General features: G+C 39.5%; 6 protein-coding genes across 7 annotated transcripts; 1 reads left to right on the top strand and 5 right to left on the bottom strand.

Annotated features, from left to right (window-relative positions):
• Positions 1-23767: 23767 nt before the first annotated feature.
• LOC311271700 (delayed-rectifier potassium channel regulatory subunit KCNS3-like) lies at positions 23768-26547 on the bottom strand. Its single transcript, XM_084377494.1, has 2 exons — positions 26437-26547; positions 23768-25895 (listed from the first exon to the last, which is right to left on the bottom strand). Exon 2 carries the CDS (start codon positions 25889-25891, stop codon positions 24392-24394), a length of 1500 nt encoding a protein of 499 aa, XP_084233620.1. The 5' UTR covers positions 25892-25895; positions 26437-26547; the 3' UTR covers positions 23768-24391.
• A 316-nt stretch (positions 26548-26863) lies between these two features.
• On the top strand, positions 26864-35683 carry LOC311271464 (uncharacterized protein). Its single transcript, XM_084377158.1, has 23 exons — positions 26864-26944; positions 27145-27217; positions 28337-28445; positions 28527-28585; positions 28676-28762; positions 28840-28961; positions 29055-29198; positions 29348-29446; positions 31057-31227; positions 31578-31680; positions 31989-32209; positions 32656-32812; positions 32894-33105; positions 33188-33302; positions 33409-33602; positions 33683-33797; positions 33901-34070; positions 34144-34238; positions 34477-34607; positions 34840-35029; positions 35140-35281; positions 35382-35484; positions 35580-35683. The coding sequence occupies exons 1-23, from the start codon at positions 26879-26881 to the stop codon at positions 35648-35650; spliced, it is 2949 nt and encodes a 982-aa protein (XP_084233284.1). The 5' UTR covers positions 26864-26878; the 3' UTR covers positions 35651-35683.
• A 2734-nt stretch (positions 35684-38417) lies between these two features.
• zpax1 (zona pellucida protein AX 1) lies at positions 38418-44513 on the bottom strand. Its single transcript, XM_084378163.1, has 21 exons — positions 44358-44513; positions 44207-44283; positions 44029-44124; positions 43803-43927; positions 43302-43445; positions 43120-43209; positions 42859-43023; positions 42680-42776; positions 42212-42429; positions 41970-42126; positions 41680-41888; positions 41479-41596; positions 41169-41368; positions 40824-40938; positions 40574-40743; positions 40397-40494; positions 40188-40318; positions 39168-39357; positions 38848-38989; positions 38614-38743; positions 38418-38515 (listed from the first exon to the last, which is right to left on the bottom strand). The coding sequence occupies exons 1-21, from the start codon at positions 44375-44377 to the stop codon at positions 38436-38438; spliced, it is 2772 nt and encodes a 923-aa protein (XP_084234289.1). The 5' UTR covers positions 44378-44513; the 3' UTR covers positions 38418-38435.
• A 1877-nt stretch (positions 44514-46390) lies between these two features.
• On the bottom strand, positions 46391-48250 carry ttc32 (tetratricopeptide repeat domain 32). The gene is made up of 3 exons (XM_084377481.1): positions 48105-48250; positions 47737-47903; positions 46391-46643 (listed from the first exon to the last, which is right to left on the bottom strand). The coding sequence occupies exons 1-3, from the start codon at positions 48218-48220 to the stop codon at positions 46516-46518; spliced, it is 411 nt and encodes a 136-aa protein (XP_084233607.1). The 5' UTR covers positions 48221-48250; the 3' UTR covers positions 46391-46515.
• Positions 48251-52568: 4318 nt separating this feature from the next.
• matn3a (matrilin 3a) lies at positions 52569-58997 on the bottom strand. 2 transcript variants are annotated; one of them, XM_084377341.1, is made up of 6 exons: positions 58420-58997; positions 56615-57136; positions 53735-53860; positions 53317-53421; positions 53079-53148; positions 52569-52983 (listed from the first exon to the last, which is right to left on the bottom strand). In XM_084377341.1, exons 1-5 carry the CDS (start codon positions 58583-58585, stop codon positions 53093-53095), a joined length of 975 nt encoding a protein of 324 aa, XP_084233467.1. In that variant the 5' UTR covers positions 58586-58997; the 3' UTR covers positions 52569-52983; positions 53079-53092. The 2 variants fall into 2 exon arrangements, with proteins under 2 accessions (XP_084233467.1, XP_084233466.1); XM_084377340.1 differs by lacking the exon at positions 56615-57136 and adding an exon at positions 54909-55484.
• Positions 58998-60062: 1065 nt separating this feature from the next.
• laptm4a (lysosomal protein transmembrane 4 alpha) lies at positions 60063-68801 on the bottom strand. Its single transcript, XM_084378299.1, has 7 exons — positions 68560-68801; positions 65827-65947; positions 64059-64135; positions 62562-62684; positions 62142-62237; positions 61878-61976; positions 60063-60971 (listed from the first exon to the last, which is right to left on the bottom strand). The coding sequence occupies exons 1-7, from the start codon at positions 68686-68688 to the stop codon at positions 60897-60899; spliced, it is 720 nt and encodes a 239-aa protein (XP_084234425.1). The 5' UTR covers positions 68689-68801; the 3' UTR covers positions 60063-60896.
• Positions 68802-69391: the final 590 nt, after the last annotated feature.

The raw sequence follows: 69391 nt of genomic DNA, 5'->3' as shown, positions 1-69391 counted from the left end.
ATGCCAAGAAGTTGAGTTAAGACTCAGGATTTGATATTAAAATATACGTGTTTCAGTCTTAATGTCTGTCAGCTTGTTATTGACATGTTGTCCATATTGCAGATCAAGTGTTGGAGCAGATGTATCCGTGTGACCGTGCGGTGTATTCAGTGTCATCCGAGGGTAATTTTTGTGTCGAAGCATCGGAGGTTTGCACCGAGGATCGGATGTCTTCCCCTGAGCAGCGGGCCTGCTACTAAGGCCCCATTAGAAACCCAGCTACATGGACACAGCAAAATAGGGTTAGGGATAGAGGAGATGATGAAGACATTACAGGGCTGACTGGTGTGTGTAGCGATGGAGACAAGGGCAAAAAAAAAAAAAAAACACTGGATCAATGTCATTAAATGTCTGGAAGACAAATGTGAAGATCGATGGGTTTTATCCAGCAGGGCCGAGGTTAAATCTGATGCAGAGCAGAAATGTACTTCAACATTATTTATGTTCAGCCACTCAGTAATAAACATTGATAATTTTCTGGGCCTGACCTGTGAGGCTGCAGGTCAAGGTCATTCTTCCAGTAAGTATACAGTATATATGCTCATAAAGTAGCTGCGTGTCAACCGGCTCGTCTTTCTTCTTGTTTTGGGATAAAATAAGTGAGTCCATCATCGTTAAATTAAGGATTTTTGGTCACAAAAAGACTGTGAATACAACCCTAAATGTTTATCTAAATGTTTTTTTCAAACATTTATCATTAATTTCTCAGGGAATGATGCATGGATGAGAAAAATGAGGCATATCTAGGTGGCTGGTATCTCTGAGTGAGTACAATTAGATGCGGATCTAGTGGATTTATGTTTGATTGGATAATGGGTTAGGCTTGATTAAATTAAACAGTATGGTAGAGCTACGCGGTCCACCGAGTACCATTCTAGTTTTTATATTAGATTGTCAATTTTATAATTAAATTGATTGCTTTTTGTCTTGCAGTTTTTCTTATTTCCTATATCTCTTATTTAAATCTTCGACTTACTACGTTTATTGTTATTCACCAAAGTACCATGTCAGTTTCTTGTACGTGAAAACCTGCTTGACATTTACAGCTCATCCACCACATCCGCTGCATGTTGTATGTAATAATCCCCCCAGCATTGCTTACATCCAGCTGTCCTTGATGCAGAGCCAAAATTGCTTCATGTAACGACTATAGCCGTCATATAACTGACAAACCTCTCGGCTCAATTTCAATGTGCGGTCAGTGGCCTTGAGGGATGTAATCTGCCAGGTTGACCTCTTGGCCTGTGACACCTCTGGCTTCGATTTGTTATCCACCTGTCATCCTTATCCACAGCTCTCCAGCATTTCACAGTCAGGTCTGGTGCAGTGAACATAAAGGAGCCCCTCGCTCTGCTGCAGGTCAGCTGCTACTCCATCCTTACACAGTAGCTCACGTAATGGAATTAAACCCATCCGTCAGTATTTTAGCTGGAGTCAGCAGCTTTTCTCTCTCCTGGTTATGCAAATGGCTCTTGGCTAAAGTCCATTTGTCTCCCGTGCATGCAGCGAGGATGGGACGCCTCAGAAACACGAGGTGCTGGTGACTGACACTGGCATGTTTTGTGAGACCTGTATCACTCCTCATTTTAATGGAACACATAGATCTCACCACTCTCTGCACTCTGACGTGTCGCCTCTGCCTTTGAATGAAGAGGCTCTTAACCTTGCCACAGCACCAGGAAATTATTGCCTTGTCAAGGTGCCTAAGTTGGGACAATATTGAGTTCCAGCATGTTAAAGAAATAGGTACATATTGTACTGTAGGAATTACATAGTCACCTTTTTGCCAAGAGTTAGATGAAAAGATCGATACCAATCTCACGTCTGTACAGTTAATAATAAGAAACACCGGTAGCCAGTTAGCCTTGATTAGCATCAGGACAGGAAATGGCAGGACATTCATTACACACACATTTCATTATACAGTTAATGTAACAATTAATTGTGGTGGGGTATGCTCCCCTAGTACAGAGCAAGGTGTAGTGCTGGTGAATGCAGCCTTGACTAAACTCCTCCCCCAACAAATTCCCTAATCGGGGCCAAGCTGTAAGGCAGTGTTTTCTGTGCTTACGTCTGGTGCATGTGAGGTGAGTAGGCTTAGTTTTAAAAATGTATTTTAAGATGCAGTGAGCCTAGCTAATTTTAGTTTCCCCTTTTTCAGGTTCACCTGCATAATAACACTGCTGTTTTGCCCACAGTTTTGCCTTTAGTTTTGTGTTTTGCCCACATTTTTACATTTAGTTTGCCTTAGCCATTTAGTTTGCATTGTCTTGCCCTTTTGCCTTTAGTTGAGTTTTGTGTTTTAAACCAGCTGGGTTACCTTTCTTTACTTTGTTTTGCTACCTTGTTTATTTGATAACTGACAACTAACTGATAACTAACTGACCATTTGTTTAGTTATTTTCCTAAGCAGAGTGCCAAATTGTTGGTGGTGAGGTCCCTTCACTTTTTGTATGAGTAAACACAGGTATACACTATTGACTGCACCATTTTGCTGCGCTGCACTGAAGGTGAGTAGTGGTAGCACCCCTGGACACTTCTGTGTAGTCTGCCGCTCCACATATGGCCTCAGCTTAGTTTTCCTTTTTTTTTTTATAGTTGTGGTTGGACTGAATGAAGTACACTGATTCTTTTTAATATTTCATATTGAGGCCTTTTTAAAAAGATCATTGTAATAAAGTAATTCACCTTACTGATTTTAAAGAGTTTTTCATTTGCTCCTTAACCCTGTCTTTTCCCCCTCAGCAGTTCCAACCCATCTGTTTTACATTGATTATTTTGGTTATTGTTTAAAATAAAACCTTTAATTTACTTTATAACTCGCGTCTCTGCCTATTCAGTAACGAGCCTGTGTGTCCTTTTCTATTTCCCAACCATTCTCAGAGGTTTAAATATTTCTTGGAAGTCCCCAGGTGGCGTTGTTCGGCCTCCCCCCTGAATTTTACCCACGTAGGGCCCCTCGCCACATAATGTAAACTGAATTTGATGAAAACATCAGCACCACTCATGTCTGTATGGTAAATACAAAATAATCACAGTAGCCCATTAGCTTAAATTAGCATTAAGACTGGAAACGGGGGTAAACAGTTAGCCAGACGCTGTCCAAAGGTAACACAACAGGTCTGCCAGTTCCTCTAAAGCTCACAAACGAGCAGGATGTGTAATTAATTTAGGATGTACAAAAAGTAAAGTGTAAAAACAACATTTGGTGATTTTTACAGGGGTTTTACCATGTTGATAAGCAAGCTTTAGAAGTGCTTGTTTTGGGATTCTCTTACCTTCAGAAAGAGCCAGTCTGGCTTTTCTCCCTGTTTTCAGTCTTTATGCTAAGCTAAGCTCACCATCTGCTAACTAGCTTAATGCTTAATGCATCAATGTGAGAGTGATATCATGTAACGCTTGGCAAGAAGGAGTATAAGAGTATTGCTGTGATGTGAAGAGACGGATACTTGACATTTAAATCATATAATGCAACGACCAGGTGTGGAGGACGATGGAATGAGAACTTAATGTAGCCTGAACAGTGAGACATTTAAATGGGGATATACAGTAAATCACTGCAGCAGGTGAAGCTGTGCCGTCCTCCTTCCAAATAAAGTCACATTACGTTTATTACATGGAGTCTTCCTTTGTTATGACTCTGCAAAATAAGCAGCTTTGGGAGACCACCTTGCAGGAATCTGAAATGATCTGGGGTGTTAGAGATGGTGGCTGTAGCCCTGCCAAATGCACTCACTCGCTGTAAGTGCTCTCAATTCAGTCCTCATTTCCTGACTCCTGCCAATCTTCCCATGAGAGAACAAGAGCCTTTGGCCCATCCTCACTGCTCACTGAGCCATTGCTTTAACAAAGACTGTGCACAGTGACATTATTGATTGCTTATGCTGCAATAAAACACATGTGATTTTTTTTTTCTCATGACATCTTTGCACACTGGGTCTGGTGCCAATTATATCTATTTTTGTCCCCCACTCATTTGTGGAAACATTAATAGATACACTTCGCAATCAGATTTGGTGATTTTCATGTGTGAGGCCCAATAACTTCACCTTGCTTGCCAAAAGCCCCTTTCTGTGACCGACATAATGTACGTAAGTGAAAATCAGCTACATTACCATCGTCATTGTATCCCAGCTGCTGGGCAAGCTCAAGCCATAAATTGCTGACTTGGTTGTTGAGGTAGTTGTTGTGGTGTTTGTCATACAGTATGTTGTAAGACCCAAGGATGTTATATTAAACATGGACACAGTGTTGCAGGTGGAGCCCCTTTCATTCCTACAAGTTATGACAGAGAAACGAGTCATGTCATGGTGATTGTGATGCTACAAAAAAAGATGTATCCACCATTTTACAGCCACGTCGTTCAATGAAAGCTTATGGCAAAAAGTATTTTTGGTGCGGAGTGTATCACGTAACAATTAATTAAATGTTATTGCTTAACTTTCATGCCAACGTGACGGACACATGGAAGTATGTGGGCAGTGATGGTTGTATAATTTGAAACCTACATATCTTTTTAAATGAGCCTTCGGTGGGAGGGGCAATGGTGCATACCTAGACACTCTTGTCGATTCTAACAGCATCATCGAGCAATCAACGGCAGAAAAGCATCAATTTATCTTGTTTAAGCTTGATAGACCTTGTCTTATAACAAGCATCTGTTTGATATAAATTAATTTCATATTGCCAAGATTTCGTTCAAGCTCGACAGGTAGTTAATCTTTAATCAGTGAAAGTGTTGGTTTAGCAGATTTTTTTCTCTGAGTGTTCAGTTACATCCATCTCTTTAAAGATATTTGGGGAGCAGAAATGTGGTAAATCACCCAAAGCAAACAAACACTCCACTGAACTCACAGTCGATATACAAAACCCACATCAGCATTTTTCCCTTCTGCATGAGGATGTTTCCTTCAAACCCCTGAGGTGACAGTTTCTAGCTTGGTCAATGTCCTGTTCCATCTTGCTGCGATGCATCTCTTCGATCTGATGGATCCTGACTCTGTCATCATCCATCATAAAGTCATCAACATGCAGCCTTCTCCTCTCAGAGGGGAGGTGATGCAGTGGCCGAGTAGCTCTGATTTATCTGTGATTCACTGTTTTATCTGTTCGCCTTGCGTTTGCCTGCTCGATCCGTCTCACCTGCACCTGTCCTCCATCAGCAGCACCACCAGCATGATTAAGCAGCCCTCGTGCATCCAGACGTGATGGAGTGTGAGCCTATGTCAGCGAGGGAGTAAACTGGACGACGGGTCCTGATTTGTTGAAATCAGGAATTCTTCAGAATTATGGTCTGCTGATCGATCCAGGCACGCAGCCAGAGCTCCATTAGTGAACAAGCTGTTCTGAGAGCTGCATGATGAGGAACCGGTGCGGTTTCTCGGAGGGGCTTTCCCCAGATTGACGTCTTTAACATTATTCATGAAAGTATGTGCAGGGTTTCAACATTAAATCATACATTAATGTAATTACACATTTATATATATAAGGGCCTCTTACTCGGGACATTAGGGACACTACTCGTTTAGGAGCATGTACCCTATTTTATCTCTGTCATATAGGGTACACTGTACAACTTTATAACTATGGGATGTTTTATCATAATATTATGATAAGGTTTCCAAAAATAAAACCACAACAAATTAACAGCTTAAAAAGTGCCATATATTTGCCCAAAATAACAGTTAACAGTCAAATTAAAGCACAAATTATCAGTTTACACATCCACTTATCATATTGTTATATTAATATATACACATTTCTGTAGACAAATCTTTTTAAAAAAAAAAAATACACCTACAGAGCTTGTAGAAAGGTGCAGAATAAATGCATCTTTTTTCCTTCATCATCATTTTGCACCATTACGATTGTAAATTAATAATTTGAAGAACAAATCAAAGATTTGTTGACGCTGCTATGTGTGTTTCATTAGCGTCAACAGTAGATCTTGGTTAGTTCTAGTGTGCTAGCTAGTTAGCTGCCAGGCCCATTTGCATTTGACTTCTTGACAGGTGAGCAGATGCTGACCTGACGTCTTTTGAAAATAACAACCTTTTGGCAGATTTTAATCAATGATTACAGTTTCTGGGCAGTAGGAGGACGCAATAACATGGTTATGGTGGTGGGTTTGGATGGCAATTCAAACACAAAAGCACAAATTTCGGTTATTTCTGATGTCAATTTCGGTTTTATGTTTTTTTTTATCTTCCATGTCTTGAATGTCTTGAATTGTTTTAAAGGATTACCTTTTTTTCATGCATGTATAAGGACGTTGTTTTACTGGCCTGAATCATGACAGCAAAGTGTATGTTTGCAATATTTGGCATATCAATTTAGAATTAATGGCCTAAACATTCATTAATGTAGTCCTTTAAAATAAGGGTTAATTTTTCCTCCAGAGTCAATCTGCATATTGACCGGTTGCTCTTATCTGAATCTCTACAGCTTAAAGTCTCTCTGAGTCAGGCCTCCCTCGCCTGTTTCTCTGAAGGTTTCACATTTCACGACTACATCATTGTTGTGACTAGAGATGCTTTAATACATAAAACATGAAACGCTTCTTTCACAGAACAGAACAACACAGTCGCGGCTCAGACCTGCAAACTGAGCTGTTTTCTCATCTTACTTTGGGAACATAAACGTCAGTATTTCAAGGACAACAACAACTTGTTTAGAATTTACAATATTACAGCACTTCTGGCTAAAATCAATTAAAAAAAAACCTTGAAAATCTGATAATCTGATTTACTGATAAACCGATTTTCTCTACAAAGCTTTGGTTCATTTCTTTGTTTTGACACATTTGTATGCAGAGGTGAAGAATACACAACATAAATCTTCTTTAAGTTACACATTATTATACACTCGATCAATAGGACCATTTTCACTGGTGCCTGGGAACGATCTACATCAGACTTATTGTCTCCTAATGACCGCACAGAAAGCTGTTTCTCAGTCTCTGCTCGGCAGCTACATTTTGCACCCCGTGTGTTATTGGACAAGACGATCGCTCTGTCCAAGAGTGCTTTCTCTGTTTACATACTCAGGTAAACACACTGTCGCTGTTCATTACAGGGAGACTCTTGCTCAGCTCTTATTTAAATTGAACTGACAACTCCAATATCGTCCACATCTGGGCTCCAGCATAAACAATTGTGCTCATTCTCTGCAGCCATTCTCTGGATATTGGAAACATGTTATGTAATACAATATTAATGTAATGAGGAAGTGTAGACTGTTCTGCACAACACCATCATCAACTGAGCTACCATGCTGATTAAATGCAAAGCAAAGTTTACTGAATAACAATAAGTAGCAGTAGGTTGGTTGATTCAAGAATAAAACACAAAAATACCTCCACGTGATAAATCTATGAGGTTATTTTTCCTTCAGAAAATATTCAGTGAGATTATGGGGGAAGCACAGGCCAGTCACTAGAAGAACATTTTGGCATTGTATGGCATAGTTCTGCAAACCACAGATACATTAAATGTGTCCATTTCATCTATCACATCAACATTTCTACAGTATGTTTCAGCTGCAAAGCGAGAGACCACCGTTAAACCACGAAAGCGACCAGTAATTTTTGGACATTTTAGGACATTTTGCCATGTTGGGTTCAACAAAATTTTATATTTTATCGAGACATAATGACTTTTTGCAGCTGTCTTGGGGGCAGCAAAACCAGATAAAAACAAAGTTTCAATAAATCTGTGTGATAGGAAACTTAAAAATGTAACACAGTGGTTTGTGGTTTGCAGAATCGCACAATGCCAAAACATTTTTTAGCCATTGGGATGGGGACACAGGGTCACCTCTGTTTGTGCTTGTGGTTTCATAATCTTTTTCGTTTGAATAAAGCATGGCATGAGAAACTAAGATAAATTGATCAAATTAATCAAGAAAAAGTAAATCAATAATCTGCTGACAACACTGAAGAAGTAAGTTGCTTTCAGATTCAGGCTGCTGTATATCTTAGGAAAATGCAGGATCTCCCAAATTAACTGATTAATCACGTTGGCAAGATCCTCCAGAAATAATTTTATGGATCATCAGACCAGAACAGCAGTCCGGGGAGGTTGTGCTTATTTTAAATGACATTGCTGTTTTCAGTTTTCTTATATTTAAAGATAAAATCGAATCAAGTGAGAGCGGGAGCAAGCACTTTTTGGAAGTGCACAGACATTTTTACAGGATTACAGGAAGAAAGAACAAAATGCACACAGTGACTAGATGTACTTTCACCTTTTGCAAATCAGCTTTGTAGTGGCATTAATCATACAGGAAGAAATTCACAAATCAATCTTATACAAGGTCATCTCAGGCTAATCAAAGCAATCACTAGGGCACAATAAGACTCAGCAATTACTCAGTGAATAATGCCCACAGAGCTTTGTTAATTGCTTCTGATCTTACAGTGCGGGGAAGTCTTTTTCCATTTTAATGTTAAATTGACGATGCAAATCAATTCCGCTTGAAACTGATACTGACACAGTGAAATCTGATACGGGCAAATCCACCTTGAGAGCTTGCTGTGTCACAAGAAGAAGATGAAGAAGAAGAAGAAGAAGAGGAAGAAGAAGACAGCAAATTAGTCAGACTGAGACAGAGATATGACCCTGTGGCCAACTTGCGACCAAACTTTAACATTAAAGAAACTTTTTTGGAGGTGTTTGAGGTAATGGAGACCACATTTCTCCACCCACTATCATTACTGTGGTTATTTGAGAGGTGCAACAGATAGTTTGTCACCATTAAATTTGTCAAGCTCATCACTTTCTCATTGTTACTGTGTGATTTGTAGATTCTCTTTATTTTATAGTGCCACATTTATCACTCAATGACAGAAGCACTGGCTTCATCTCAAGATTTCACACATTTTCTTAATGTCAGAGAGAGAGAGAGAGAGAGAGACAGACAGACAGACAGATAGACAGACAGACAGACTGACCTCATTCATAAATTGCCTTTAATGGGTCTCTCTTATTCTAGTTTTAAAGCACCTCTGCTAAAATTGCAGGCATTGGTCATAATAATAACATCATTCAAAATTAGTTTATGAGATGGATGTTCCCATCAAGCTGTTTAATCACAAGCATCTCCTTGTTACAGCTGCCAAAAACTTTCCACAGTCATTCACCAGAGGTGCTGCAGTAAAGACAATTAGCAATTAAAGCATGATGCATAAAACTAACCTAAACTACAGCCAAAATAGAAGTCAATAAAGCTGCTGATTCTCATTGATTTTTAATTACCGACATTATTTGATGCTCTGAAAGGCTGACTGGACACAATTACGTAGCACGTGCATTACACAGCACAGGCAGTTAACGTCAGACGACTGTAAAATCTGCAGTCGAGGTTAAAAAAAGATATACTGCAGTAACTTTCAGGCTCAGCCCTGATGGGTTTTATGGATGCATGGATGCATTTTATCATTATAGGTTAAAGGTAATAAAACCATACATCCATGTACTTACCGCATTTAGGCAGAATCCAGAGCACTGCAGTGCCTTTCCAGGTTTTGACTGTAAGAGTTTGGTTTATACAAAACTAACTTTAGCTATATCATCTCTGAAATATATATATATATATTTAAAAAAGTCATAAGGTAGGCGAACTATGTGCTCATAGTTGGGGCAATTTAACAAACTGTATAAACATGGAGAGGACACATTATAAGGTTTTTAAGGCAAACATGTCATACATGAATGTACAGCCTTGATTCCAAAAAAACACTGTGCAAAACATAAATAATAACAGAACACAATAATTTGCAAATCCTTTTCAACCTAAGTTCAGCTGAACACCGTACAAAGACTAAATCTAATTTTCAAACTGATCAGCTTTACAGTTAAAACATAAATTCAATATTTACTTTCCTTTATGCTCTCCATCACCTCCTGAGGGACACGTCAGGCTCTTTTAACCACTGTGCTCAGCTCGTTGCTAACTTTACCATGTATGGAAACAACACAGTAAGAAAGAACCAAAACAGTGCTGTGAGCTATAAACCCGAAACAACAAGCTGAAAGATGCTAAAATGCTCCATAAAGCTGAGCCAGAAGTGATCATATTTGGACTAGAGGGTGGAGCTGTGGTAACGCCAGCCGTGGTAGCAACTCAATCACAAGCCCTAAAGCATATCCTGCTTTATCGTCTTTTTTACTCTAAATGTGACCATAATTTACTAAGTTGACTTCATGCCGTATTGAAGAAGACTTGAAACTACTGATTGAGACCATAAACTCATTAAGAAACTGATCACTAAGGTAATAAATCCAGTGAAAAGTAGGGTCATTTTCTCATAAGCTTACATACAATCAGACCTGTTTTTTGAAACCAGTGGAGTCGCCTTCTACAGGCTGTTAGAAAGAATGCAGGTTTAGGGTACTTCTGCATTAGCTTTACTTTTCACTCCACCTTTCATATTGTCTATGGTTTGTCACTATGAATTTACTGCTTTTTGTGAGGAGACATTTGAATAAATTTAATATCTTTGGGATTTGGAGTGTTGTTTGGACAAGACATGACATTTGAAGAGTCGCCTCAGAAGAAAATTGAATTATTCAAGAAAATAAACAACAGATTAATTGATAACAGAAGTATGGTTAACTGCAGTGTTTGCATTTATTGGAAGTGTGTTTAGCACATGCAGCTATATGAGGTCCGCGTCAGAGTGGTGCTTTGCAGAACATGCTGTGTTTTCGTCCTTGCGTCTTTCACTGGCCCAACCCTCCTCTGTTCAATCCTCTCTCTCCTCTCCTCCCTTCTTCTGATTCATTAGCAGGACTCGGAGCCCTCCTGCCCTCTTTTACTGCCTCCATTAAATCCTTGCTCTCTCCATTGCAGCTCTCCATGGATAGCGAGTGCGTCAGTTCATCATCCAAGCTAAGAGCCGTAGCAGTGTACTCTACATTTTTCATCCTATCCACTTTGTCTTTACTCAGGCCCGGCCCAGCCCAGCTTAGCTCGGCTTTTTGTCACTTTGAAACACATTAATGAAATGTAAATTTAATTCATATAATGCTTGTGAACCTGTGATTAACAGTTGCAGAGCTATGGTACGTCTCTTTTAACAAGTGTATCTTTCCTTGTACTTACCACAGAGAAAAACAGGAAAAAATTATTTAACTGTTTAACTACAGCTAATATAACACACCATAAACATCAGTTGAGAAGGAGTAAATTTGCATTATTACCCAATTCATTTCAACCGTTGGGAGTGACTAATGGTGGGAAATCCTTGTGCCCAGACACGAATCCAAGCTTGCAAGTAGATATCCAAAATGATGCACAACACATATAAAACATTACGCATCACATGTTTATGATATGATTTTAATACCAGGAAGTGGAGGGGACGGTGAAGTAGTTACAGGCGAGAAGGCTGTCAGTCAGTGACCACAGTTCAGGTCTGCATTTCAACATTTATCAGTGAAACCACTGACAATTTCCAGCTGCATTTGTTGCAACAAAAAACGAATATTTCTAACGGGAAGTTGGGACATCTCTAGCTTTGTTTGTGGCCACAAAACAGTGTGTATATAACGAGCCCACAAGGCCTCCTCAGCCATGTTTGTGGCCACAAAAGTGGGTGTTTTTAACAAGACTGTGGGATATCTCCAGCCATATCTGTGGTGACAAAAGAGGTATTCAAGCATATAAATATAATTGAAAATTTAACCTAAGAAACTTAAGGTTGCAACGTAAATAAATATAAAATATCTGTGGTTTACAGTAATGTACATTACAAACATTTATTCTGGCAATTGGGTTGAAGAAAAACAAAAGGGGAAACTGTTTTATAAAATATCACTTATAACTACTACCCACAGTTTTAAATGACAAGTGCTTTTGTAAATGTGAGAACTATAGTTTCCCCTTACTGCTTATATACAGGGATGCTTTAAGCTCTGCAGCAACCTTGCAGTGTTTAAGCAATAACCTCACGTAACCTGTCAAAACAAACAGGAACTGAATCCTTCTCCAAAAACAAATACCCAGAGGAGATGATGCTGCTGTGAGTGCTGAACTGGAGTTGTGTTGAGAGCAGAGGACTGAGGTCAGGTTATGTAGGGCCCTGAAACCCCCTCTGAGATGGATACCAGGCTACACATGGGACACTGGATTATCTGCTTATCTCTGCCCTCATAATTGCTGAGGATTGACTGTAACGGTGGACAACAGACATGGCCACAGAGGGTAATTGAAATGCTTCAGTCTTCTCTTGTTCTTAATTGGATGAGTCACACTGCGGTGTCCAAGGTGAGGTGAAGGTGAGTTAGGCCCTAGATGATCTTTTTTTTTTTTAGTTTTTATTGTCAGGGAGGGACAATCATGATATTTTTCACTACTAAATATAGTTTGGTTTTAGTTTTTTTTAGTGGTTTATGCAAAGTAAATCCACAAAAAAAAAATTCTAAATTCTGTTTATTCATTTTCAATATTAACAAAACATAACCCACATGATGTACCATAACATAACATGATGTACAATAACATAACATAACCCAACATAACATAACATAACATAACATAACATAACATAAAATAACATAAAATAAAATAACATCATAATAATTAACATAAAATAACATGATAAAACATAACTACGGAAGCCCTAAAGGGCCATGCATTCATACATTTTATTTCCCCCGTTTTCCCATGATAGTGAGTTAATTTATTTGTTTTGTCAAGAAGTTATTATCTCGAAATAACAACTGCCGTTTTCCCGAGATAACAGGATAATTTTCTCAAGATCTTGAGATAACGAAACTTTGTTTTCCAGAGATAACGATATGATTAATTTGAGATCTTGAGAAAACAAAGCGATAGTGTAGTATATCAAATCATTGCAGGAAACATCAGCATCAGCATGGCCCTTTAGGGCTTTCGTACATAACATAACATGGTGTGACATAATATAATATAATATAACATGATATGACATAATATAACATAACATAACATAACATAACAAGATGAAACATAACATAACATAATATGATGAAACATAACATAACATGGTGTGACATGATATACCATAACATGACATGACACAACATAATATAACATAACATAATATGTAAATCAGCAAATCATGTTATGTTAATAATATGATGAAACATAACATAAGATGGTGTGAAATAATATAACATAAGCTGGTGTGACATTATGTAACAACATAACATAACATGTACATTAACATAATCATGTTATGTTAATAATATGATGAAACAACATAAGATGGTGTAACATACTGTAACAACATAGCATGTAAATTAACATAACATGGTGTGACATAATGTAGCATGTTAATTAACATAATCATGTTATGTTAACAATATGATGAAACATAACATAACACGATGACATAACATAACATGATGAAACATAGCATAACATGGTGTGACATAATATAACAACAGAATACGACATAACATAACATGTTAATTAACATAATCATGTTATGTTAATAATATGATGAAACAACATAAAACGGTGTGACATAACATAACATAACATGATGAAACATAACATAACATGGTGTGACATAATGTAACAACATAACAACGTTAAATTAACATAATCATGTTTATTATGTTAATAATATGATGAAACCTAACATGACATGTTGTGACATAACATAACATAACATGGTGTGACATTATAACATAACACAACATGACATGTAAATTAACATAACATGATGAAACATAACATAACATGGTGTGACACAACATAACAAAACGTGTAAATTAACATAATCATGCTATGTTAATATTATGATGAAACGTAACATAACATGGTGTGCATAGTGTAACAACATAACATTACATGTAAATTAACATCATCATGTTATGTTAATATCATGATTAAACATAACATAACATGGTGTGACATAATGTAACAACATTACACAACATGTAAATTAACACAATCATGTTATGTTAATAATATGATGAAACATAACATAACATGGTGTGACATAACATAACATAACATGGTGTGACATAATATAACACAACACAACATAACATAACAGGTAAATTAACATAATCATGTTATGTTAATATTATGATGAAACATAACATAACATGGTGTGACATAGTGTAACAACGTTACATTACATGTAAATTAACATCATCATGTTATGTTAATAATATGATGAAACATAACATAACATGGTGAGACATAACATAACATGGTGTGACATAATATAACAACAGAATACGACATAACATAACATGTTAATTAACATAATCATGTTATGTTAATAATATGATGAAACAACATAAAACGGTGTGACATAGCATAACATAACATGATGAAACATAACATAACATGGTGTGACATAATGTAACAACATAACAACGTTAAATTAACATAATCATGTTTATTATGTTAATAATATGATGAAACCTAACATAACATGTTGTGACATAACATAAAATAACGTGACATTATAACATAACACAACATGACATGTAAATTAACATAACATGATGAAACATAACATAACATGGTGTGACACAACATAACAAAACGTGTAAATTAACATAATCATGCTATGTTAATATTATGATGAAACGTAACATAACATGGTGTGCATAGTGTAACAACATAACATTACATGTAAATTAACATCATCATGTTATGTTAATATCATGATTAAACATAACATAACATGGTGTGACATAATGTAACAACATTACACAACATGTAAATTAACACAATCATGTTATGTTAATAATATGATGAAACATAACATAACATGGTGTGACATAACATAACATAACATGGTGTGATATAATATAACACAACACAACATAACATAACAGGTAAATTAACATAATCATGTTATGTTAATATTATGATGAAACATAACATAACATGGTGTGACATAGTGTAACAACGTTACATTACATGTAAATTAACATCATCATGTTATGTTAATAATATGATGAAACATAACATAACATGGTGAGACATAACATAACATGGTGTGACATAACATAACATAACACAACATTACATAACATAATATAACATAACATAACATGGTGTGACATAACATAACATAACATAACATGGTGTAACCATAATGTAACATAACATGTTGTGTAAATTAACATAATCATGTTATGTTAATAACATGATGAAACATAACATAGCATGGTGTGACATAATATAACAACAGAATGCGACAAAGCATAACATGTTAATTAACATAATCATGTTATGTTAATAATATGATGAAACAACATAAAACGGTGTGACATAACATAACATAACATGATGAAACATAACATAACATGGTGTGACATAATGTAACAACATAACAACGTTAAATTAACATAATCATGTTTATTATGTTAATAATATGATGAAACCTAACATAACATGTTGTGACATAACATAACATAACATGGTGTGACATTATAACATAACACAACATGACATGTAAATTAACACAACATGATGAAACATAACATAACATGGTGTGACACAACATAACAAAACGTGTAAATTAACATAATCATGCTATGTTAATATTATGATGAAACGTAGCATAACATGGTGTGCATAGTGTAACAACATAACATTACATGTAAATTAACATCATCATGTTATGTTAATATCATGATTAAACATAACATAACATGGTGTGACATAATGTAACAACATTACACAACATGTAAATTAACACAATCATGTTATGTTAATAATATGATGAAACATAACATAACATGGTGTGACATAATATAACACAACACAACATAACATAACAGGTAAATTAACATAATCATGTTATGTTAATATTATGATGAAACATAACATAACATGGTGTGACATAGTGTAACAACGTTACATTACATGTAAATTAACATCATCATGTTATGTTAATAATATGATGAAACATAACATAACATGGTGAGACATAACATAACATGGTGTGACATAACATAACATAACACAACATTACATAACATAATATAACATAACATAACATAACATGGTGTGACATAACATAACATAACATAACATAACATGGTGCAACCATAATGTAACATAACATGTTGTGTAAATTAACATAATCATGTTATGTTAATAACATGATGAAACATAACATAACATGGTGTGACATAATATAACAACAGAATACGACATAACATAACATGTTAATTAACATAATCATGTTATGTTAATAATATGATGAAACAACATAAAACGGTGTGACATAACATAACATAACATGATGAAACATAACATAACATGGTGTGACATAATGTAACAACATAACAACGTTAAATTAACATAATCATGTTTGTTATGTTAATAATATGATGAAACCTAACATAACATGTTGTGACATAACATAACATAACGTGACATTATAACATAACACAACATGACATGTAAATTAACATAACATGATGAAACGTAACATAACATGGTGTGCATAGTGTAACAACATAACATTACATGTAAATTAACATCATCATGTTATGTTAATATCATGATTAAACATAACATAACATGGTGTGACATAATGTAACAACATTACACAACATGTAAATTAACACAATCATGTTATGTTAATAATATGATGAAACATAACATAACATGGTGTGACATAACATAACATAACATGGTGTGACATAATATAACAACAACACAACATAACATAACAGGTAAATTAATAAGTACATAAGTATGTTATGTTAATATTATGATGAAACATAACATAACATGGTGTGACATAGTGTAACGTTACATTACATGTAAATTAACATCATCATGTTATGTTAATAATATGATGAAACATAACATAACATGGTGAGACATAACATAACATGGTGTGACATAACATAACATAACACAACATTACATAACATGGTGTGACATAACATAACATAACATGGTGTGACATAACATAACATAACATAACATAACATGGTGTAACCATAATGTAACATAACATGTTGTGTAAATTAACACAATCATGTTATGTTAATAATATGATGAAATATAACATAACATGGTGAGACATAATATAACATAACACAATACGACATAACATAACATGTTAATTAACATAATCATGTTATGTTAATAATATGATGAAACAACATAAAACGGTGTGACATAACATAACATAACATGATGAAACATAACATAACATGGTGTGACATAATGTAGCAACATAACAAAGTTAAATTAACATAATCATGTTTATTATGTTAATAATATGATGAAACCTAACATAACATGTTGTGACATAACATAACATAACATGGTGTGACATTATAACATAACACAACATGACATGTAAATTAACATAACATGATGAAACATAACATAACATGGTGTGACATAACATAACAAAACGTGTAAATTAACATAATCATGTTATGTTAATATTATGATGAAACGTAACATAACATGGTGTGCATAGTGTAACAACATAACATTACATGTAAATTAACATCATCATGTTATTTTAATATCATGATTAAACATAACATATTATGACATAGTGGAACAATAAATAAATAAATAAATACTGTGGTGTTGTATCAAAGACAAATGTTTATTGGTTTGTAATAAAAAATAACATTTTTCTGAATCTGAGATGAAGATTAGTAGGCAGGTTAAAGGACTACTACCTTAATACATGGCTTGTGCACTGTGTATAAATATGAAAAGGCTCATATTTCCAACTGAATTACAGTAGATTTATGTGGTGCCCAGCCAAAAACTCAACCTGCGTCAAAGTGATAAATAATGATGGACATGCACAATAACAATGTCCATCTAGCCTCACTGTGATGAACCTGCATGAGGGGAAAAACAGGATCCATATATAAACAAAGTGGTTTCTTTGTTATATCTGAAACCACCAAGCTCCTGGTAAAGGCTGACCGAAAGTGGTCTGACTGTACTCTGTGGGTAACAGTACCATGTAATGACTCTGATTAAAAACATTAAAATACGGAAGCTAATGGAAATATTAAAACCCTCAGCTCGGGTCTCGAAATTCTTATTTAGGAAAACAAAAACATCGCCCCTTGTCCAGCTAATTAACTTTTTACAAATGCAGAGACATTATTGTGTTTTCTTTTGAGAGTTGGGTCATTATCTTGCCAAATGCTAAATCATGAGCAGCTATACCACCACCACTTTCCCCTCAGGTAACAATACATTTTGATAATTGGTCATTCACTTGCTAATGAAGCTAGAGTCAGTGAAAGCTACTTTCAATACAGCAATTTACTAAATTGGGTTCAACATAAGATGTATTTACATACTGAAGAAATGTTGCTTAAAAGCAGTTTTGAGAAATGGCCAGTTTGACATGTTCAAAAAATGTACTAAAATGATAAACAGATATACATAATCAGTTTGTTTGCTGTTATTTATATTATACTACTTAATTAACTTCTGTGTTTTTATTTCCTGAATCTCCATTACGTTAATGAAGGGTTGAAGTTTAAATTGGTGGGTGGTGAACTGGCTCCAGCAGAATTGCACACAAAATGAAACTCCCCTTTTGCCTTTTGCACATTCATCACTGCAGTGACCTTTTCCTTTTGTGTGAGGTGGAGGGATAAATGCCTCCATGGACCCTGAGGCTTTATGTAATAGGCTATGCAAGTTCATTCTCTTACCTGAAAACAAATGTCAGATTTTCAAGGTAAGATTTATGCTTTTTCTTCAAAAACTTGCACACATGGATTAGTGTGAGAGCCTGCCATGTTTCAGCTCTCTCCATCCATCCCTCTGCGGTGACTTTTGTTTAACGTCCACCAGACTCTGCCGAAGTATCCCCTTCTGTCAACACTGCAAGCTGAGAAACATCAGTGTCTCAATTCTGCACACAAACAGCTCACTTCGAATCAACATCAAAGTTCTGACCAGTGATCGTGAATATAAATCTCAAAGAGAAAAGAAGGAAGCTTAAAAAAATGTATTGATTTGTTTTTACTTCCCACACATGAAACTGACCACAGTGTTTCTGACAGGAATTCGATTATTCAGTGACACCTTTTATCCTGGTGGTTTAATGCTCCACTGCATCCAATCAGCTTGGATTAAGACTTTATCTGTACCAGCAGATGTATCTTGGTATGCAACTGCACACCAGCCTTCATGTTATATAGGTTGTTTTTTCATTTAAAGGGAAAAAAAGCCTAAAGCAGAAGTTTGAATCACTGACATTTGTGCTGACACACTCACCGTGACCTTTACAGGTAATTGGCTTTTTGTCCCCTTTACATCAACAACACGCTAACCAATGTCATTCATGTCCTGTATAACAGACACTGCGTGATTCAGTATAACAATGTATATCTTGTCGAAGAGACACATAAACCTAAACCCACTTTTTAAGTCATTAGCTTTATCACACTTTCTATTGATCCTGGTCCCATTTTGTAGTGTTTATTACATAACAACAACATAGACTTTTTCCTCTCTCCAGGGAAAATCTAGTAATTCTGTCCACTTGTTTGGAACATACTTTTATACCGTTCACTTATTATGTTTACACTAAGTTAACTTATTATTGCCTTTTTCTGACACAGTTTGGTTAGGTTGAGGCAACAATAATACTTAGGCATAGAAAAATATTTGGCAACATTGTTGTTAAACTTTCATGTCAATAAAGCCCCTTTGAATTTGAATTTGAAAAATATTTGGTCAGGTTTAGGCATCAAAAATATTTGGCTAGGTAAAGGCATCAGAAATATTTGGTTAGGTTTAGGTAACAAAAGTACCTGGGGTCCGTTTCACAAAGCAGGTTCAACAAACTCTGAGTCTAACCTTGAACTCTGAGTTGATCTACTCTGAGATAGGAAACTCTGAGTTTTCGGTTCCAGAACAGCTGATTTGAGTTAGTTTGATCAACTCGGAGTAGTTTCACCTGGAGTTAAGCGCGTGCGCCACAAGTCTAAAAAGACAGCGTCAATGGAGCCCCGATTCGACGAGTCACCATGGCAACGGAGAAGAGGAGGGCTACGTTTTTTTTTTATTAATGCGCTCATACGGTGAGTTTGAGCACGTTTTTAGAAGGAAGTTTAAGCAGCTTAAGATGAAACATAAAAACATTGTTCAAACAGGTAAGACCTCAGCATAATCTCACGGGGGTACCTCATTTTGATCATGTTTTACATTGTAAAGTAAATATTAAGTGGTTGTTTGACTGTACAGTTGTTTTATCCCCAACATAATGCTGTTTTCACACACATAATTGTCTTCTCATCTATATCATGTTCTGTTAAAGAATTAAGCCTATTTAAACTAACACAGACTTCTACTCAGCCAACAGAAAGAAAGCAGATGCCCGTAAAACGGGTGGTGGCCCAGCACCGCCACCTCTAACAGAGGCAGAGGAGCTGGCCCTAAGCCAGAATTTAGGAAGGCCAGTGGCTGAGGGAATCCCTGGAGGGAGCTCATCCTCTGAGCTCACCCCCCAAGACACAAGTGCTTTAATAAAATGTAATATGCCTAGAACTATCTAGGCTATATATTTTAAGCCTATTCATAAAAATATTTATTTCCCTTTCATGACTTTTTTTTACTTTTGTAAAGTGCTCTGCATCTCCGACGTTGTATAAAAAACTCCCATTTGCAAAAAAGCGCAGCGCAACACACAATATCTGCTGGGATGTGAGAGCATGACTCCGGTTGGTAATGTTGGAAATGTAAGGACGGATTAGGTTGTGTATGTAAATGATGGACTGTGACGTGAAACGGACCGCTCAAAAAGATAATTGTCTGGAAATGCAAGAACATCTATGCGCGGTCTGATAATCATCTCCCGATGAATATTTAATTCTCTGCTCAGTAATGCTGCCTTCATCCACGGGATCATTATCAAAAGGACACGCCATGGTAGTGAAAATAGTCGCCACCTAATAGGCCTATAACTTCTAATGTAGGCCTACTGACTGATTTTTGCAATGATTTTCTCAAAAAACAGACGGCAGAACTATATTACGCCAAAACTCGCCTGCTGACTGAATGAATGAGGAAATCAAATACCGTGTGTGGCTGAAAGAGGGCGGAGACAGAGAGAAACTCGAGGTTTGTGAGAAAAACCTGGTCCCGACCAGGTTAGGTTCATAGAGTATGTTACCACGGTACCTGACCGAGAGCTTAAGTTACCTCTCTCTGTGAAACAGGCTAGAGTTACCCCTCTTTCTCTGGTTTGAGTTACCTCCCTTTGTGAAACGGAAAACTCAGAGTTTCCCTCATTTCAGGGTTAACAGACTCAGAGTTTTCACTAAACCTGCTTTGTGAAACGGACCCCTGGTTAGGTTTAGGAAAACTTTGGGTTAAAATACATCCTTTCACAACGTTAACCACGTGTTAGAAAGGATAACTTCTCCCATGTGCATATTTTTCTGTTTTTCGCAAAGATATGACACACATGATCGGTCAGTAGCAACGATGGTCCTGGGGCAACATAAATTGCGATGTTCAGGGAACAAGAAGAACTGGGCGACATTGGATCCTGTACCAATTTGCACCCTTGATCCAACAGCAATGGAGGAAACGTATGTAGCTTATATGCTGCGTGTCCACATCCACATTAACATACCCAGCTATGTCACATAAGTGTATAAACTTCTCCACAAAACTTCTGACAGTAAAGCCAGCAGTGAAATAAGTAGCACTTGTTTTTAGACAATTCTCACTTGTTCCACTGGCAGATTTTCTTACTTTTTACAAACATAATTGTTGATTGTGATAAATGATTTTTCTTTTACAGTGCCCATACAAGACACTAAAAATAAGAAAGAGGAAGCCTTTATAGGTCTTCAATAGATCAGCCGTGATCTAGTCAAGTTGTTTCTATCAGGAAGACTCTAACAACTTTAATTCAATTCATTTGTAAAAATACCAAACTTTTTGGAAGTCAAATGAGAGACACCCGCTGCTGTCGGATATTATGGTATAAAGATACACATCCTGTCATAAGTTCAATAAGTGAATGTATTTTTGCTGACAAAGCATTGACATCCACTTCCCTCAGTAGAAACCATGCCCAAAGCCATGCAGCTAAGAGTAATGGTGAGGAACAGGAAACTATCATTATCTGTTGCCAACTGTGCTGGAACGTCATCTGCGACTCCTGCAATGGATTCCTCAAAGAAAGACTGAAATCACCGTTCACACACACACACACACATTGAATACAGATTTGCCCCAAGAGTGATTGAACTCTGGTGATTAGATATCAATACTTGAAAACGTTCTTCTTTGTTTTTACCTCACATACTGTAACAGCATCAGTCAAAGTGTCAGTATAGCAGCGGTAATGCTCATTATATGCATCGATTATAATTTCATAGCATCCATAGTTCATTTTTACACTTTTGTTTACACGTTATTGCCAATAATCCAGCCATGCCAGTATTCCCTCATTACCTCCCCTTATTTTGTTGTTGCTGTGGTTCACAACATTTCTGACTGGTGAGCCCTTAAAATAAAGCAAACACTCCGACCCCTCATTAAAGGGTATATTCTTAGTTTCGGCGTGGGTTATGATCAGTTCAACTAAAGAGTCATTTTTCTACAGTTCTTTAATGTTGTGTTTTCTAAAACGTCATTGCATTTTCCAAAATGTTGTTTTCTAAAATGTTTTTGTGTTTTCTAAAATGTTGTGTTTTCTGAAATGTTGTGTTTCGACCTTCTGGACCACGGTAATTTTCTATTCCAGATGACAGCATTTGAAGTTCCAGAAGAGTTGAAGTTAGCAATATTTTCAACAACAAAAAAAGAAAGATTACAGAAAAGCCGCACAAATAAACATAATTTTGAGTCATAGAAGACAATTTCCTATCCCTGTTTTCATACAGTAACCCCTCAAGTTTTTTCTTTTTGACAAATACGGCCAGTTTCATCCACGTAAAGATGCATACTTTCAGGTACTGTATAGTATCACCTGTGCTGTACATCTGCGTGCTCTAAAATCAATGCTTGTCTGTTCCAATACTCTGTTTGTCTTTACAATAAATGGCAGCTGACAAAGGCAAAAATACAAAGTGTGGATTAAGCATTATGCTAATATACTTCACCTGATACAGGAAGCCAAGTAATCGAAACTCATCTACTGGGTACAGTAATGGGCTAATGTGTTTACGTTAGACTGCAGTTAGTCTTCAAACAACCTCCTTAACTCCAAACTGACACCCATTTATTTTAAACTAAAGATTAAAGGTTTTAAGTAACTGAAGATTAAAAACCCTCTGCACTTTAGTTCCAATGTAAAAATAAATGCTTCAAGTGACATTTTGGAGTGTTTAGCTCTGAGAGCCGATGCTTCTGGTCAACACCTTCGAGACCCCTGGAGCGGGAAGATCTTTTACATCGCTCGCTAAAGTAGGACAGCAGCTCATCCAAGTGGCGATGATAGGAGGGGACAGCAAATCAATACTTCCAGGAACAGAAAAGAAATGGAGAAAGTTTCCTCGACAGTTTAAGTGCATTTCACCACTGAAGAAACCACATTGTTGATGATTTTCATTTAGATTCTTAGACTCCAGGAGGTGTTGCACTGCAGTCTTTCGGACATATGGCCATAAATAAATGAACCTGAGCTGAAAACCCTTATGTGAATGAGTGAGTAGTACACTTTCCTGTATGCCATGTCACAAATGAGAGGCATATTTCTTCTGATTCACTGAGTTTTATTTCATGTCAACATGAGTTACCCAGCAGGAGTCACCAAGCATGCCAAAACAAAAAAGTAATCACAGTAATCTGGCATATCAGTGCTTTTCCACAGTGTTCTGAGAGAGTTGTGCAGCCTCTCTTTATCAGCATCGATAATATTGCATAATTCTACACAACTATTTACATTACTCTCTCAAAATGCATCCATTGTTGTTCATGCAGACTGTGTAACATCAGTCAATTAATAGATCTATAATACCATTTCTAAACATCAAACATTGTTGTTGACATCCTAGACTTTTGCCTCCACCTGAACTTTCAGCAAGCAGACGAATCAATACAGGGCATTACTTTGAAAAACATTAACATTATGGCCTCCTACATGCATCATTGCAGTTTTCTCGAGCAGAAAATGGGCTTTCAAACCTCTGAGCAAGGTTCAGATAATTCCCTTTAGATTTCCTGGTTTTTAGCAACGCTGTATATTTAACAGGCTGTTCCCTTGTAGGTAAAAAAAGAAGTTCATGGCCACGATATTTCTCTGTCAAATTGCAGGAGGAAGACAGTGCAGGGAGGCAGGGTCAGTGGTGGAGCGCTCTGCCCTGAGAGGCACGGAGTAAATTTCAGTCGCAAAGGGGAGCGACGCTCAGTGAAATGGCAGGAAATCTCATTTTGCTGCCCTATTTTCACAAGTGTCATTATCATACACCTCTATGTCCTGGAGACTGGAGGCATCTGTGTCGTCCCCTGCGCTGCTCTCACTGTTCCTGAAGGCGAAAGCTCCTATAAAGGGGTAAACACTCTCTGTGAACAGGTCTCTGATGTTATAATAAGGGAGTTCGGGGTCTTGTCTCTCAGGTTTTGTGATAGCCTGTCCCTCCATGGCTTTGTTTCTTTGATAATACTTACTGAACTTATTGAAGATGATGGTGATGGGCAGAGCCACCACTAACAGCCCACAGATGATACACAAGGTGGCCACTATCTTCCCCGCCAACGTCACAGGATAAGTGTCGCCGTAACCGACGGTGGTCATGGTGATTGTTGCCCACCACCACCCCCAAGGGATGGTCCCCAAAACTGTGTCATCCTCCTCCTTCTCTGCAAAGTAGATGAGGGCGGAAAAGATGGATATCCCCACGGAGAGGAAAAGAAGCAGCAGGCCCACCTCATGGTAGCTGTGGCGGACGGTGGCACCCAGCGCTCGCAGCCCGATGGAGTGACGCGCAAGTTTGAGGATTCGGAGAACCCTCATGAGGCGCAGAACCTGCACCACCTTCCCTACATTTTCTAAGTCCTCGCTCTCCTCTGCGCTCACCTCGTCGGCTGTTTCCAGAGCTAGAGTGGCGTAGTATGGCAAAATTGAGGCAACATCGATGATGTTCAAGGGGTTTCCGAGGAACTTCCTGCGAGAGGGCGCAACAATCAGCCTGATGATGAACTCGGCGGAGAAGCAAGCGATGCAGATCTCCTCCAGGATGGCGAGGACAGGGTCCTCGATGGGTCTGTCATTGTCGTCCACCTGCTGAAATTCAGGCATGCTGTGGACGCACATGGCAACGATAGAGGTCAACACCAGGCTGAGGGAGGCCACGGCAATGATCTTTGAGCCTCTGGAGTGACCAGGATCCTCCAGTCGGAGCCAAACATAGCTCCTCACCTCTGCACACCAGGCACCTTTAAACTTGGCGAGGTCCTTATCGAGAGCAGAGAGCTCCTCGAAGGAAGAGTCGAAGCTCGGCTGCTGCTGGTCGTCGCTCCTGACGTCCCAGTCTCTGTCCTCGATGTAGTCCTTCCTCTCGTGGTACCAGTTGTTACAGCAGGAACTCAGGTGGAGCTCCTGGATGCCCCAGTACTCGATCTCCTGGCTGAAGGAGAAGACGCACAGCTCCTCCATCATGTGGATACGCCCCGTGCGGTAGAAGTTGAGCACGCAGAGGAAAACCCGGGGATTCCTGTCGAAGTAGTACTCCTTCTCGGCCGGGCTGTAGTCGTCGCACAGCTCCAGGATTGCCGCCTCACTTCGGCAGTGCAGCAGACGAGCCAGGCGTGTGTGAGGGAAGCGGAGCAGCGTGTCCGGATCCACTTCATGTCGCACACCTCCCACGTTGAGGTGGACCTGGTCCTCCTCATTCCCCCGCTGGTGGAGGATTTGCCCATACCCCATGGTCCTGATGACACATGAAACATTACGATAAAGAATGAAGTCATTCACTTTTATAGATTTTTTTTTTATGACAAGAAAAGGCACCATACGCATATATAGTCAGGACTGTAAGTGGTACATTTATGTGGAGAGATGTCCACTATTTGTAGAGCACATTAGTCCTCTGAAGGAAAAAAAAAATCAATACAGCACACAGGAAATGGCTTGAGCTGGAGTGAGTGGAGAGGCGTGAGGTACTGTCACTTCTTGGAGGGCTCAAGTAGAGGATTATCAGCAGGAGAATCAAATTACAGAGCGGACTAGACTAACTCAGAGGAAATGAGAGGCAACAAGTTGAAACTGAGCCCGCACATCATTTCAAGCAATCATTAAAGCCTGCGAAAGACTGTTTCCTGCATGAACTGTATGTCCTAATATTTACTCTCTCTAGAACATCAGAGGAAAATCAACATCTAAGATTCCCCCGCACCAAACCTCATTTGCAATTAAGTAAATTATTTTTAATTGGACTCAAACTGAATAGAAAACGCAAGACTTTCACGTACCTGTACTTGGAACCTTTCTTTCCATGAAAATAACTTTTATCCGGCTGGTTTAGTTTTCACATTGTGCTGTAAAGGCGCTCACAGCGGGTCGGAGGAGGGAGAAGTGCGCTGCTGCAGCTTCACGGACGGGACAAGAGGAGCTGGAGGCGGGACAGCGGCACGGCGGCAGTTTATTCCCTTATACAGGGAGCAGGGAGGGGCGAGAGAGGAGGAGAGGAGAGGGGAGGGAGAGTCGGAGACGGCATAGATGTAGGAAGAAATAACTGTGATATATGACATGGTCGTTTTGTAGCGCATTTTATTAATTATGTCACGTTTCGCGTAAAAGGAAGCTGTAGTTCTGTTTTGATATTTAATCCAATCTTCAGTTTATTTTAGTAAGAAGTGCACCTGCAGTAATTTAACAGATTTATTACTTTGTTTACATTGGCACTTGGTTTGTATGTTTGTGAACCTGCTGCAGCCAAATCCAGCCGACCTCAGCCTGCCTGCACCTGGAGGGAGTAAAGTAAGTAAAATCACACTGACATTTCAGTCCGCTGTGGCGAGCTGCCAAACCAGGCAGTAACACTGTATTTGGCAGCGAAGGGGAAATGCAACATACCTTTATAGTGGGAACAGATTAGGAGGAAAAACACTCGTGAGTGAAAACATCATCAGTATCTCCAAGATGTGCCGCTTGTAACATAAAACAACACCTCCTTGCAGGGTGTTGTTGGACTTTCTCTGTCCTGCTCCCTGGAAATGAATGTGCCATTTAACATCTCACTGTCTCCTGAGGGTAAGCACGTGTTTGCGGACCTTTTCAGCACATGGTTTGTGAATAAAAGTTGAATCCAGACTCACAAGATTCACTGCTTGTCAACTGGTGTATTTTTGGTAATGTGGTGACTTGCACATTTGTTAAAAATGCTTTAAATTTGCACCATTTAAAGGGGCACTATGCAGAAATTCAAAGTCAGAATTTCAATATTTACACTATTAATGAGGGAATGATACAAACTCAGAAATATTATTTTTTTCCATAACTGAATAAACAAGCTGTTCTCAGAGGAAAATAAGGTCCCCAGAGCACTGTTTGAAGCTAGAAAGATGGCAGGGTCCGCCACATATAAACACAGTATAGTTTGTTTATTTAGTTTTTTAACATAACGTAAAAAATCAGTCAGTGAATTTATTTCTCCTCTGATTAAACTTTCCCCCAAGAAACAACATATCGCACCTTTAAGTACAATGTCAACTGAAGCAGGTCCAGATCTTGTGGCCCTGAATTATTTAAGTCATTTGTCAAGAAAAAATACCAAACATGACCTCCCTCCAGCTGTTCAGTTGTGAGGATATGCTGATTTTATAGTAGCTCATATAAACATCAAGTTTTGAGGCAGAACAGGTTAATTCAGCTTGTTTATCCAGTTACAGAAAAATATTATTATTATCTCATTAATATTGTAAATATTAAATTTCTGAGTTAACATCGTGCCCCTTTAAACCTAACCAGAGCATAAGCACAGGGTTGTCATGACATGAAATTATAAAAATGAAACGTACATTTTCAACACACATCTCTGGTTTGCACAACCTTTTTTACTTAATTTAAAACGTAAGGATACGTACTTAAAACATCCTTTATTCCACAGGTCATTTTCATTCTACACACCAATAGTTTATAATTGCTAAAAACATTTTCTAATTAACTATTTTGAAGAAAGCTGATTTATTTCTTGCATATAGATGAGCTGTGGCTGATCATGATAAAATCAATTTCTTTAAATTTAAGTCAACAAGGCCAATCCACTTCTTTGCATGTGTGTGTTGAGTCTCCGTTCAGGCCAGGTTACAAGACACTGGTTCACACTAATGATCCCCATCAGGCTGTAATAGGATCCACCTGTGTGAGCAGGAACCTCTCCTCAACCTGCTGCGTTAACTCCCACCACACTCTTCATTAAAACCTGCGAAAAACAAGGACTGGCCACCTTTCGTGCCATGGGTCATTTAATTGGATTGGGGTTTGTACTTTTGTTTTTGATCCATCGTTTTCAATCAAAATGTTTTTCTTGCTACTTTGAAAATGATTGAATCTCTTGCAGGTGGTTTGTTCTCCTGATAGCAGTTTTAAACATAGAGGCTCAAAAGAAGCCCTCAATAAGTACGTTTCAGGGGGGTTTGGTCACTTTTGGATGTTATTTTCCCTAAATGTCATCACTTCAACTGTATCATTTTAAATGTTTGATCCCAGACATCCGCTCAAAATGCCTGGGGAACGTCATGCGTGTGGATGTCGGTCCACTTGGAGGAAACCTTCTCGAAGTTGCTGTTGTCGCCAGTAAGTTGACATTTTGAAAATGTTCTGCCCCTCTCTCATTTTTCCTCTCTTAACTGTGCTCTTTCGTCTCTCCTTAGACAACTCTGCCATCCCTCTCACACCGAGTTTAGCCTCTCAGTGTGGTTTCAGTATGAAGACAGACCAGCTGGGGAACACCATGATTTATGCCTCCCTTCAAAACTGCTTTGCTCAAAATGTGGTAACGACACTGGAGATATCATTTGGTAGTGCAGCACCAAATGTGTTTTTAAATGTGGTCATCATTTTGAGTCTTATTTCTGTGTGTTTGCAGGACGATAAGGCCTTCACAACAACATTAAATCTCCGCCTGCACGGGAACCGGATGGTTGAAGACGAGCTGTACCAGGTGGCTGAAACCTGCCACTATGCTTCCTGGGCTTCCAGGGAAATTGTCTGTGGCCGCAGCTACATGGAGGCAAGTGAATCGAACAGGACTCTCAGGGGTCATGATGCAGTCTATATGATAAGTGGCTTTATTTCCCCTATGAGCATCAGGGCTGCCTCATTTGATGTCAGTGGGAAGAGGAGAGATTGATTATCACTTATGAGTGGCCTCATTTCTAGGTGTCCGTGAAAAGGGCAGCTCCAGATGATTATGCCTTTCCTGAACATCCCATCCCAGGGGCTAATCCAAAGTTTGGTGATCCTCGACGAGCTGCTGAGGTTTGATGAGACCATTTGCTCTTTTTTTTTTTTTTTTTTTATATTCTTACATCTTTTTCTGTCTATTTGGGTGTCTGCTAGAACATGTCATGCTTTAATGTTTTAAAAAACACATTTCTAGTGTTGTCCATCTCTACAGGCCATCTGCTCACAATCTGTTTTAGTGCCTGTCTCTTTAAGGCCCAGGCCTACTCTGATTGGTCAGCAGTCACAGGTCTGAACAGGCATTCCTCACCATAATTCCGCCTCAATTCTGCCGATGTTTTTGCAAGCACGGCTGTGCTAAAGACATGTATAGTTGGGCCATCACAACAACCGCTGCTAATTTCCCAATTTTGTGCCTCCTGACTCCTTCCACATGTAACTCAGAAATTAGTCTCTGCATGCCGTATTGAAGGATGTCTCAATTCTTAAAATGCACTAAGAGGACAGAAGAGCGAGGAGAGGGAGGCTTGCTAAAGGAGCAATGATCCATGACGGAGAGTTGTCTCCTTGAAGAAATTGTTTGGCACCCATCGCAAAAATCAGACGGGAGCACGCATTGACAAATGTTCCTTTTCATAAGTTGTATTAGTAATTTAAGATGATCAAACTTTGTCCTTCACTGTTCATCTGTTCAAACCACATTTCTTAAATTTCATCTGTATTACTCAGTTGTCACATTATGCTACCATACGAATTGAATTCAAGTCAATTTTATTTATAAAGCCCACAATCACATTGCCTCAATGGGCTTTACAATCTGTACAGTGAAGGATATCCCCTGTGCTTAGACAATCAAGTTGTCATGAGATGATTAAAATACTGCTGTAACAAATCAATGGACAGCTGAGGCTACTGCTAAACTTAATATTTTTCATTGCTTTAAAATAAAGCTCCGACGCACAGACGTCTCATTTTGTTAAATGCCTGTTAATATATAAAATTAACTATTTTTAAATGACACATTTTTTAATAACGGTCTAGCAAAAGCAAGACAGTATTCCAGAGTAAACACTCGACAGTCAAGCCAAACGCAAAGAAGCCCAGTGTCAGGTGAGTTAAAACAAAAAGAGTCATTACAAGTAAGCGGAATAAAAGCCATAAAATGGGCAAAATCCCAGAAAGGGGAAAAAGTGATGCAAAAACAGATGATAAAATCAATAATGGACAATAAAGACGGCACCACATCAGAGGAATTGAGAACAGATAAATGGAGGAAACGCAGTAAAACAAAGGATAATAAATTAACAATAAACAAAAGGGAACTGCAAAGGACAGTGAGAGACATCACATGAGAGCAATTAAAAACAGAAATGGAATAAGAGCAGTAAAAAAGGATGAAAAGTCAGTTTTAAAGGGTGACAAGTTACTGTTGCCGCGACGTCTCTCCGTCTCTTCCTTGCCTCCTGCTTGAATCTCTTATGAGCGACTAAAACGTGAGAGAAAAGTGTTGATGTACAAACTGAGAAGAGGGAATAGTCTCTGAACACAGGCTGTGTGCATTTCGCTGTGGCTTGAGAGTTCTTCTACTTTAGCAATATTTATGGACATATCATCCAAAAGACCCTGAAATGTCACTTTCTATAACTCGAAATCTTTAATGACTTCACTTTGCAATCGTTTTCCAGAAACCGCCCGTAGACGCAGGATTCAGAATCACAACACTGGTGTTCTTCACTCCTGTGGAGAAGGTGATGAAGGTGGCTGAGGCCCAGAGAAGTGGTTATGGGATTGCAAACACCGCTACAAGGCTCCTTCTGAGAAGTCCACATGCTTCACCTGAGATGTACACCCAGAATGTGAGTGTGCTGCTGTTCTCTACATTTCAAACAAGCCTGATGTGATATCTCGCCCCTCCAGGCAGCCGCTGGTTAAATTACTCGCAGCCCATTAGATAACTCCCTTCTTGCTTACACTTGCAGCCAGTAAACTATTGAATTTGGATCAAATAATGTAATCAAAGTGCCTCTAAATTGATTATTTTGTCTGAAATCCAGTTGGCACAATTAAATCCATTGGTAAGCTACTTTTATTTTATTTACTTCCCCCATTACGTTGAATTACCCACATCCCGAGGAACTGAACTATCTTTGCTTCCAGCTGTATGCATCAATACGTTTATACACAATGTTGTATCTCCGCTCCACAGGTAGCAGGGGTGCCCATGACAGTGCTTAAAACCTCAATAATATTTGAGAAGAAGTGGCTGGCGACTCAAATCGATGCAGCAGCTGCTTGTCCGTCACTGGAGGGTAAGGAGCATGTTTGGAGGCAGGGTTGTAGCCACGACTGAGGTCATGTCTCGAGTATTTACCCTGGGAATTTGTGGTTTTGGCAACTGGGAAGGAGTTCAGTCAACAGTTAATCTATACATAGCTGGTGTTTTTTATATTCCAGTATGTTTAGACTTAATATATTCAGATTTGACCATGAGGTTGATCCTGGCAGTGTGGACTTGTGACTTCAGTATCTAAAATTTTGGCTATGGCCCTTTTTTTTTACTATAGATAAATGTTTCCATGTTTTCTTTCCCTTTCTACCTGCTGTCATTTGTGTACAGGTAGCGTTTCCTTCACCCCAGACACAATCAGCTGGTTCCTGCCGAGGCACATCGACCCTCTGATTTCCTCCGGCCAGTTCAGGCTGTTGGAGGTGCACATGGGCGTCGACGGTCAGCGGCTCGACCCTGCTGAGATGGCTGCCAGGGGATACACGTTGTCTGTCAATGACATGCACATCGTGGTTAAAATTCCTGTCGGGGCTGTCGGTGGCTACTTTTTGGTCAGTGGCACTGAGATTAGAAGGATTTCGCCTCCTGATTTCTAGCCTCCATTATACCTTGCGTGAATTATGGTGTGTCTTGTCACTTAACCAGAACCAGGACGCTAATATAAGCCAGACATGGATCTGTGCATACATTTTGAAAAAATGCAACAAAGTCGAAAAACAAGATTTTCTACAAGTCGCTGATTGTAAAGCACTTTGTTTTTGAAAAAAAGGTGCTATATAATAAGTGTAAAATGGCACCTTTTTTTAAAAACAAAGTTGTTAGATAATTATAGGAAGTTCAGTTCAAAAGTTTGAATATTCTTGAATTCGACTTTAGTATCAAGAATAACAGGTCAGTAATGACTCTCTTTGGCTTCAGATAGGCATACAGTTTTTAAAATGTGGGTTTGATGATGCCATTAAAGGAAGGCCTTACTGAGGATATTTTAATTTTGCAGAGTCATGTTCAGGATGATCATTACTACACTTATTATGCCATTGAGCCGATGCTTGAGGTTCTATGGACTGAAGAAACGACTCATGAGGACACAAGATACAAAGTCCTCCTCCCCATCACGACGCCTTTACTGTCTCGACCTCCGCAAGTCATCGACAGTGAGTCTTATTTTTACACTCTGTGCTTTTTTTAAATGAATATTACAAGCTGCCTTCATTCCTCTTTATTTCGCCCCACAGACACGGTTCCAGAGGAGCGGATATTTAAAGTGCTGCTTGGGCCTTTCGGCTCCGATGTGGCACTGATGAACATTACCTTCCCCTCTGAGGTTTTGTCCGTGGCGGACTGCAATGTCAGAGGCTTTAACGTGCTGGAGCACATGTCCCCGAACAGCAGCACCAAGGTCTTTACACTTGACGTGCCTTTCACGGACCGTGTTGTACTACAAATGGTGAGCTTCACTCTCAACTGGGGAAATTGAATGTTATGTTTTTAGATGTTTGCTTCTAATCTCTGTCTATATTTCCCAACAGAGAGAAATGGGGGTAACGGTCTACTCTCTTCACCTGACTGTTGGCTTGCTGGTCCTGCCACAGTTTGCTCCATTTTCTCACACTGCGTATCTGGAAACTAAATTAATGGACGTTGGTATGTAAACATGGAAATGGGCAATCATCCATATTAATCTTCATGTAACTGACACACAAAAGGGCAAAATGAAATTCTTTCAAATCTGTTTTCTTCCTCTTTGCAGTTCCTCCCTCCATCTCTGGTGGCTGCGACTATCAGGCCTTTCATGTCCTTGTGAAATACGGGACCTTTAACTTTCAGACCGTAGTGGGAAAACAGATGTTGACCCCAGTGCTGGCTCAGCAGTACGGCTTCGTGGAGAACGGAACACACTCAAGTTTTGCGGTGCCGTTTACAGCCCCAGATGTTGTGTTTGAGGTACGATCGGGATCAATTTTTCTTCACCCAAGTGATAAATGTTCAAGAACATTGCTGTAAGAGTTTGTCCTCCTCCGCAGGCTGTTCAGGGGTCATCCATCAGAAGCAGACTTGACGTGGTTCTGAGGAATCCAGAAACCAATAAAAATATCAAAGAGTTCTCTGTGGCTTGCAATTTCTACTCAACACTGACTGGTTTGTTTTGAGAAAATGAATGTTTTCTTTTTTTTATTTTATTTTTTATATCTGACGATACATCAAATGCATGCTAATGTCTGATCCTCATCTTTGATTTCAGAGTGTTTTTCAAATGGCACAATGACGGCTCTGGCTGTAAAACTAGAGTCTGTTCCCAGTTTGAACCCCAGTCAGCTCACCCTCAGAGATCCCACCTGCGGTCCCTCCTACAGCGATGACCGCTACGCCTATTTCGTCTTCACTGGGAGCTCCTGCGGGACGACCAGAAAGGTGTAAAGTATTTTCCTGACACAGACATTGAAGTTTGACCTGTAAAATAAGCTTTCCTCTTTTATTCCCTCAGTTTTTGCAAAATATGATGCTGTACGAAAATGAAATCTCTCTGCCGGACGAACTTGAGATGAGAAGGGAATCGAAGACAGACGAGCCGGAGTACGAGTGAGTGACTTCAACACGTAGAACCGAAATGATATGTCGATCATCAGAAGACGAAATAATCATCAAAACAGTTGCAGATTAAAGGGTTACCCCACCAATTTTACACATCAGTGTGTTTACAGGTCTTGGGGAGAACTACAGCTATATGCAGACTAATTTATAATAAAAATAATTATTTGCAGCCCTTAAAGCACATTTTGTTTCCTAAGTCTTCTCATGGGTTGTTCCTTTTCTTCAGGTTAAAGATTTCTTGTTATTACGACGTCAACAAAACCCACGCTGTGGCCTTCCACCCCAGACCTCGCAGGAGTGAACCATACGCTGAAAATGCAAGAGGCGAGCTGCAAGTCACGATGAGACTTGCTTTGGGTAAGAAGTTCTGAACGCATTGTAGTCTTTCATTATTTCAACATTTATTTGTTGGGAATAATTTTTATCTCCCATATTTTACAATGCTTTTTGCTGCATTCACAAGAATGACAAGTGGGACAATCATGGCAATGTACTTTCAAGTTAAATTCGGTCGCTTTGTAGTTTACACCTGGAAAGTTGTGTTCCATGCATCAATTCAGCTCAACCTGCCCCGTCTCTCTTCACTTAGACTCCTCCTACAGTGCGTTTCACAGCATCGACGATAATCCCATCGCAAAGTACCTACAACAGCCGCTGTATTTCGAGGTGGAACTGATGAGGTCTACAAACCCCCAAGTGTCCCTGGAGCTGGAGAACTGCTGGGCGACGCTCGATGACGACAGGACAACCCAACCCAGATGGAACCTCCTCATTAATGGGTAACTTCTTGATCTTGGAGGCATGAGCAGGATATTATTTAGTGAAAATGTCCAACCAGGTGGATAAGATGAGAATTTGGCCAACCTTTTTCTTTTTTTTTTCTTTTCAGCTGTGTGAACCCAGTGGACCCGGACCAGGTGATCTTCCATCCTGTTTGGGCTGATGACAGAGTTCGGTATCCTTCTCACTTCAAGAGATTCGAGGTCCGCATGTTTGCTTTCGCTGAAGACCAAGATAACTTGAGTCGACAGGTAATTTCAGCTATAAGAATAGATACTCTTCTCGCGTCAGATTTGAAAACTAATGTACAAAGCTGTAAATGTCAGTAATACTCAAATGTATTTCCTGTAGCTGTTTGTCCACTGTGACGTGGTGATCTGCGATGCCAGGAATCCACTGGGTGGAGTTTGTAATAACAATGGGCAATGTTCAAACCAGGAAAACAGGATAAAAGGTATGACATGTCATTCTGACTGGAGAAACAAATGTTTTTTTTTTGGTTTTTTTTTTAAATGGCTAGGCTAAGATTTTTGTCTGTTCTCCCCACAGGTCAAAGACGAGCGGTTTCAGACGGCCAGAGCTTCAAACATGTATCATCAGGACCCATATTAGTAAATTGACCACAAAATAAAAAAGGAATAAATGTGATTTTTTTAACAATTCAGTTGCATTATTTTCTTGATGGATCTAAATTGTGCTTGTTTCTCCAACTGTTTTTCTATTGGTAAGCATTTTAGTTGAGAGCTCATCTTATTTTAAAAAAGCACTAGTTGGAGAAGGGCATGTCTGACTGAGCATTATTAACTAGGGCTGTCACATCTGATTTTCACTACATAATATATTTTTCTGCCAAATAAATTACCCTCAATAGTATAGGGAGGTGGAGAGTATTTTTCACAAGGTTGAACAATTTCACTGGATTATTCGGCCAATGTTAGTTTATGTATCCATCTATCATGGTTCTTTTGACTCACATTATTGCGACCCCTATTCTGAACTAATTTAATTCAGTGCTGACATTTACAAGAGATGGCAGATTACTTGTCAAACTGTTAAGTTTAGCTCAAGTTTAAAGTTAAACGTTTGACGATGCAGTTGAAATCATTCTTAATGATGTAATTAAATTCCTTTTGATACACAAGTTAGCTAATTAAACATTGATTGAAGCAAGTTTTGTTTGGGAACAAAGTTTACATTTTAATGTGCTCAAACCTCAGGCTGATTAACATTAGGCAGCAAATAAGTATTTTTATGAATTGTTTCATGGAATAAGGTCTGGACCAGACTGCATATGTTATTCTAAAGAGCTGCTGCTCCCCTTTTCAGTTAATATAGTTGACTGCGTCCTATAACTGTGGCACAAAATGAAATTGCTTATTATACAGGCCACTAAATGAAAATGTATAGTGTGAAATGTGTACAGCAGTGGTTTCATTTTAAAATAGTTTTTCATAGATCATGACCACTTTCAGTCTTACACACACGTGTTCTATGGAGTTTCATTGTTTCTGATAATGTAAACATAGCACAAAAAGTAAGGAAATTTGTGTTTGGTAGATGATTTCTTTGTTGTAACGATGCTTCTTGGCAATACATTTTATACCGTTGGAAAGCCTATTTATTTCTCTTTTTAAATGGTGCCACATTTGTAAGGAACATGCATTTGTTGGATGAGCAGCAGAGCTGAGTATCTGGGTTGCGCCCATGAAAAATTGGCCAAATCTTCTCTGCCAAGCAGCTTATTCTGCTGTTGACTCTTGTTTGGTGGATTGGATGATTGAAGTCTGAGCCTCAGTAGCGTGTGGAAGAACCACACACAGCCAGGCACCTCCTCCTCATGCTGGTCACCAGGCTGGTCACACACTGCTGTGGTATGGCATCCCATTCTTCAACCAGCATTTGTCGCAAGTCAGCCAATGTGGTTGTGTTGGTCAGTCTGGCACGAACAGCACGCCCAAGCTGATCCCAAGTGTTCAATGGGGTTGAGGTCAGGACTGCTGGCAGGCCATCCCATCCTCTCCACTCCCAAAGTCTGTGTGTGACAGGTGCCAGGCTGTTGTGGCTGTGTATGGTTCTTCCACACGCTACTAAGGCTCCAGTTTGTTAAATTAATTAATTGTTAAATTGCCAATATGTCTTGTTTCTTGGCAGAGAAGATTTGGCAAATTTTTCATGGGCGCAACCCAGATACTCAGCTCTGCTGCTCATCCCACAAATGCATGTTCCTTACAAATGTGGCTCCATTTAAAAGGGAAATAAACAGGCTTTCCGACGGTATAAGATTTATTGGCAAGAAGCTTTAAAACAAAGAAATCTACCAAACACAAATCTCCTTTTTCTGCTATGTTTACATTTATTTCTAACAATTAAAATGACACATTATGCATCCAAATTCAATAAGGTTTAAACTATTTGCCACAATTTTTACATTTTGAGAGTGAGGACAAAGAAATGATGGATCTGTTCCAAGTATATGAACCACTGATAAAGAGCCTTAGAAACTAATGACAAGGTGTACATTGAGGTAAAATTATACAACTTAAACTAAAATGTTGGTGTAATCATAGGTCCATTTTGTGACCTCAATACCCCTGCAAGAAGAACCACGGGCAAAAACCTACATCTTTTTCCTTATTTACACCAACTTTATGCATATAAAAGTCAGCTTAGGTGGACAAATGGCCTATTGAAAGAGCAAAATGCATAAAACTACATTAAACTTTTATGGCCAAGTTTATGGCTTTAAAAAACAAACTATATTGCTGATTTTAAATCTGCTACATGATGCACCAATCATCTGGAGGCTTCAGTGCAAGTGACTCAGGAGAATAAAAGGAGCCACCTGTCTACATGATCACTCATTGGCAGTTGTAGGCTCCAGGGCGGGCATAGAAGCTCCCATCTGCTCAATTGAGCTATCAAGTGTCAACATAACCCTGTGCACAGCTGGATAAGTGAGAGTGTTTCTCTTTTGAAGGTCCATAAACAAGTTTCTGCAATGTAGTCCATCTCACATCAATGAGATTTTATGAGGCCATATTTCAGATTAAAATGTCAAAGTGGTGATGTACTTTAGGGCTCCTTTAAAGAGGAGACATTAAATTAAAGGCAGGGTTTACAAGTGTGCATGGGCTCTGCTCTCGCTACTGAAGAGACACCATATGATGGCAACATTAGTCCTCTGAACAATTTATCAAATTGCTTCTTGTAGTTGAGAGTGTGTTGTCTGTATACAACAGTCACCTATTGTTGATGCAGCCAATCTGCAACAGGAACACTAGTTACAAGAGGTCATGCAGGCCCCGAGTATGCCAGGATTCACTGCAGTAACTACAGTACAGCTTCTCAGGTTGGAAAGCAAAGAACTAAAAACACAGAGCGACAAAATGTTTTAAGAAACTTAGTTTATTCAGAGGTTTGAGGGTTTAGAAGAATCGGCCCAGAGGAGATCTGCCTTTGATGGGTGGAGTCTGTACTTCTTCGCTCTGGAAACAAAGTATAGATCACAAACTGAATATGAAGTAGAAGCCGCTTAATTTTGAATATAAACTGTATGGACTCAAACATGTAATCAGTCACTTACCCATTTTTATTTCTTTTATCCCATGATGTCTCAAGTTACTCATGCCTGTAGGATCCACACACTGGCCTCTGCAGGCTCTGTCTGCCTGGTTGTTTGTGTCACAAATCACTGCGTCACAGTGGACATAAATCTGTGGACAGAAGGATTTGTTATGCAGGGCTACACACATACACACACACACTCCCATGAGCATAAAGCCAATAGATGCCTCATTTGGATGCGCAAGCCTTTTACCTCATCTTTCAAAACCTCTTCATCTCTGGTGAAGGTGAACATCTTTATAGAGAAGCGCTTGATGTGTGATGGGACTGCAACCCTGGTGTCGCTCATAACAGAATGAAAGATTGTAGCGTAGCTGTCGTCACTGTTCTGGCAACTAGTGAGGGAATAAAAACATGCATTGTAGCATCCTTTAAACTTTAAAGAAACCTCGTCTTGTAACTGATGTGGCACAAATACACACCAATGTCAAGAGACAAATAAGCTGTTAAAACAATTTGAAGTTAGCCTGAATTTTGCTTTCAAAATTGGAGGTTGATCACGCTGTGCACTACCTGTCCACAATGATGTCCCAGCTGGGCAAAGATGCCCTGTCCTCTTGAAGGGTGGCCCAGCAGTTCTCCAAGATGAGCTCCAACTGTGGGTCAGTTGACTGCATCAGCTCCACCTCAAAGTACAGAGGCTGCCGCAAGTATTTCATGACTGGGTAATCTTCTGCTTGGTAGAAGAGGTCGTAGGATGCATCTGAAGAAATCAGGTAAAGGGGCGGTATGAAAAAAAAAAAAAAAAAATTAAGGTGAATTCCAGTATTTTATAACCTAGGCCCTGTATTCCCATGTTGTGTGTAAATGACTTGCAGTAAACAAGTTCTGTTCATGAATAATTGAACCATCAGCATTTAGAGGGCTCCTTTAAAGGGGGAGTAGTCTGTCACTTCAAGTTGGAAAATGCTCCAGTAAACTGCCATGTAATCCTTTGGAGCAACTACAACTGTTGAAGTTACGTTCACCAAAAGTGCTCAGTTTGGCCACTCACAGGCTGAGGGTATTCTGCAAAGTGTCTAACAAGTGGGTTATTATTGAGTTGCAATATGCAAGTTTGTTATAGTCCATTTCCAAACTTAATTTCTTAAGGTTTTCAAAAACCTAGAACAACCTCCTCAGCTTGTTTTTAGTGGCTGCATTTTCAGTCAGAGTTGCCAAAAAGCAATTACATTGCAGTCATGTTGCAGCTGTGGTGATCTATTGGACTGGATCCAAAACTTTTGGTAAGAATATAGTATGAATCACTTGCAGACCAAAACATGTAAATGTACTGCTGCCAAATTAACCCTGTATGGGAGTTGAGGGCACTGGGGAAATGTTAGTGTTTACATCACTACAGCAGGAGCTTTGGCCTTGAATGGGCCAGGGGTAGCCGTTAGCATGCTAACTTCAGTAGATATCACTGCAACACATTACATACACGTTTAAAACATTAGATTTAAATTGTGACACACTGGCACCTTTAAAAATGTCCTTTAATGCAGTTTTAAGGCAAAAGATAAATGTCCATTTAGTAAAATACAATCGTACCTTGAGCTAGCCTCATTTGCACCATCAGCTGTCCTGAACCGATCTCTGCGGCAGGCTCAATGCTTCTTGGTTTGTAGCTGAAGGAAATGGTCTGAGTGTCGTTGACCACATAGTAGCAGGAAATGGTTTGCCTGAAGAGATAAAATAAAAACAAAACCTCTCACTGACCAGATGGCACATCGGGATAAAAGACTGGACGAGCCCCTCACCTGTACTCCGGGTCAACAGGTGACGTGTAGGCTGCTCCCTTGCGGTTGTTGTGATAGAGGGCGATCTCATTTTCATACAGCATGTAGTGGTCAAAGAACTGGGGGGGGGGGGGGGAATTGGCATTAAAACATAGGAACACTCTAATTTCTAGAACTAAAAGGTGACATTAAACATACTGTTCTTGTGGTCCCACAGGAGTCGACACTAAAGGAGAAATATGCAAAGCGGTCGTCGCTGAACACAGGTTTGCAGGACTGGTCCTTTAGTGTCAGCCAACTAGGGTTGAGATTAGGCACAGATTCCACCTTCACAGCCCAAGCCGCCATTGTTCCATTGGTGTAGCACTCTGAAGGTAGAGGAGGCAAGGGATGAAAAATCTGTCCTATAATCCGAACAGTAGAATTACTACAAGTTCTTATATCTTACGAGTTGTAGTCAGGGGGAAGTTGCAGGCCAGGTATAGATCAGCCAGCACCCAGTTGTTGTTTGGCTCGTATAGAAGCAGGTCAAGTCTGGCTTTGACGGAGTCTGAGGTTATCAGCTGTAAGACAAAGTCAAGTTGTCCAGTGCAGATCAAAAGTTAACACTTTATCTGAAAACAAAATTACAAACCATTTATTTTTACAGAATTTTTGATGCCATTAATGCATCATCTTGCGGTATATCTACTGAAGTTACATGTAAATGTTCAAGTGTTCAATAAAGACTTAAGAACTTTGCAAGAAAAAAAAAAAAGTTATTCAGTACAGATGTTTCAGTTTCTTGACAAACCTCGAAGGCTGCATCTACAGCATTGTATGGCACTATGAGGCTGAAGAGCGTGGCATTTTCTTGGAAACTGTAGCCCTCGGCCATTTCAGGAGAGAGCGGTCGAGGGCCAACCATGGTCTTGAAATTGCTGCCTTGATTCCCGTATGTCACACTGACGTAAAAATGGTTCTGGTAGCAGGTTCCTGTGACAGTGGGTAGCACTGAAAGCAAAGAACATACCATTACACGGCAGTTTTGGGTTCACTCCACTCAATTCTGGAAAAAGTAGCCATCATAAAGACAATGTTGTCAAAAGCAAAGATTATCTCACCAACGTCCTGTAGAGAAATCTCCACATCCACTGGGTGGGCAAATGGAGTCTCTTCAGGCAGGATCATGAACCCAAAGATCAGAGGGAGGAAGTAGGTTGTAACCAAGGGTTCAGGGTTCTGCAGGTACAGAAAAACAAAGTTCAGGTCATGTCAACGAAAACGCCACAGTTATATTTTGCAAAGACAGTCGGGTCGCATACATGTTTCAGGACAACATCAGCATCAATTGGCACTTGCAAAGAGAAGCCCTTTGTGCCGTTGGGGAAGCTATGCTCCTGGACGGTGAAACCTCTGGCTCTGCTCTCCTCAACAGTGAGAACCCCGGTGGAGAAGGTGATGTTCCTCAGCTCCACATCATGGAGGAAGGTTCCCACATGAACACTGAACACCCGCTCCTCTGGGACAGTATCTGAGGAACACAGTGGCAGGTTTTTACTTTTTTCCAAACAAGCCTGAATTTCTATACAGTCCAACAGAAAACTGGTCTTACGGTCTTGGCTGTGGGGAGGTCGAGGCATCAGAGGGGTGGTGATGGGAAATAAAACCTTGTATCTGGTGTCTTCCTGGGAGTCATCCACCCTCCACAGTAACTCAAGCATGGGCTCCACAGAGTATGTGATGTGGTACTGGTAATCTGGGGCATGGCTCTGCAATTATTCATAACATTTCAATAAAACATGCAAATGGACCAGTGACCAGAGTGTTGCATATCAAATCTAGAGGCTTCCCAACCTTGAAGTAGCCATCAGGTGAGCCCACTGGGAGCTCAATGACGATGTGGAAGTCTGTGGTAGTGAGTGTGTACCCCCGCGTGGCCATCTGAGATTTATCCAGCTTCTGCCCGTTGATGCCCATGTGCATTTCTGTGATTTTATAGCTGCCGTCCAGCAGAGGTGTCACACGGCGAGGTACGTGCCATGAGATTACATCCTCGGTGAAGAGAACACCACCTGTTAATGAGAACAAGAAACAACTTAGACACTTTAAAAGTACAAGTCATTGTCGGTTTGAAACTCTGTATAAAAAGGCAAGAATGCTTTAGCATCTCAAAAAGTACAAACCAAACACTTTTCTATATACTTGCCAGTGTAAACCAACTAAACTTGAGTATCTGATGATTACATAAGCAACTTATTTTTAGTGTTTAAGTCTACCAAGTGTATCGTGTTCACTGAAATCTACAGATTGGCTGAGACTCACCTGTGGGACATGCAGCTGCCAAGTTCACCATACTCAGACCATGTGGCGCCTTGTAGTAAGCGCTCACCTTGAAAACTTCCATTGGGATTCCAGCCACCTAAAAAAAAAAAAAAGGTGAATTAATGCAATTTATGAAGAGGAACGTAAATGGACACTGGAGATGTGGCTGTGTTGCTTACGTCCTCTGTATAAGTCTCTGCTGTATTAAACGGGCTTCTCATAACCAGGCGGCTTGAAGTCATCATGGCACCGTAGCCAGCTTGTTCAGCCTCCCTCAGCACCATTGACACTGGCTCTGGAGTGTAAAATGTCATCTTCCAGATACCATGTGCTTCACCAGATGCCTGTTAAGAAAAAAAAAAAAATCCTGCTCATTTCTTCTATTGCAGGGGATGGCAAATTGTGCAGGGTGTCAACTGTAGTATGAATGATAAACATACATCAGGAACGGCGTTGAGCTTCGGGGCTTCTTCCTGAGTCTGCCCCTTAGCTTCAGCTTGTGCAACAGGTTTAGCCATGTGGTTTGACACCTAAAAAACAGGAAATTATTGCTTTATCATTTTCCAGGACCACACACACACACACACACACACGACGGTAGGATCAATGTAAAGTGACCTACTTCCATGTAGTTCCTGTCGCAGAGAATCTCCTTGGAGGCCCACCGAGTGTGGCTGCATGTCTGCGTCACGTCATGACTAACCACGTCTGATGGACTCTGGCCGTGCATTTTGAGTCTCAGGGCAATATTAAATGTTGTATCGTCCTAGCAAAGGGAGAAATGCTCGAGGACATTACATTTTGCAGTATAAAAAAAGGGTAGCAATGTTTTTTTTTAAAGTGGGATTTGTTTAAAAGCAGTTTTTGGTTTCAGCTTCTCCAGTGTGAGGATGTACCGCTTTTGTTCATTTTATCATTAAATACATAAGCTTGGGTTTAGAAAATCATTTTGAAGACCTCATTCTGGACATTTTTCACAAGACACTGTACCATCAATGATTTTAAGGTATAAAAGTTACATAATGTTGCTTTAAAATAAGTCTGAAGAATGAAAAGGGACTGTAACAGGTGTTTCATCACTGGAAAAGTACAATTAAAATGGCATCAAATACTTTCAACATACTTTGTTGTCCACGTAGCAGGACATCAGAGACGTGTAGATTCTGGTGTTACCCCACGGGTCAGACTCCATGCTGTAACCACACTGAGCAGCCAAGCTGGGTGTTAGCACAATGTGCTGGGTGCCATCTGGAGGAGGGAAAAAAAAAAAAAAAAGGCAAACATGACAGGGATCACATCTCCTAGGGATGAACCACAATCTGCTCATCATTCGCAGTTTTCATACTCACTGATTGCTTCCACCTCAAGCTGGTTCCCCACTGCTAGAGCCTTGTCCAACGACAGCCTCATGAGATTACCCGCACAGTGTGACTTTAAACCACTGCCTGTTTTTTAAGGAAAGGCTTGTGAGGAGGTGAAGCAAATTTAGAAAAGTCATAAAAGTGATTTGAATGAATGACGGCTTACTTGACTGCGAATTGAGCTTCCCATTTGGCCTTGCTTGACCCGAGATGATTACCGCAGCCATCAAGTTCCACAACAAACTTAAAGAAACACACACTTTAGAAACGTTCAAGTAGGCAAACAGCACATATTACAAACAAGCAAACTAACTTACATGTTCTCAAGTCTCCTCATGTTGAAATCTGAGTGCAGCCAAACAGAAAACGACAGGAATCCAATCACTATCAGAACTTGGCAGTGAAACCCCAGCAAGCCCCTACCAACAAAAAAAAAAAAGCCCAACTCTGAAGTGACAGGGCTGACTGATTAACTGAGCCAGCACCAGCTGATTTATACATCAGTTAATGACAATGAACAGGTGAGGCACATTAGTGATGCTACACCCACCTCGGATGAAGTGTAGTGAAAAGACTGAAATTAAGACTTTAATCAGTTTTTATGATAATGAAATGGAATTTAATGAATGACTAATGAATCTTAAGACATTTTAAAATAGAAGAGAAAAATCTTCATTGACTGATATTCATGCTTAAACAAACTAAATTAACTGTTTTCATGACTGAATAAACAATCTGACCTTAAAGTTCAACACAATTTCATACTGTTTTACTTTGTTTATATGTGGCGGACCCTGCCACCTTTTCTAGCTTCAAACAGTGTTCTGGGACCTTGTTTTCCTCTGAGAACAGCTTGTTTATTCAATTATGGAAATTGTAAAATTTCTGAGTTTGTATTATCTTATCAATATTGTAAATATTACCTTTCAGAGTTTCTTTACCAAAACTACATAGTGCACCTTTAAGCTGTGACTGAGCTTCAATTCAAGAAACCTGTTCTTCCTTTGCAGCTGAGAGACTCATTACTGTATATGCTAACACTTAATTATGGCCTGTTTATAGTCACAAGCCTCTTCCCAGTGTCTTTATTGCTGACAGTAAAATCCAAATTCACCCTTTCACCTGGTGCTCCTGGGCTGAACTCGGCTCATACAATGATATACTTTCATTTATGAGGCCATTAAAAATTTTCCAACTGGTATTGAGTCACTGCAGGACAGGAATTATCGCTGCTCTGCTGAACAAAAATATCAAGGTAAAGGTCTTTTCACACCAACTCACCAAGGCACTCCCATTGCACATCAGGGATTTTATTAAAACATACTCAAGTAAAAACTTTGAAACTCCCAAAACTTTCACTTGTTCAAAGTCCCTCCTGGCATCATTGAAAAAAACCCAGTTGCTAAAGAAAGAAGTGTGTAAGTTTATGACTGTAACGTGCTGCCACACTGGCTTGTTAGGAGTCAGCAGTTATTTTCTGGGCAGCATGGGAACAAGCAAACACACAGCTCCATCTAGTGTCTTTGAAAAAACACACCAGACTGAGGTTATGGAAAGAAGAATGTACCAAAAAAGAAAATCATAATGATTTATAGGTTGGTCCCCTAACGGTTCTTGTAAGGAACGACAAGTTTCTGTAGACGTTATAGGAACGTCATTTAGAGACCTAGAAGGGACATCCTATAGTATCACCTAATTGTTCCCAGAGTGTCCTGAATATTCCTTGATAGCCACCAGATAACATCACCCTACCCTTTGAAGATCTCCAAATTATGACCGTCTGGGAATGTTCTGGTTTACAAGCAACGTTTTTTTTTAATGTTCCCAGAATAAACAATTTCTAGCTGGAGACGTTATTGGAATGTGGTGTAGAGAGCTAGAGGGAATGTTTTATAGTAATGGTCCCCTAAACGGTCCCAGAACGTCCTGAATGTTGCCAATTAATGTCCCCCTAACCTTTCAAGAACTCCACATCATGACTTAGCGGGAATGTTATAAGAACGTAGTCTAGAAACCTAGACCTAGACCAAGAACTCCACATTGTGACTACGAGACTCCTTTTAATTTATTTTAATTTATTTTTTGATTATAGTTTGTTTATAGTCACAAATGTCCTCACAGTGTCTTAATTACAACCTAAACTCTGTGCTGTCCACTAACAGACGTATACAATGATATACTTTCAATTCTCATCCCATTAAATTAGATTTTCCAGTCATGAGTCAGTGCAGGAAAGAAATTCATCAACGCTCTGCTTAACAAAAATCCAGATAGGTGACGCGCCTGATGCAGTGGAACATTGTTTGTACTGATTGCTTTGTTATTTGTGTTTCACTTTTAGATTTAACTGCACTCACACACACATTTATTATATTACAGCTGTACAGAAATGTATGTACAAGTTAAATTAAATAAAATTTAAAGCTCTCAGGTTTCAGGACATATAAAACATGTTCTCTACAGTTGATGAGCTTGTCAGTATCCCCTGTTTATCTTGTGCTGCTGGTCCAGAAGTGTCTGTTGCAGGCTCACTTTGGCATCTTCAAAATCTGGATTGAGCTTTAATGCCTGTTGGAAGTCCCTCTTGGCATCATCGAAAAAACCTAGATGATAAAGAAAGAAGTGTATAAGTTTATGAGTAATGTGCTGCCAAACTGGCTTGTTAGGAGTCCGCAGTTTTATTTTCTGGGCAGCATGGGAACAAGTGAATACACAACTCCATCTAGTGTCTTGGGAAGGAACATACCGGACTGACTCCACATCATTACCAAACATAGAATATGTTAGACCTAGAATAAAACATATCTTTGCAAGCTCCCCCTGACCCTAACCCAAACACCCTGTGATAGGGTGGAAGGATTTTAACTAATATGGCAGGAACTCTCTCTCTGGTTAAAATGAATAAATACAAATACATTTTGAAAATGTAATAAAACATTATTGTGTTTGATAAAAGTGCAGACAGCGATCTTCCACTGTAATCCATAATTTGTTGTTGTTTCAGATATCTCAGTGCTAATAGGCTATTAATCCTGACATCAGAGAGACCACAGAGTGGTGACCGCTAACAGAGAAAGGATGCTGCATCAGAGCCAAAGTACTGCATGTTTATTTATTTTATCGGCAATCAGACACAAATACCGCTACCAATAAATCAGTCAACTCCTAATATGTGTGACTGTGTTTACAGTCTTTTTTGTCCGAGAATTTGACTTTGCGCTGTGAAAATAAGAATTTTATGAAGTCTTGACTGGACTTAACCGACCTACCACGGACTAGATTTAAAGTTAGGTGACAAATCAAAGGTAACAACAACTTTAAGTGTCTTCATAAGGTGCTGTTAGGCCAGATGTGCAGCCTAAATGCTCTAATGAATCTACCAGTCTACTGGAGAGATAAACAAAACTCTTCCAGGTCTCCTTCCCCTTCCCCTCTCATTATACCGTTGCATCAAACAGCTATCATATTATTTACTATAGATATCTCCTTGAATACATTATTTAATTTCACTTTGGACCCAGATTAATAATGAAACAAAAAGGACAAAATATTAAAACACATTATACTTTTGACTTTTATTTTGAAGCCTGAAACGGAAGTCATTTCGCTGCTCGGTCAGGCTTGACGATGACGGACATCTGTCTAACCTGTGTGTGGCTGAGTGGTTCAGATATTATTGTGTGTGAATATCTTTACCAAGTCTATAGTGGATGAGTCCTCTGTTGTAGAAAGGCGTTTCAGAGCAGCTATCAGTTTGTATCGCTGCGGTGAAGTCCTCTACTGCTTCAGTAAAATCCACCCGGAAGTACTTTATCTGTCCGCGGTTGTTATAGGCAGTGGCCAAATGACCAGCTTCACAGCCCCTGTGGAAACAAGACACGTTTAATGCTACTATCTAAAACAATTAACGACACTGAAGAGAAAGAGACAGGATCAACGTTAGCTAACAGCTAGCGAAAATCGGGTCACAGACTTTCACGGGTCACAGAATGTGCCGTAACACCGGTTCGACTACAGTTGCTAACTGTTTGCCCGTTTGACTTCTACAGAGAAACAAACAGCACCTGGACTGTAAGCAGGACGAGATGAACTCCGTGTACATTTCCTCTGCCTGTTTGAAATTCTGCCTTTTAAACTCAGAGTGAGCATGTTCGAGTATTTGTGTATTATCGTCCGCCATGGTTTGTTTCCGTGTTTGTTTACTCTTCAATTGCGGATATGACGTCACTCAAGAGAAAGGCGGGGCTTACCGTCAGCAGGCTATGAGGGAATTATTAAAAATATTTACATGAGTTTAAAATAAATATCAACATTTCTCTGAACTTAATGATTTGATATTGATTAATATCAATAAAGGAAAATAAATTCAATTAAACCTCATTTAACGTATAGCTTAATTTTCCAGACTAATTATCATGTACGATTAACATCCACTTGTGAAGCATTTTCCACCATATTATTAATATTGTGTATACCCTCCTATGTTTCTATGCTTGTAATTCTTAACATTTGTAAAATAGCAAAACACTGAAGCTTTCTTTACAGCTTTCTAATTATGTAACATATAGATGCATATTTCTCCACTGTTTTTTGTTTATATGTATTTTTCTCCTTTATTTCATTTTGAATGTGTGTTTTGTACTTTACTGTGTACTCATACATATATAATATACCATGTAAATATTACTTATATCTACTGTACATAGTGAGCATATTTAGCACAAAACTTCCTCTGAAAAATCATAAAGCACCGCAGTATATTTAATTAAAAGTCATATCGAGATGAAAATGTTGGTCTACATATTCTACAAATACAAAAGGTGGATAATTGTCCCACAATGTTATTTCCCCATTAGAAAGCCCAAAATACACATGTGGTGATTGAAATCCATACCATACCAAACCATGTGTATAAAATGAAAATGAAAATGAATGTGTTTTGTAACAGCAGGGGGCAGACTTGACTCGTATTTCATTGAAACAAGGCAGCAAAGTGATCAGTAGTACTCAAGTACTCAAATAAAGAGGAAATTTTAGTCTGTGGCTTATAAGATTTCTACCAATGTTATCTGAATAATGTAGCAATGTTTTTCATTTTAAAGACAGGAATGTGACTCCATCTCTGTTGTGCCAGTCTCCCGACAAAGTGGACGCTCGCTGCAGTAAATACACAACAAGGAGGCAACCCATAAGCAAACTGGTGAGAAATTCTCAGACGATCACCCGGGTGAAGAAGTCAACTGTCCTGGTGAAAAATGACACCTTAAGGAAGTAGAGGTCACTTACCAGGCGTGCACTTCCCTTTAGCGGCCCATTTATCTCCAGACTGTGTGGACGAGTTGAAACAGATCAAACGGAGACCAGTTTGACCCAGTGGAAGAAGATGTAGTCCACCGGCTGTTGACACTGCTGAGAAAATGGCAAAAACATACAACCTGTGGATTACATCACATGATTAAAGGGGTTTTCTGCATCCAAAAACATTCAGGAAGTCACAAACTAAGGCCACATATTAAAACTCATTCATTAAGAAGACTGTAGGGGTTTCCATTGTGACAAAATGACCCTGATTGTGTTAAGAGATCAGGTTTGTTTATCCGAGGCCACTTAAAACTCCTCGTAGCTATGGAAAGTCTTAAAAGGAATCTGTGCACCTGATGCAAATACTGTTATGTACACCATCCCGGGGAGTTGGCACTTCCTCTTGAGCCCTAAATGTTGCTGTTTGCTGAGAGAATTAACACAAGGTATCAAAGTCCACTTTGGTCTGGCAGAACCAGAACAGACATCCATCACACACGTTCATCCGTCCAGTTCACCTTTCACTGCCGTCTTAATGTCTCAAAGCTACAAGTCAAGTCAAGTTTATATTTTATAAAGCCCAAAATCACAAATCACATCGTCTCAATGGTCGTTTTTCAGTTAAACCACAAACTGTTGCAAGCAGTGATGGAGTGTATCTAAATCTGTTCACTCAAGTATTGTACTTAAATACAATTTTAAAGGTACTTTGGAGGAAAACATTGTAGTTTTTACTCCACTGCATTTATTTGATAACATAAGCAACTAGTTATTTTGCAGATTGCAGGATGCACAGTGTTTACCAGACGTCGAACTTTTAATCTGAGGATGCCTGCCATATCATCATCACCATCTTGTTGCTGCTGATTTCATTCTACCCGATGCAAATTTAAGACTTTAGACATTTGTGAGGATTGCTAAAATGTTCAAATGTTTGAAACATGCCCTTTATGACATTTATCAAAGCACCAGAGGACCGTTAAACTGTTTTGAGATATTGTTGACAATTCAGCTCTGAAACCTTCTGACCAGGGAACTTTATATGTCTTTCCCACTTCTCAGAGGTGTGTGAGACCCATTCATCTTCTTCCTCTGAAACACTGGTGGGCTCACCTCTCTGAGCGCCTTGTGTGTGTGTGTGTGTGTGTTAACCATGAAAGCCTGCGCAATAGCAAACAAACATAAAACAGCTGTCTGGTTAAAGGAAGGAGGGAGAGGATCCAAACCAGACTAGAGGTAAACGTTGGCGTGTTGACTCTCTTCCTCACACAGAAGCAGCAGACAGAGACGCTCTGTTGTCATATAGGCCAACTCATTCCAGAGGTCACACCATGACCCCTGTTATGTTTTCTTGGCAGTGCTGAAGGTGTAAAAAAGACATGATGGTGATAACGGTGCAAAAACAGATTGTGGTGCGGGAGAGGTGTTACAATAATTACTCAGAAAATTGATTTAGTCAGTCAAATGAAAATAAATCCAGATTTATTTTGCGTGTTTAGTGTTTGAATATGTGTTAGGGACGAGGAAGTGATTGTCCCCTGACCTCAGATATCACAACAGTTTGACTGCCAAAGTAAATGATCACACATTGTTAATAGAAATGTCAGCGCTCGCCCGTCATGTTTACCTTTCTATATTGACACAGAAATACACTTACAGCTATATAAGAGAGGTAGATATAATGCCTCCTTTGTATCCACAGACACATTTTAGTGTGATATGTCAGATCTTCTGAATACCCACTGAAACTACGTCTTCATTGAGGGGCACAGCTAATGTACAAAGTGGGATTTGCAATAACGATATTTTATTGAAGGGAATCTGACTTGAAAGATCAGAACTCATCGTACTCGTGGGTCATAAATAATTTTCTCCTCCTCACAAGAAAAGGCATGTTTACAGTGCTTGTTCGTATTTAATGTATTCAGAGGATAATGTGATTAAAGATGCTACAAGGAGTGTTTAACTATTTATGAAAAACAGCCTCAATTTAACACTGATGCCTCCGACCTACATAGGCAAATGAGACCATTAATCGAGAAGATGACCTAATACACCAATAATTTTATTTTTGACATTATATTTTGCCTCAAAAATCAGCAAAATATCAAAGTTCCTTGCTGTAGCTTTAAAGTTACCTTAAGTTATCCTTTTCCCTCATTTTCATGAAACTAAATCCCATGGTGTGTCATAGGTAATGCTTTTAAAGCATTAGTCATTCAGTGTATTCATTATATAGTAGTTTGCACTGTTGGTGGCGGACTCTGCCATTTCCATGTTAGATTCAAATTGCTTTGCACGATAGATTTAAGGGCGTAATGCAGAATTACTTTGTTAAATTTACTATTATTATTATACTTTACACATTTTATTAGATATTTACTATATATACTATATATCATTTTACATATATTTACATATCATATTTTAATCATGTTATATATCAATCTGTATATGTTTCCTCATGTAAAGACAATGTACATAAAAGATACCCTTCATATTTATCGCGTTCTATTCCCTTTTGTATCCTGTAGCTTTGTGCTATTATGTTTCCATTTTTATACTTTTTGGTTCTTTAGTATATTATGACACAGAGTGCAGCTTTTGCACACCTTAGGGTCGACAGGTGCGTAGGAGAAGACCGAGGGCTGACAAAATCAGAAAAGACTCCTGACAGTGTGCGGGAGTCTTTTTCCTGAGTATATTATGACACACCATGTGTGTCTTACACAATATGGTTGCAATCATCTTGTGCATTTGTCCACTCTGTTCATATCTCTATCTGAATTAGTGAATAAGTTAATAGTATATATAGTCTTTATTACTGTTTCAACTTCTTTCTACTGTTCCATTTTTGGCTTGTTCGATTTTAACTATCATTCAATGACCCTCTGTTCTTGATTCTCAAAGAGTGAATTTCCCCCTGTGAGGGATCAATAACGTCTTATATTATTTTTTATTATCAATATTAAATGTGATTAATAGATTGTCATGCTACTGATGTCAGCTCAGTTTAGCCTTTATTAAGAAAGACACAGTATGTGCAACAACTTCCTTTTTTGTCTTTTATTGTTTCATTTTCCAGTTTGCTACATTTATAAATCTTGTATGTCATCTCATAACATTCACAGACACAGAAGATGAACATTTATCATCCGTGAAACATCATACAACTTGTAACAAACAATAAGACGTTTGATGATTAAACTATATATAACAAAAAAAAATAATTTTAATGTTGAATGCTTCAGAGCATAAAATCATTTTTTATTCAAATCTGTTACTAAGTAAATCCAATAAAAACCTCTATATACAATATGCAACTTTGTACAAACAGGATAAATGACACACATAATACAGTACAGGATAAACACTGACAATAATACTGGTTGGTAATAGTTGGTGTGACATGTGAGATAATAGTGTGACTAGCTTTTACAACAGTTTCAAAACACTGCGTCTAATATTCATAAAAATCCCAGCTCAAATGTAGATATTGTGACTCAACAGTCCAAAACAGTCTGAAACTTGAGGAAAGTGAGTTCATGAATCGCAGCTTCACTCCATGTGTGGTTGAAATCCACGCAGCGGCTATGGGAGGGTGGATGACAGGAAGCACATGTCCAAACCAGTGAGCTGTCTCTGCGAAAAGTAAATAAACAAAAGGTCAAACTGTGCGGTGGGTGGGAGACTACAAATCACCCTGGGAAAAAAGAAAAAAAGCTGTCAACACCTACCACTGTGTCCAGCTTCAAGCGGGGCCCACCATGTGCTCCAGACGCTCTATTCTCCCAGACACATCAGCTAGTGAGGCCAGTCAAGGAAACTCAAGAAAACAGAAAATTACACATACACAAGACACGCTTTTAAATTATATGCCAGCAGGTTGAAATAAGCAGCTTCCGCCTCAGTGAGACGTGCTGCGGAGAACGTTTATAATAAATCGTCTTCCATCTGAAACAACAGGAAGGATATTCTTGGCTGTGAGCTGCTGGATGGCGGCCTGCGTCTGCTTCTGGAAAACCAGCCTGGCTTCACATTTACACGGATCCTCCACCACCTCCACCTTCACCTTCACCTCTTCGCCGGGAGAGAGCAAATTTCACATCAGCGTAACAGATCATGTAGAGAGTGAAAAAGCACACAAAATACCACCCACTCCACTTTTTACAACTAGGCCGCTGAATCTCAAACAAATAAAACACGCATCTAAAGATAAACACTTTTCAAAATATTTTACATTACTACTTTGCCACAATATTTGACCTAATTCTATAAGATTACCTGCACAAACTGCACATTTCCTTTTTAAGCTTTTACACAAATACTTTTCGCATCAATGTCACGACAAAAAGAAACATTTGCTACAGGAATCCATCCAGGTTGTTCTTACCTTTCGGGGAACACGTTTTCTTGTCCGCATTCAAGATATAACCATTCCGGCACTTGCAGTAATAGGAGGCATTGCTGTTGACACATATGTGTTCGCACTCATGTCCCATGGCGCAGGGGTCCAGACCTAGAACAAGCAGGGATTAAAGGATGGTGCTGTCAAGGTGGCGGCATGGATACATGTTCATGTGCTAGCATAGGTTAGATTGTGTTAGGTAAGGAATGGCTCTGCATGTATGCTGACAAAAAGAACAACAGTAAATTATTTTATATACAGCATTTTCGATTCAATTTGTGATTCAATAAAATGACATTTGCAAGCTTTTTCTCAGGTGTTACTACTTGACCACGTCACTTGTGGTGGAAAACGTGGTCCATTCTTACGCCTTCACCACATCTCAGCCAAGATTTGGCAACTGCGTAGGTTCACTGTGTGTTGGACAACACAGGTTAAAACCAGAACCCTGAGGTGCAACAGTAACAGCACATTAGTTACGTGGATAAATGATTTCATAAGTAATATGAGGACAAGACAAACAGACAGTCACGTGGGAAAAGTACAAGTTCACAGCAGAACCTCATTTGTCCAAATCTTTAATCGACAACTGGCTTCAGGTCAGTAACATTTTCACGCATTTCACCAGCAGCAAAGAGTGCTTTTTGGGATTCATGTCCGTACAATGTGTGGGATTTAGAGGGATCTGTCTGCATAAGAGAGATAGCCTAAATCTTTCACACTGGCCCTTTAGTTTCCAGATTGCTTTGAAAAAGTGAAGTTCTACTGTGTATTTCAATCACTTCAAATCAAAGGGATACATTCAAAGCAATCACCATAATGACGCTTTGTTTGGAAAACAAATTACTAATGATCGCGATACACATTTTTGCTTTTAAAAAAGGAAGCTGAAAGTTTAGGGCTGCATTGCCCCAAGACTTTACACTGTTTTTACTTGGCAGCTGCAAGCAGGTTCTAGTGCCGACATCTGCAGTCCATGTGGGGGTTGAGAGCATCTGTTATTTTTCCTCATGATGTCAGAGTTTATAATTCACTAATAACACAGTAAATGATCCACAATCTGCAACAAAACCCCCTGTAGACTGTAGGTGCCCCTTACTGAGGAACTAGAACCAGGGTTAATGGTGGGAAAAACCTCTCGCAAGTCGCTTTGTCCTACCGCACAGGGTCTCCCTGAACTTGGAGGTGAGCTTCTCGATGACGCCATACGTCTCCACATAAAAGACGTGGTCGTCCAGAGGGATGCTGGCCATCAGCTGCAGGGAGCGCATGTCAGCACGATCCACTCCGACAGCGTAGATCTCAATGCCTGAGGCCCGAGCTGCAGCAGACACTTCCTCCACCTGGTCTTGAGGTCTCCCGTCTGTGACAATGATGGCCACCTTGGAGATGTTCCTGGAGCGAGGCCGGGCTCCAGACGGCTCAGTGAAGGCTTCATTCACTGCGGTCTTGATGGCAAGGCCAGTCATGGTGCCGGCCGCCAAGGGCTCGATGCGGGAGATGGCTTTCTTCATGTCAGGTTTGTTGAAGTGGTCTTTGAGCAGGAACTCGATCTTGACTGTGCTGGCGTAGTTGACCACAGCCACTCTGGTGGCGTCCGTGCCCACGTCCAATGTGTCGACCATGTCAGCCAGGAATATTTTCACCTTTTCAAACTCACCGGGACGCACGCTGCGAGAGCTGTCAATGATGAAGACCAGGTCGAGAGGACGGCTCCTGCACTGAGAGTCTGTCTCTGGTGATCAACCAAACCATGGCAGGGTTAAGTCCATTTAACACTAAAAAAACAGTTCATTATTCAGAGAAACAGTCAAGTTTGCTGGTGAGAGTGATACAGTTAACAATCAAGGACAAAACACAGGGCACTTTGGGGATGCACAATACACGTTACCATAGTAACAAAAGGAAGCTGTTGTGCATCACTGCAGTTGTGAAATGATATAGTATGCCAACATTCATACTGTATTATTTCAGCGTTTCAACTGTACATCAGAGACGTATCACAGGACATATCCTTTTATCTCATTTCCCTGAATGAAAAGGATGCTTGAAGCGCACACATAAAAAGTGACATCACACCTAAACATGGAGACAGTGGGAGCCCTGCCTGTCCAATCTCAGGGTGCTCCTCCTCACATTTCAAACTTTAAAAGCACATTTAGGTTATCTCTTCCTGACATATTAAATTATTGTCCACATCTCCTGTTTCTTTGTAAGTTCAAATGGGATAAAAACAACATGATACACGATGCTAATTCAGGCTCCTCCCTTTGTCTCTTGGCACTAAAATATATCACCATTAAAAATGAAAAGACATTACTTTTAAATAAAATGACATCTGCTTTAAAGGAACAGGTGGATAGTTTGGGACCTTTGCTTATTCGCTTTCTTGCAGGGAGTTAAATGAACAGAAACCCCTTTTCCGTCTGTATAGTAGGTATCGAGCTTTAGCCAGCAGATGCTAGCTTAGCTCATCTTGGCATAAGGACTGAAATCAGAGGAAACCTCTGGGTTGTATCCCAACCCATCAAGTACTGACGCGTTGGGATGACAGCCGACCTGCTGAGCTTCAGAGGTGCTGGTAGGTGGATTTTACCTCTGGACAGAGCCAGACTAATTGTCTCCCCCCGTTCCCAGTCTTTATGCTATGCTAAGCTAGCCGTCTGCTTGCTGTAGCTTTATACTTAATGGACAGATATGAGAGTGGTATCAATTTTGAGAAAGAGAACAACCAAAACCTATTTACTCCTTTAAATAAAATGATATATACGCTTACATATTCATCTGACTTCAACAGATCTGACCTGGAAAGCACTGAGGAGCATTGTTTGGGTTGGAAAGCAAACCTTACTGGTAATATTCTACCTGTCTCCACAGGACTGATGGTGGTGATGAAGCCGCTTTGGGTACTGACCGGTAGCGTCACAGGAGCGGTGGTCTCCACTGGCTCCACAGTGGTCACCACCACTGGCATGATGGTTGTCATTGGTGCCACGGTAGTTGCTGGCAGCGTTGGCAGCACTGTTGGCTCTGGTGGAGGTGGAGGGGTAGGGAGGTGTACCACAGGGGTTGTTGGCACTGTTGGGTCTGGCACTGTTGGGTCTGGCTTTGTTGGGCATGGACCTTTCAGTTTGTAAGGGAATGGGCCTTTGAATCTTTGTTGAGGATGGTGAGCTACTGGTGGGGACAGACCTTTGTACATGTGGTGCATATGCGGTGCCACTGGCCCTTTGAATCTGTGGTGATAGGGCGGCATGGGGACTGAGTGTCTGTGGTAAGTCACTGGAGGAGATAGAGGAATAGGTTGATACACTACCGGTGGAGGGATCCTTGGTGGCTGGTAGTGGTAGTGAAACCCTCCTCTATACGTGTAATCACTTCTGTGAACTACAGGGCCACCAGAAAGGAGAAGTGATAGAGAACATTAGTGGGTTGAAAGTAGGTAAACAGGAAAGTTGTGTAAGTTGACATTGTGGTGACAACAGACAAATTATTAGTTGAAGCATGAGTGTAAGTTCAGCCATCTCTGTTGTTTGCAACAAGCTGGGATTATTCTTGTCAAACACCCAGTGAGAATTTCAGATTTCATGCATGTTGTGTTTGAGGAAAGTCTAAAATCCTGATGTTATATTTGTGGTTCAGTTGCATCATTGAAAGATAAACTACCTCGTCTTAAAAAAATTTATTTTTATTTTTGACTTTCAAAAGTAATAAAACGTGACGTGACGACTGACATTATGAAACTATTTTCATTAATTTTGTGCAAACAAATCGGAACTGGTGGACAACTACATTAAAATAACCATTGATGTTTAATCCATTAGCAATTATCAACAGCAAAGGGTTTTCTGATTGGTTAAATCATCTGTCTATATTACTTGGAAACTCCTGCTCTGTCCTGCTCATTGGTCATGATCACATCAAACATGGGCTGCTGCAGATTTTGTGGTTTTTGTCCATATGTCAGAGTTTTCATTGGCCCGTTTTTGATCAGATAGTTTTATTGAGTACAAAAATGCAGATAAATTGTTTGGATATTAATTCAAATTGTTCTTAGTATTCAATTATTATTTTTAAAGTAACTGAGTAGTTTACATGATGTAATGCATACTTATGAGTGTAATTACAAACGACAGTAATTTGAGTTAATGTAATTAATTACTTCCATCCCTGATATTTATTGTCAGAAAATTACTTTGGATTCTTACGTACATTTAATATCAGATACTTCAGGACTTTTACTCAAGTACTTTTTATATTTTACTTTTACTCAGGTGTGATTTTTGGGTACTTTTTAAAATGATGCTCGTCACATAAGTAAGTAACAAGTAGACACTGTACAGACACTCTCTGGTAGTCTATTTAATAAGCTTATCATATATGTTGTTCTTAAATGTAATAATGATTTGAATAACTAGCTGTCAAAGTAAAAAGTAGAATATATTACTCACTGAGATGAAGTAACACAGAGGTATTAAGTAACTTACATCAAAACTGTACTTAACTGAGTGAATGTAATTAAGTACTTTCCATCAATAGTAGATTTTTTTAATGTTATTTACATTTTTACATTGTTGTATTGCTACTTTTACTCAGCCAAAGTAAAATCTACTTCTCCCATCACTGCTATGATTTACTAGAAGTCAGAAAAGATAACAAGTGACACTTACTTGCAGGGTTCAGGGTCCTGAACGGTGGTCGGCCATTGTGTCTGCTTTGTGCGTAGCTCTGTGCGGCTATGAGCTGAGGGTCCCCCGCACTGAGGTGGTATGTGGCCAGTACATCTGCCAGCAGCAGCGAGGCGCAGTACAGCAGGCTCCAGAGCTCGCACTTCATCGTGTCTGCCTGCACAGGGTCCTCTGGTGGTCTGTCCGGGGTCCTGCTCTCAGTGTCTGAGGGTCCAGCTCTGCTCGGCGGGGCTCCGACCGCCTCCACATATGAGGGGATTCCCAGGCCAACGCGTCAAACCAGCTGCCCAATCCAATCATGGGACACGACCTCCAGGACGCGGTACGTGACGGTATGGAGGACGGTATAGAAAACGACACCATATCCGACTGAGAGTGAGAACAGGATGTTTTTTTCAGTGCCAGGTATTCGGACCGGAAAGGAAAACTATTTGGTGGATAAATGCTCAGTGTCGTAAAATATAGGCCACCCAAAAGTCATTCCTACTTGATTAAAAGTAAAGATACCGTCTCAAAAAACTACTTTGATAAAAATTAAAGTCACCTATACACGACTTGAGTTAAAGTCTAAAAACGAGTCCTAAAACCCGGAAATCAGTTAGAATTGTGCACTTCCGGTTCCCTCGTCTCAAAGTCAATGGTCTTTTTGAATGGGTATTTGGTTAAATGCCTGAAATAACATCTGTGGTTGCCACAGGCTTGAGATATTTACACGTTTTGTTCTACGACATAAAATACATCATTATATTTCCCACGATTTAATTAAAAAGCCTGAAATGTCTGAAAAACTGAAAAAAGTGGCTAAACAAGACTATAGAAGTTGTCGAGGACATTAAATGTCATCACACCAAACACGGAGACTCGTCTACTCACTAGTACGTCTTATTTACAGGTAAACTTATAAATTACTAACTTTACAATTTATAGAAAACATGTACAGTAATTGTTTAGTAAGACGCTTAATGGTGATGACCTTAGCTTTTTACTTCTAGCCATTTAATTTACGCTTTTAAAATCACAAAAGCTTATTTTATAACTGTAAAACAGCAATAATCCTAAATCCAATTGAAAAATCTGTTTAGGTTGAGAAAAAAGCCTATTCAAAGAGCAAAATGCAGAAAACTACATAAACTTGAATTATTAAAGTTAAATCGTAGTAAACTATATATTGCTGGATCTGAAATCTCATTGTCTACATGACGCATCAATCATCTGGAGGTTGGTTTAACTGGTTCAGGAGAAAGAAGAGTGGGCCACTTAACTACACAATCCCTCATTGGCTGTTGTAGACTCTAGGGCGGGCGTTATTGTCATTTTCAGCTTATATTTTTATTAGTTTAACTCTCCATATTTATTGCCGTCTTGGTGTGCGTTGGTCTCTAAAGCCATTTTTGATTCCTTTACTTTCTTTTAGTCACTTGTACAGCACTTTGAATTCACTGCATCAGTGCTTGTTTTAATTTACCTCAGCGTATCTGACACGTATGAAAGCAGAGGATGGCCCTGTTTGCAAGTGCATTTTTAAGCAGTAATCAAGATCACTAATTATTTGTTTTATTATTTTTATTCGCAAACACAGCCGTTCTCGGCTTCCGCAGAATATGAACAAAAGAGTCAAGATGAAATAAATGTTCTGAAACTTTTATTGAAGTCAAATGTTTTTCCACTAGGATAAAATCATATTACCATTAAAGTAACAAGGGGGAGGGGGGGGGTTGTCGATAAGCATGCAATTACTAATGATCACAAGACTAGCTGTTTGCTCCAGATGTCAGGTGAGAAAGAAGCAGAGAAAATGATCCATCATCAGTGCCCTCTGCTGTCTGGAAAACTATTCACTAGCTTTGCCAACAAATAAGAGCAGCGGCAAGTGATGGAAATGTCAGGGGTGGTGGTGAACTGAACCACAGCAAAGCTAAATAAATAACAGACAAAAAGTGCTACAGACTCCATCAAGACTGAGCTGGAATAGTCTAGATCTTAATAATCAGGAGGGGAAAAGTAACACAATTCAACAATAAGAGCTATAATAATAAGTGGATTGTCATAATAGCTTTTTTTACACTTCATATATCAATCTATAGATAGGATGGTGCTGGATTGATGATAGCATTTCAAGCAATTTAATTTTCACATGTATCCCTTTTACTAAGACATAAAAAAGGCCAGAGAGGGGGGCTGGTAGCTTCTGTTGCAATTCAAACATCACATTCATTCATTCAGATTTCAGTCTTTCCCACCTTTCTCCTCTCACACCTCCAGGATGCTCTACAGAAACACAGAGGGAAGGGTTGAACAAAACATTTTCAGTGGCCTTACATATACACAGTAGGTCAGAGAGGGCGAGTGGGAGGGAGGATAAGGGCATAGTGGTGTTCAGAAAGGGTTAGTGAGGGAAGGTAGGAATGCATATGGTGGTGTGTGTGCATGTGCATGTGTTTTGGCAACAGGGCTGGTGTTTAAGCGGGCATGTAAGGGGGAGGTGGCTCCTTCTCTGGCATCTTCATCGCCATCTCGTAAGTGGGCAGGATGTACTGAAGAAGAAAGGAAAAAACAAGCGTCAACGTACAGAAAAACACATTTCATATAAAACAGTGATGTTTCTGAATAGATGCAGATCATAAGAGAGAGTGCTGCAACTAACCGCTGTTACCAACGCCAAGGAGGTTTATGTTTACACCCGTGTCCAGTTGTTTGTTTGTAGAAAGATTAAACAAAAACTACTGAACGGATTGCCACAAAACTTAGATGGAGGATGTGTTTTGGACCAGAACAGACCCCATTAACTTTTGGTGCAGATCCGGATAAAGGCACGAATCCAGGCATTTTTTTCTATACTTTAAAATTGTGAGCCGTTTTACAAAATCCGAATAATGCATGGCTCTTGATGAAAAAAAAAAAAAAAAAGATATGCACTCTACTGAGTTTTCATTATCGATTAACCTGATGATTCATTTCTGGGTTCACTAGTCTGCAGAATGTTAGAAAATAATTTCACAGGCAATTTTTAAACATGTCAACTTGGTCTTTGGGGAACTGTGCGACATTTTCCACAATTTTATACACCAAACAATTCATCAATTTATTGAGAAAATAATTTGCAGATTAATCTATAATGGAAATAATCATCAGTTTTACCATGAGATCACTCGTTTGGTGTAAACATTTGTAAAGCATGTGCTCCTGGATCAGGAAAACAACTTTCTGATGTATGAATTTTTTGGTGAATGTCTGTTAAAGCTGGAGATAATGAGTCTTAAATGAATGTTTTCTTCCCCACAAGGTAAAATCCTATGAACAGAAACCTTCTCACTTCTTTTTTTTGACTGCCCTCATGTGGATGAGATGCCACCTTCTGGTTCAACTTCAGCATTACATATTAGTGCCCAGTGTGTTTTTCTGAATGAAGACATAGTGTATATCTCAGGCAGCTTGCATACCTGAGGAGGGGTCTCAAAGGCAGGGTAGACGGCGATCTCTGGCATGTTCCTGTTGTTGATGTACTTGTAGCAGTTCCACACACAGTTGATCAAATAGGCCTGAAAGAAAAGGTGAGATTGTGTTTGGAATGGAGTCACCTCTTTACTAAACCCACAGACAGGAAACTGAAAAAATCCCTATCATACCATATTAGATTTATTTTTAGATATATATTTTTTTTTTTAAAGCAACCAGATTTAACTGTGAATAACCAATAATTTCACCTTGAGGATGATGAGGAAGGCAAAGAAGACGAGCACAAAGAGCAGCAGGCAGCTGGAGTCCATAGAGAGGAGGTTGTCCTTGTATGGGAAGTCGGGCTGAGGACGTAAAGAGCAGAAAATTAAATTAAACCTTTTTGAAAACGTATTCAACTTACGTTGAAAAGTAATCTAAAAATAATTTCATGCAGCTGAATTGATTTTTCACCATTTTTCAGTTCAGTTTCTATGAACGTGGAATCATATTCTATATGTCAACAGTGTCCTCTTGTGGGGCAATACATTGTTAATGTTTGCGAATATAAGATTGACTTTAAAATCAGAATAGCTGTGTGGTTGTTTTGGTTGTATTTGGTAAAAATGAAAACGGTGAGTGTGTTGTCGGTCAGACTGTGGACTATTGGTGGGTCTGTTGGCACTGACCAGCTGGTCCAGGTAGTCCTTGATCCTTGGCAGGTAGGTGAGAGAGCTGATGGCCACCAGGCAGCTCAGAGCAAAGTCAAACAGCTGGTAGCAGAAGAATGGGATGAGCCAGCCGTCACGATGCTGAGGAACACAGGTCAAATCATGTTAAGAACAATCATCAAGAGGAGAGATCTTCTATCTGAGACCATTGTGTCAAAGGAACATGTTGCCTCTTTTCAACCTCTTCTCCACACACGTTTCTGTTGATCTCTACAAACTCAACAGATGAGGATGCATTCACAGCCTGAGCAGCAAACAGAAACAAAACACTGTTTTTTTGGTTTTATAGGGGTAGTTTTAAATTCTAACCTTGGTTTTCTTGGTTTAAATGTCTAACTAGAATTTTCCTGGATTTGCTTCATGAGGGTTGGGAAGGGGGGGACCTACTGGCTTGTTTGTATTTCTTCTAATCAATCACAATCTTGAGCTTGTTTTGCATGTGGGAAGACGACTGCTAGCATTAAAATTCCTAAATTCACACAAAATGAAAGTCAACAACAAGTAATTTGTTTAGGTTTGAGCAGTTTGCAACCAGGTTGGAGTTGGGGTAATGTGCCATTTTCAGCATGTAGGTGGTTAGGTTGGAGGTTGTTGGTGCCATTAAGTAGAAAACTGAAGCACGCATATAGCAGAGGGGTGAGGAGAATGCTGACTGAAAAAGTCGGGCGATGGCAGGCTTATACCAGCAGTGAACACAGGGCGAGTCAGACTACACAGGCTGCGGCTGCATCATCAGATGTGGTTTGGGGTAAATGACAAGAGCCTGCCTACAGAGACAGGGAGTGCTGACATTGTAATTGCAAACACAAACATGTCTGACTGTAACAAGTACACAGAGAAGGTTGAAAATCAGCAAAATGGTCCTTTGACCGAGTCACTTAACGAGAATCTCTGAAGCACGGTATACTCTGACCCTGACAAAAATATCCACTTCGATCTCCAGTCCTACATTCTGTTGCTAAGTACTACATATCTTTGGTGTATGATGAGGATGTAGGGTAGTCCTCCGGGAAACTACAGCGCTAACAGGGCTGCCACACTGTATTGAACGTAGGGTATCTACTACAGTTTTGGGAGAGTGTGCTTGCACAGCTACAGCATAACTTTTGCACCAACTGTGTGTCATACTTTCACTGTGCAATCATCCTAACTAGCAGCTCAATGCAGGGCCACGTCAGGAGGCTATCAAACCTGTCAGTCCTGATGCAATCAGAAAGGCCTGTGAGATAAAAAATGACAGGCAGTGAGAACATAGCATCGAGAGCTACACTCCCACCGTCTTGGTATTTTCTGTTGCGTCTTCTTTACCTCTCAACTGTGGAGAAATTGTGACACAACTTGAAAGCATTTACAGGATTACATATTTGCATAAGAAGCTGGCACAGCGTGTCAAATAAATTTATGCTGTCAAAAGAGAATTTTAAAACAGGTGACGTCTCCTCTGTGCACACTTACGGTAATGGCTCCATACACCATCATGGCACTGATAGTGAGCATCAGCAGAGAGATGGCAAATCCAACACAGGCGTTCTCTGTATTAAGAAAAAGTGAGAATAAATAAATTAAACAAATGCAGGGACAGATTTATTAACATTCTAGTCCAGCTTTAGTCCTGATGTATATACCAGTGAGTGTATATTTGACTGCTCTCTTTGAAGCAGCAGTGATTTGCATACAGTATAAGTGAACTGTCTCCGGGGCTTCTCTCTTCCCAGCTCACTCAATTTAAAAGGCCAGCTCTGGGGAGCATTAAGCCTCTCCCTCTCAGCTGAGTAGCATTGGTAACGATACAGTGAAACTCGGTCTGGGGTAATTAAAAGGTCTGCATTTCATATCCTCTTTTCCCTCCATCACTCAGACTCTCGCTTCCTCAAACTGTTCAGCCTGTTGCACTGGGGAGAAGATGCTTGTGTGAGAGCTACCGCAGCAATGCGGTCCAGAGATGGTGTTTTTGTTATTCAGTAGCCATTGCTCTTGTACAACAACGAAAATACGAAAAGGGTCCTGTATGTTTGTCTTTTTAATGTGTGTGAAACTTATCCTTATGGATCTTTGTCAGATCTAAATGCGTCACTTTCTTTTGATTTATGTCAGTTTTTTGTTTTACCCGTATTTAATTAAAGGTGTATGATTGGGCAGGGCCAGATGTGTCAAAGTATTTGCTATTTTATATAACGTGTCCAAAATAAGTGAGCTTGAAGTCTTCATACGATCTCCTCTGCATTTCTTCACATTTAATCCCCTAATCATTTTCCCTTATAAGTGATGTTTACTGTACTAAATGCCAGCAAATTGTGGACTTTATTACGATTAGTTTTCTTAAGCAAAATGTGACCCTTCAAATTGCAGCTCAAAACTCAAAGATATTTTCTTTACTATCACAAAAGATAAAGAAAAGCAGAACATTGGAGATCTGAAGAAGCTGCAACCAGAGATTATTTAGCATTTTGAACTGTGTTGCACTGAAACAACACAACAACACACTTATAATTACAACACGCATATAAAAATATTAGGTTACGTTCTCACATGTTCTTTTCAACAGTTAAAATAATTTTTAACCGTGGCCTGAATAAAATGTGGAATAAAATGGGTGCCGCCTGATGAGCTGCACTAATATGCCAACATGGCCTCTGCGGGCTGTGGACAACCTCCACTGCCCCTGCTGTGTGCTGGCATGAGCCTGCTGTGGGAAGGTCAACCCACCATGGTTGTTTCCCCTCATCTCCCGCTGAGTCACTGTTTCGGAAAAATGAAGAGGCCTTCACCAAGCCAACCAACAAAACGACCGCCAGAGAGAAATAAAAGGCTCTCTGATGGTCCTGGCAGCCCTGCCCTGGCACACATACACACAAACAGCCTGGACCAACATGAATCCTTGAGGATAAACAAAGCAACGACACCAGTGACACTACACCAATGACAACATTTTCTCTCAACACAGCAGTGCTCTGTTGTCCTCATGAGCTGTTTTGCTTTGCAGTCTGTGGGGAGTTGTGCTCCCTGTGGAAGATGAATCACATGTTCAACCTCAGCATACAGCAACACATGGGCTCAGGAAAAAGCAGCTTTACACTAAATCCAATGCAGCGAATATTCAGTGATGCTTCACAGGGGACTCAAAGGGCCCACCATAACAGATGGTGTTTGATGTGTGAACGCTTGTTTTTATAATGACTTTGTTAGCCCTTACAGCAGTTCTTATGGAGATTTGACCGCTTACCAGACATCCTGTCTGAGGCAAAGTAATGGTCGATGACCTCATACTGCAAGTCAATAGTGGGGACGTTCTCTGGGTGGGTCACAGCCACAGTCAGCAGGATGCCCATCAACAGGTTGACGACCTGAGGAGAGGAGGGAGACGAAGAAAGAAGGTTTTCAAAATAGATCCTAGCAGTACTTTCTCATGTCTTACCACGTTACTTTTGTATCCTTTACATGAGTAATATTTTCCGAATGTGTTTTAGATTGAATTCCTCCCTCAAAGGTAGCCTTTGGTTTCAGTTCATATCAATTTTGTTGGGAAAAATCAAACAGCTGGGTCATCCACGAGACATCGTGAGCACAGTGAACAATTCTTCACCCATTTTTGTCAAGGTTACTTCATTGTCATGTGGCGATGCCGTCGTGAGGAGGATCCTTTCAAGCAAGAACAGTTGGCCTCTGAGAGATTACATTCACAAGATACAGTGTCGCTGAACTATAAATTTCACAAGACAAACAAGCAATTGTAAAAAAAAAGAAATTTCACATACTGACATGAACTGAAACTGATGGTTATCTGGAAGATCGGAAAATCTGACTTATTACGTGCTATAAAAATGGTTGGTAATGTTGGCAAAAAGTATGAATTTTAAGTTGATGATGAGTGAGACTGCTTTTTCATTGAGAAAAACTAAAACAAACTGGACCAAAAGTGCACTAAATGAAACAAAAAAATCGATGTCAGGTTTAACACAAACAACAACATCTTATCTAATATTCATCCAACTTACAAGAGCACAAAACTGAAACTCCGGCAAAGCATGTCTGTCGATGTAGGACAGCCTTAAGTGCAGAAATGTCTTGTGTTGTGGGCAGTCCACTTGTGTTAAACTATTTATGTGTTCTGACAACTTTGAGGACGGGGGAGCTGGAAAAGCACAAGATAACATTTTCTGGAGAAATTCAATCCTGATGGTTTCAGTGAAAAGAACATAATAATAAGAGTTTAACTGGTAGTTAAATGGGTTTCAGCATGTTTCACCTGTACAACCCTAAACCAGTATGGGCAGACTAGACCTAGGAGGAAGCAGCCTCATCTGCCTGACCATCATGAACCATAATTAAAACACTAAAATAAGCTCTCTAGGTCTCAATTTCAAAAACTTTCTTGCACAACATGAAGTCTTTGTGACAGGTGCGTGGGATCAAAAACTCTTGACTGGGAAGCAAACAAAGTGTCCTGCAGTATCCCACTGCTCATCACTGGTATTCACTTCATTTACAATGTTTCAGTCCTCAAAGCATTGTTAAAGATCGACACGTTGTAAATACAATGAGTACAGAGTGACACACACATGTGGTGTAATCTTTGTTTGCTCTGCAGCACTGTTTTCTTTGCAGCTGTCTTAACACCAACCCAACAGGTCTAAAAAGGAAGTGATGCATGAAACTTATTAACCGCTATAAATCATATCAGTGGAATTATGGCTGATAAATGGAGGCAATAATATGAAGCCAAATTGCTTTCATGAACATGTGCAGCTTGCAAGATACACAGAGAAGAAGAAGAAGTGCAGCGGTTGAGGTTAGGAACTTATTTCTAAAATTAAGGGGGGAAAAAAATGTATTGTCATCAAAACAAATCCATATCATGCGTCCATACTTCAAGTTTTAAAAAGTGTATTTGCTTTGGCTTTAACCATAAAAACCAACACAATGACAATAATAAATATTCAAAAGGTAAGATGAAAATGTTCAGTGATTTCCCCACGGGGCACTCCAGGGACTCCACTGGCTGCATTTACAATGGAGCTTTTTATCATTATTATTATTTTAATAGGCTAAATGTTGATTTTGAGTTATTCACTTTAATGGCTGGCAGCATCCACCAGATTTGGTTTGAGGGTCCAATATAAACATAGTTTTGCTGACGGGATGCAATGTTTTGAACATAAAACACGTGAGCCATGTTCCTTTTATTAAAAATATTGCATCCAGTCAGCAAAACTAAAAGGATTTTGTAATGAAACCAAAACCGGGAACTGATGCTGACTTCAACTGAAAGTAGACTAACTGCCCGAACGAAATGCAGAGGGCAACGATAGCTACCGTTAGCAAACCATTAGCTACTTCACCGCTCCTGTGGAAAACAGTTCCTTTATTTAAACTATAACGACAATCTAAGTGACCGTTTACTAAAAAATAAATCAAATTAAGCTAGAAGTAGGTTCCCTTTATCAAATGTTACTAACTGTGGATGCCTATATAGTCAAGCTTGTTATAATTTGACAACCGCTACGCCGAGGAATGTCGCCTAGCTTGCGCTAATGGGCTAACTTTTACCTAACGCCGAGTCAAAATGTCACACATGTTTAAGCTTTGGATAACACACAGGTGCTGGTAACTCACAGTCACATGTTGCCTGTGGTCGTTTTTGGAGTTTTTCTAACCGCATTTTCAAGGTTGGGCGAGTTGTACCGACCAAAGTATTTGGCTAGTCAAAACCTGACATGAAAGCAGGCTAACGCTAGCGCTCTCAGCATGAAAAGCTAACGGTTATTTTAAAATAGCCAAAACACCTAGCTAACACGGGGATAGCTCACAATAATCAGAAACACTCAATTCACAGGAACTGCTAACACATGCCTAGTTGACATCCTTTATATAACTTTGTACTTAATCGACCTACACACATCAGAAAGCGATGCTAGCTAACATTAGCCTGCTAGCAGCAATCAACCATTTTACGTACCATGTACCATGTTCCCAGGATGATGGTCCCCGTCCGGACATGGCAACATCCACAACACCTGGTGGTGTACAATCTGTCTCGACTGGGTTTAAAGTGATGCATGTCCTCTACAAGCGTAGGAAGAAACATCGGGAGAGCTGGTTGTGGAGGAGAAAGATCTTCTCGGCATCAACAGACAGCGATCGGACACGGAGGAACGCCCACCACTTCCCTGACTACCTGCGTGACACCGCGGATAAAAACAAACGCTCTGACGGGCCGGAAGAGGCGGGGCCCGGAGGCTTCACTTTGACTGACAGGGAGTTGAACCAATAGCCGTGAAGAAATTATAATTACGACCAATAGGCTTCGACTCCGGTTGAAGCAAGCTAGATGAAACTTCTTCAGTAAATAAACGAGTTTAGCTTTTAAAACAAAGTCTGAGGCAGTGATGGGATGTAAACTTAGTGTATTTACTCAAGTACAATTTTGAGGTACATGTACTTTACATAAGTATTTCCATTTTCTGCTACTTTACACTTGCACTCTACATTTTGAAGGCACATACTGTACTCTATACTCTGCTACATTTATTCATCACAGTGGTTAATAGTTACTTCGCAGATAACATGCTGTATCAGAGCCAAACAAGTACATTTTTACACCAATTCTCTTTTTTAGCAATCAGACTTAAAAAACAAAACACTGATTCTGATAATGACAAAAATGCTGGACCTCGGATCTGATCAATGGTCGACCTGCGGTACACAGTATATACATACATGTAAATATATGTATAATTTACTTTTAGCACTCAAGTATACTGATATACTGATTTTTATTATTTCACTTT

Source organism: Pagrus pagrus (genome assembly GCF_965226575.1).
Source record: "Pagrus pagrus genome assembly, chromosome: 16".
Lineage (NCBI taxonomy): Eukaryota > Metazoa > Chordata > Actinopteri > Spariformes > Sparidae > Pagrus > Pagrus pagrus.
The sequence above is the reverse complement of the archived record's forward strand: the minus strand, read 5'-3'. Positions and strand labels throughout refer to the sequence as shown.

Coding starts and splice junctions, on each gene's coding strand:
- LOC311271700 (XM_084377494.1), bottom strand. CDS start 25,891: ATGGGGTATGGGCAAATCCTCCACCAGCGGGGGAATGAGGAGGACCAG.
- ttc32 (XM_084377481.1), bottom strand. CDS start 48,220: ATGGCGGACGATAATACACAAATACTCGAACATGCTCACTCTGAGTTT. Junction 47,904..48,104: donor TCGTCCTGCTTACAGTCCAG/GTGCTGTTTGTT, acceptor TTGTTTCCACAG/GGGCTGTGAAGCTGGTCATT. Junction 46,644..47,736: donor ACTCATCCACTATAGACTTG/GTAAAGATATTC, acceptor TTTATCATCTAG/GTTTTTTCGATGATGCCAAG.
- laptm4a (XM_084378299.1), bottom strand. CDS start 68,688: ATGTTTCTTCCTACGCTTGTAGAGGACATGCATCACTTTAAACCCAGT. Junction 62,238..62,561: donor AGGACTACCTGGACCAGCTG/GTCAGTGCCAAC, acceptor TTACGTCCTCAG/CCCGACTTCCCATACAAGGA. Junction 61,977..62,141: donor CCTTCCTCATCATCCTCAAG/GTGAAATTATTG, acceptor CTTTTCTTTCAG/GCCTATTTGATCAACTGTGT.
- LOC311271464 (XM_084377158.1), top strand. CDS start 26,879: ATGTTTGTGAACCTGCTGCAGCCAAATCCAGCCGACCTCAGCCTGCCT. Junction 34,071..34,143: donor CCTGCGGGACGACCAGAAAG/GTGTAAAGTATT, acceptor TTATTCCCTCAG/TTTTTGCAAAATATGATGCT. Junction 35,030..35,139: donor TGGAACCTCCTCATTAATGG/GTAACTTCTTGA, acceptor TTTTCTTTTCAG/CTGTGTGAACCCAGTGGACC.
- zpax1 (XM_084378163.1), bottom strand. CDS start 44,377: ATGAGGAGACTTGAGAACAT. Junction 42,777..42,858: donor CAGAGACTTATACAGAGGAC/GTAAGCAACACA, acceptor TTTTTTTTTTAG/GTGGCTGGAATCCCAATGGA. Junction 38,990..39,167: donor TGGGACATCATTGTGGACAG/GTAGTGCACAGC, acceptor TTCCCTCACTAG/TTGCCAGAACAGTGACGACA.
- matn3a (XM_084377340.1), bottom strand. CDS start 58,585: ATGAAGTGCGAGCTCTGGAGCCTGCTGTACTGCGCCTCGCTGCTGCTG. Junction 55,485..58,419: donor CAGGACCCTGAACCCTGCAA/GTAAGTGTCACT, acceptor GTTGATCACCAG/AGACAGACTCTCAGTGCAGG. Junction 53,861..54,908: donor GTTCAGGGAGACCCTGTGCG/GTAGGACAAAGC, acceptor TGCTTGTTCTAG/GTCTGGACCCCTGCGCCATG.